The sequence below is a fragment of the Vigna angularis genome, chromosome 10, assembly GCF_016808095.1.
Source record: "Vigna angularis cultivar LongXiaoDou No.4 chromosome 10, ASM1680809v1, whole genome shotgun sequence".
Classification (NCBI taxonomy): domain Eukaryota; kingdom Viridiplantae; phylum Streptophyta; class Magnoliopsida; order Fabales; family Fabaceae; genus Vigna; species Vigna angularis.
The window spans coordinates 30117217-30188058 of NC_068979.1; the positions used below are offsets into that span (position 1 = coordinate 30117217).

Consider the following 70842-nt stretch of genomic DNA (forward strand, 5'->3'; position numbering starts at 1 on the left):
ATTCTAATAAATAAAAATAGTAAAAATTGATAATACTAAGGTATAATATGATTAATAGTATTATATAAGTTATAATATCACGAATAATAATTTATTCATGAATTAAAATATGTAAATATATTGTTTATGATTATTGACTTTTGAAATCCGTATCATATTTTAAAATTAGGAAGAAATAAATATCATATTTTAAAATCTGGTAGAAATAAATATCAAATTTTTAAATTTAGAAAAAATAAATATTCCGATTCTGAAATCTTGGAAAAGTAAATACTGTCTTTCAAAACTTGAAATAAATAAATACCAAATTTCAAAATATGGAAGAAATAAATATCAATTTTAATAAATATTAAATTTCTAAATAGAGAAGAAATAAATATTAATTTTGAAATTAGACGAGTTTCCTAATTGGATTTTAAAATCCAATAAATTTCAAAATTTGATGAGTTTCCTAATTGAATTTTAAAATCTAATAAATTTCAAAATTTGATGAGTTCCTAAACCAAATTTCTTCAAAATTTGAATTTGGATAGTTTCTAAATTAAATTTTAAAATTTAATACCTGAATAAAAAAACTAAAACAAGAAGAAAATGCTCGAAAACTTAAGAGTGCATTGTTGATTAAACATAGAAGACACAACAAATGTGTTTTGATAAGGAATAATTACTGCTTATCTAAATTTTTTTAATGTAAACTTTTACTAAAGGAAAAAATTGTGAACTTGGATATAGAGAGAAATATCAGAGGTGCAGAGAGAAGCTCCTTTAGTTTATCAACTAACAAAAGCCCACTGTGTAAATAGTAGTTAAGGGCACACCAGAAAGACCCTTGCACCCCATATAAAAAAGTTTCATTTTTGTTGAATTATGTAATCTTTAGTTAAATTTTTGAATATAGGAAACATTTTATTTTTCCTTAAAAAAAGACTTTTAAATTATATAATCCAAAATGTAAAAATGACTTCCAAAAGCTGAAAAGAAATAAGAAAAATTACTTTGAGATTAGACAATTAAAAAGTAATTAACTTCCGTATTACATTATATTGTTATATGGAAGACTTTTTTAGTTTTTCAACTGTGTGCTTTGAAAGTTTTTTTAAGAAAAAAAAGAGTTTTAGGATTACATAATCTAAAATCATTATCTCTAGTCGGTTAAGATAACATGTTAGAAGTGAACTTTAAACTTAACCCAACTTCACAAAACCAGCCTGAAGGATGAGGTTTGCATCCACTTATAAACTATCAATTGGTCTTATCTCTAGTCGATGTGGGACTTCCAATCCACTTTGAATTTATTACCAAATTTAAAGCTACTTATGAATTAGATGTCCAATTGAAACAATTATACAGTGAGGTGTCTACTGATCCAAACTCACATGTGGGGTTCTCTATTGTGGATGGTCTGTTGTTATATAAAGGAAAGTTGTATATTGGTCATTATCTTTCTTTTAAGGCAATGTTGCTTAAGGAATACCATAACAGCCCCTTGGAGGTCACATGCATGGTGTCCATAATACATTTCAGCACATTCATGAGAATTTTCATTGGCCTGGAATTAAAAGGGAGGTTGTAGCCCATGTGAAGTCTTGTCTTACATGTCAAGAAATTAAGTCCCCTAACCATTCCCCATACTGCTTTTTTCCAATCTATCATTTAGCTAATAAAAAAATTGATTGTTTTAGGTTATGATACCTGTCATACCAAATGAACTGGACAAACAAAAATTAACAACTCTAATTTGGTTAAGATAGCCATGGAAATAGTTACAATTTAACAAAGGTCAAATAATTTATTATAATTACTCACTTTTTATTAAATATTATCACGCAAAGTTACTGACTTAGTATAAGTGTCTTTTACAAGTATCTTCTTACACGACTGAAAGAAGAACTAGAGAGAACGAATAATACAACTTGAATAACACAACTTGAATAACACAACTTGAATAACGGAAGACCATCAGAAAGTCCATATAATTTCCAGGACAACCTTAAATGCTTTGAGTAAAGAATTCTCTATCCTAATTCAAAACAATTGTGATTTCAAGAAATTGACCTAAAGATGAAAAGATAATAGTTAATTCGTCTTTACCAATATTGAAAGTGAATCAAACAATGAATTGATTTGTATTGGATTATAATTCCAAACAAAAGACTTTTGAAAGGATAATTAAATTTGAAGTTAAGCGTACAGAGAATGTTTTGAAAATTCTCAATTTTTTCCCATCTTCAGTTTGCAATGGCATCCATGTAAGGCAATTTGAGAAACACAAGTAGAAACCAGGAATGAATGATGCAATTTCTTCTTTTTATCTTTCTTATATCAGAGTAATAATACTTTAACAGCCATAAATTTTTTAAATTTATATAATACTTTTTTTTTATTATTTTGTTTCTTTTACAAATATAAAAGGTTATTATTTTAATAACTATTTTATCCTATAATATGTATCAAATAAATATTAATATGTCACAATATCAACAACAATTGAATTGATTACGAAACGGTTTATAATATTGATGTTTATCTATTATGTACTTTTGTATTTAATATTGAATAGACCCTTTATAAAAATTGTCATAACTATATCTTATTTTTTATTTTAAATAATAAAAAATCTTTTGGAATTATGTTACAAGAATTCAAATTCAATACGTAATTTTAGTATTAAAAAAAGAGTTTGAAACAAAATTCCACAAAGGTAGTACCAGAGGCAGAAAATAAGATAGTAATGGGATATGAAAAGGATAAAAGAGTACTAAGAAACAAAAGAAGCATTCAATTCCGTAGCTATAAAGCAAGTTCATACCAGAAGTGTCGCTGACTTTGGATGCACCATATAATCTTCAGTTCTAAAAAAGTCACCAAAGAAAAACAAGCTTCTTTCAATTGGGTAATCCAGAAAAATTAAAAAAGGTTATAGTAATTTCTGGTATGGTTTATCTTACCAGAAAAGATGGAGAAGTAACAGGTATCAAGTATAGGTCATCTTTTCTTCTAACAGTAACTCCGAATTGCTCAGTCATGTCCAAATCCTCATTTTTGATTCCCATGGGAAGCTTCCAATCAAAGTGATACAACAAAAATGCAAGTGTCAGCTCAACACTTATCAAACCAAATGTGCTGCCTGGGCATATTCTTCTTCCAGCACCAAAAGGAATGTACTCAAAATTGTTCCCTTTGTAGTCAACAGAGCTATCAATGAATCTCTCTGGATAAAACCTTTCTGCTTCACTCCAATAGTTAGGATCTCTTCCAATCGCCCAAGCATTCACAATTACCTTGCTTTTGACTGGAATATGATACCCTTTAATCTCACATTCTTCTCTACTTTCTCTTGGAAGTAAAAGAGGAGCTGGTGGATGTAACCTTAGGGTTTCTTTCACAACTAACTTCAAATATTTGAGTTCATCCATGCAAACTTTATCTACTCTTTCTTTCATATTGAATACCTCTCTCACCTCATCTTGTGCTTTCTTCATTACTCTTGGATCCTTCATCATTTCTGCCATTGCCCAATTAATGGTAGTTGCAGATGTCTCTCCTCCAGCAGCAAACACATCCTGCAAAGTATAATTATCATGGATTTTACCTTTTTCAATGTTAGAAGTGTACTTTTGAGTAACTTAGACTCAGATAAACTAGGTAAACCTGTCAAACAAACCATGAAGTTGTTAAAGTGTATCAAGGGATTAAGATTATCCTCACCAGGATTATAGCCTTGATATTGTCAATAGTTAAGCAAATATCCTTGTTACTTTCATTACCATCCTGAAATTTTAGAAGAACATCTATCAAATCTTCCTCTGCTTCACCTTGGCCTCCTTTGCCTTTGGACTTTTCCTCTTTGTGTTCACTGATGATGTCTCCTAATATCCTATCAACTTGTCCATGCAGTCTCTCGAGTTTAGGCCTCAAACCAGTAGCAATTTGAAGCCATTTAGCTGAAGGAAACAGATCTCCTATGTTAAAACCCGATCCACTTTCCACAGCTTCTTTCACCGCTGATATGAATTCCTCTTGGTCTTTGCATTTCATGCCAAACGCAGCTCTTGACATGATGTTATATACAGATGAAAGCACTGCTTCAGTGAGGTTCAAGGGAGACCCTTTATGTGAATCGATCATTTTGACAAGATGGGTCAGTACTTCTTCTCTTATTGGCTGGAATGAGCTGACACGTTTTTGGGTGAAAAGCTCCACTGTGCAGATTTTTCGAAGCTGTCTCCAATAGTTTCCATAGGGTGCAAAAATTATATTTGTGGATTCATAAGACAAAATATCAGAGGCTAGAATTGTAGGCCTTGATGCAAAGATGAGATCATGGGTTTTCATGATCTCCTTGGCATATTCTGGTGAGGAAACAATGATTGTGAAGACCTCCCCAAGTTGGAGATGCATCAAGGGACCATATATTTTGGCTAAGTCTCTTAATTTTCTGTGTGGTGCAGATGAAAGAAGATTGTGTATGTTTCCTATAACAGGTAGCTTCCATGGTCCCGGTGGTATTTTTTGAGATGACTGAGTTTTCTTGAGATTGGTCCCTATTTTGAGTGCCAAAATCATGAAGAGGAAAAAGGAGAGGATAAGGGCTGATATATTAAGCAGTTGAGAATCCATGGTGAAGGAAATGAGTGGTGAAGGAACTAAGACTTGATAAAGATGAGGATTTGGTTGTCTTTGTCTCTTTTTGTGTGTGTTTTATGCTAATTTCATTGTAAATACATCTTCACAATGACCAGAACTTTTAAAATTTGTCTTTTTACAGTGTTGATTGAAAGCATTGACAATATATTAATACGTGTTTCATTTATAGTTTCCGTGCAAAGTCCAACTGCTTTTTTGTCGTTTTTTTCTGAACGCATCAATCCATCAAGTAACAAAAATGTTTCTTTAACAATTTTTTTATAATAATTTATATAATAGTTTATGATCGTTCTATTTCAAATATAAAAATCAATCAAATAATAACAAATATAAAAAAATTATTAAAAAGAAGTTGTTAATATATCATAATTCTGAGTGCTCATTCTCATGTTTTAGGACTATTTTTTTTCTACGGAAACACTTTTAAGATTAATATTCTGTAGATCTTTAAATTTTAGATTCTTCACCTATTATATAATCTATTCATGCGAACGAACTAGAATAAATTATAAGACATTATTTTAAACCTAATTAAGTCAATAAATTTATATATTGCTTTACTTATATATTATTTATCTTACATATTTTTATCTGTCCCTTCCAACTCACCACTTAGAATTCTTAACATATAATTATTTGGTTGTTGTTTGATATATACTTCTTCGTCTCGTGATTGTAATTGGAATGTTTGTAGGAAAGGAAGTGTTTGTATTGCTTTTTACTGTAAGTGAATTTAAGTTCCGTACGAAATAGAAATGTATCACCGAACATTTTACTTACGAATAATATATTTTTGACAATATTTTTTTGCATTTTAATACCATCTACGTTACGTTTCATTCTGTGATTGTTCTATGTCAATATTTATGATTATTATTATCGATTGTGAAGTAATTTTGGATCAATCACAATTATTGAATTTAATTCATAAGTCATTCATACAATTCAACATATCAACATTTATAAGAATATCTCAATACATATAAATCATTCTAAAACTCTCATAAGACAGACCGTCCGGACTGTATGAATCTATGTATCTACAGGCGTTCATGCATCCGGGTGATGTAGTAACTGATAAACACTCAACAGCTGCCACCCGAAGTTAACCTTATCAGTCCAAAGTACTCAGAATAGTGTTAGACTCTGGTTTTCTAGCAGTTTATAAATAATGATGTTGATAACTAAAAAGTATTGTATAGTTCGTAAGGCTAAGAAAATACATTATCAACTTAACCTGATCGGTTTTGGCATATCCCTTTGGGCCTATCATCACAGCAACAGAAAACAAAATTTATATATATTACAGTTTATTTCCTTCCTTTTTACTTCAACCTAAAATACAATATTGAGTTCAAAGTTCCCTTCCATTAAGATTCATCATTGTAAGAAAGCAAGAACACCGAAGGATCTTAAGATTCTCAATTTCTACTTCATGGAGTACCATTAAATTATTATTTGACGTGATGCACGATTTTGATATACCCTATTGATTCTACCATTTGAGCAGCAATACTGTAATGTAATGTTTTATACTTGGTTGTATTATAGTACTTGAAAAACATCAATCACAATTCAGCATATACTGCGGAACTTCCAGTATTTCTTTTTCATTTCTAATTCTTATCAAGCTTGCAATAATGGAATATGTTTAAAATCAAGTCCTTAATATTTCTGTGTATTTGAAATAAAGCAAAAATTTCCATTGGAATAGTGCGATTGAGGCATCTGATGATGAAAGTTAAGATACGTTTTACATGATAAGTTCATTACAGAATATGAACAGTTTCTGCATCAGATTGAATATGTGCCATCAACTTCAGTACTTTTAATCCTGGAACTGATTTTTCCCTACTCTGCAGTCTGCACCATTTCCCTGCACAAAACATTTGACAATTTTTCTGTTATGAATGGTATGGTTGGAAATAGAGATAAAATCAATTTGCAGTATAAGTGAGTTATGTAAAGTTTAGTTAGACTTATAGTTCCCTCCCTACCAATAGATGATGATAACAATGAAGAAAACATCATGGAAAAAGCATTATAAATTCTTCGGTTAAACTAAAATGAACCAAAATACAAAAATACATGGTTTATCTTACCAGCAAAGGATGGAAAGTGACTGGTATCAAGTATAGATCTTCTTTTCTTCTAACAGTTGCTTCAAATTGTTCAGTGAGGTCCAGGTCCTCATTTTTCATTCCCTTTGGAAGCTTCCAATCAAAGTGATACAGCAAAAATGCAAGGGCAACCTCAATATTGACTAAACCAAAGGTGCTGCCTGGGCATATTCTTCTTCCAGCACCAAATGGAATGTACTCAAAATTTGTCCCATTATAGTCAATAGAGTTATCAATGAATCTCTCTGGATAAAACCTATCAGCTTCAGTCCAGTAGTTTGGATCTCTTCCAATTGCCCAAGCATTCACAATTACCTTACTTTCTACTGGTATATGATATCCATTAATCTCACATGTCTGTCCACATTTTCTTGGAAGTAAAAGAGGAGTTGGAGGGTGTAACCTCAGGGTCTCTTTCACAATTGATTTCAAATACATGAGTTCATTCATGGAAGTTTCTTCAACCCTTCCTTTCATTTTGAATACCTCTCTCACCTCAGCTTGTGCTTTCTTCATTACTCGTGGATCCCTTATTATCTCAGCCATTGCCCAATTTATCGTAGTTGCAGAAGTCTCACCTCCAGCAGCAAAGATGTCCTGTAAAGTGATTATCAAGACATCCAAATAGATAGTCATACAATTGATTTGCTAGTATAAAGTGAGCTGTTGTTTGGAAGATCATTATGAATATCTGTATACACTTATATACAGTAAGTTCCTCTTATCTATGAAATCTCCAACAAGATATATTCTGGAGTAAGTATTGAACATTTGTCTAGTTTATAGAGAAGGGAGTAAGATTATGCTCATAAGAGAAAGGATATAGAAGATGTTATTATCCTTACCAGGATTATAGCCTTGATATTGTTGTTAGTTAAGTAAATATCCTGGTTGCTATCATTATCATCCTGGAATTTTAGCAGAACATCTACCAAATCTTCCTGTGCTTCACCATGGCCTTCTCTGGCTTTTGACTTTGCCTCCTTGTGTTCATTGATGATACCTTCTAGTATGTGATCAAGTTGTTGATGCAACCTCTCAATCTTAGGCCTCAGACCACTCAAAAGTTGAAGCCATTTAGCAGAAGGAAACAGATCTCCTATGTTAAAACCTGATCCAACTGTCATGGCTTCGTTTATCAATGATATGAACTCTTCTTGGTCTTTGCATTTCATGCCAAACGCAGCTCTTGAAATGATGTTATACACTGATGAAAGTAGTGCCTCGGTGAGATTGAAGGGTGACCCTTTATGTGAATCAATCATTTTGACAAGATTGGTGAGTTCTTCTTCTCTTATTGGATTGAATGAGTTGACACGCTTGTGAGTGAAAAGCTCCACTGTGCATATTTTTCTCAGCTGTCTCCAATATTTTCCATAAGGTGAAAACATAATATCAGTGGACTCATAAGCCATTATATCAGAAGCTAGAATTGTAGGCCTTGATGCAAAGATGAGATCATGGGTTTTCATGATCTCCTTGGCATATTCTGGTGAGGAAACAATGATTGTGAATACCTCCCCAAGTTGGAGATGCATCAAGGGACCATATATTTTGGCTAAGTCTCTTAATTTTCTGTGTGGTGCAGATGAAAGAAGATTGTGTATGTTTCCTATGACAGGTAGCTTCCATGGTCCCGGTGGTATTTTTTGAGATGACTCAGTTTTCTTCAGATTGGTCCCTATTTTGAGTGCCAGAATCATGAAGAGGAAAAAGGATATTGCAAGGCCAAACATGTGAAGTGGTTGAGACTCCATTGTGAGAAAAAGGAGTTCCAAAGTTCTGAGAAAGTTGAGGATTGTGATTGCTTTGCTTCTTGTCTCTTCTTATAGTGGTTTATGCTGATGCAGAAAAGCAACTTTGGATGCATTTGGTTTTCATAAATATTAGAAAATATTCATATAACTTATTAGTACCAACCAAGTGTTCATAAGAAAATATTATTTTTCCATTATCCTCACTTAACCCACTATAAGTAGAAGTTGTAAGAAGTTTAAGATTTGATTCCATTAAGAGTGTCCTTGATAGAAATTTAAGTTAATCTAAGCCCCAATTTGGTGGGGATAAAAACTTTTAGTACATGATAAGAAAAAATGAAAACTTTTATATTCATTGTTTTTAAGATTTTAGATTACAAATGATTTTTTAATTCTTTACGTAAATTTGACTAAGATCTTATTAATATTGTATATTGGATCTCTCGATAAAAACTCAAGAGTCATGAACTGAATAAAGAATGAAAATATGTAAGTCTTAGAATTTTATATGTTTAAGGAGATGAAGAAATGGTAATTGCAGGTTAAAATAAAGTGAGGTAACGTGACTTAGATGGTGATAAGGATTTAGTGCTAGGAAAATGGTGACATACCTTGTGATTTCTCCAGCATTCAAGGAAGTTAATAGTATGATGGTTGACTTTCAAAAATCATAATGTTCACTTCAAAGTCAGGTAAACCCTTAAATGTCCTTTTTTCTTCTTCTTTCAAATATATGTTAGCAGATGTAAAATAAATGAGTTTTCTTATGAACTGAATAAAGAATGAAAATATATGCAACTCGAGAATTTTATATGTTTAAGGAGATGAAGAAATGGTAATTGCAGGTTAAAATAACGTGAGGTGACGTGCCTTAGATTAGATAAGGATTTAGTTATTTTACATTTTACGCATTTAATGTGTATAATATGTCCATTCTAATCGAATTCAAGTTGAATATTTAAAAAAATAGGTTGTGTATCAAAATGTAATTATCCATGTGAGTCTTAATAATTTTTTAATAAATTTACTTGAAAATATTTCGGTGCATGAAGTTATATTTTTAAAAATAGATTAGCATCGATGTGAACGTAGGTTTCTTCTTCTTATAATACTTTAATTAACTTTAAATAAAAGAATTTCAATTTAGGTTAAAAGTCGAGTTAAGTCGATCATGTTGAAAGTCTTTAAATAAATCTAGATGAAAGGTTCTCGAGTTACTTCAAAATAGATTAACTCTAATATTCCATATGAACGATTCAAATTAATTCTGACCTAAACCAACTTAATTCAATCTTTTATTTAGATTAACTCAATTTGATTTCTGGTCTAATTCGACCTTCAAACTAGACTGACTTTCGATCAGAATCAACTCAACTTAATTCAAATTTTCGTAGATTCGATTTGACCTTATCAAAACAATTAAATTCAATTTTTTTTGCTGAACTAGCTCAACTATATAAAATAATGTTATGGAAATTCACAAATCCATGTATGATTATTTATTAGTAAGAAATTAGGTATAAAAATTAAAATTATTTATTTTAAAAGTATATATCTTATATAAATGACATAATATTTCAAAATATCATAAATATAATAAATCCTTATTTTGTAAAAAGAGTTTTAAAGTAAAGATGAATTATTTATATAATATATAAATTCTATTATTTCGATCTACGAAAAATTGATCATCTGGATCTTTATACTATAAAATATTATTGTTTTAGTTCATATCGTATCTTTAAATGGTGACATGACACATACATATATTATATCAGTATGATTGTGTTCTGATAGTGCTGATAAACAAAAGTGTTCTGATAGCTCAACATTCAGTTTATTATGTCATTACTCTAATTGTAAGGTTTTCATTAGAGAAACTAAACCAGTCAAATTTTATGCAGATATAAAAGAATAAAATGAATTGTAGTATATGTCTTCTTTAACTGATAAATATCATGAACTAGTTGGCTCCCCATTTCAGCTCTCAGTGCAACATAGCAAGAAAGTTATGAATGCTTCTTCCTAACATTGTAGTCAGATTTTGGATGCATTAAAATTTTTTCAGATCTAATAAAATTAACAATGATACAATTGAAAATCCAAGTGTGAGTCCAAATCTCACATTAGATAGAAATAAGAAAGTAGAACACTATATAAAAGTGAAAGATCTATTAGAAAGTGAGTTTAAGTTTAACTCAACCCTACAAAACCGACTTGTAAGGTGAGGTTTGCACTGTCTTATCTCTAGTCGATGTGAGATTTCCAACACACCATCTTCATGCCGAGGTATAAATATTTCGAGCGTGATAGTAGAAATTGGATGGTCCGATAGCGGCTCGACAACGGATGGAAACAAAAATGTCCACATAAAACTCGTTAGGATAGACTCTAACTATGATTCTGATACTATATTAAAAAGTGGGTTTAAGACTAACTCAATCCCACAAAACCAGCTTGTAAGGTGAGATTTGCACCTCACTTATATATTATAATTTGGCCTTATCTCTAGTCGACGTGAAACTTCTAACAACGTCCATTAATCCATTGCCTTAAGGTTTTGAGTAGAGAGTAATGCCAATCCCTTGTATGATATGTCTGAAGCAAAAGTATAATGATGAAGCTAAAGTTCATAACTTTCTTGCATGGCTATAAGTGACTGGTATCAAGCATATGTCATTTTTTCTTCTAACAGTCACTCCAAATTCCTCAGTCATGTCCAAGTCCCCACTTTTCATTTCATTCGGAAGCTTCCAATCAAAGTGATACAACAAATATGCAAGTGCCACTTCAATATTTATCAAACCAAATGTGATACCTGGGCATATTCTTCTTCCAGCACCAAATGGAAGGTACTCAAAACTACTCCCTTTGTAATCAATAGAGCTATCAATGAATCTCTCTGGATAAAACCTCTCTGCTTCACTCCAATAGTTTGGATCTCTTCCAATTGCCCAAGCATTCACAATTACCTTGCTTTTAGCTGGAATATGATACCCTTTAATCTCACATGCTTCTCTGCATTCTCTTGGAAGTAAAAGAGGAGCTGGTGGATGTAACCTTAAGGTCTCTTTGACCACTGATTTCAAGTATTTGAGTTCATCCATGCATGTTTCATCAATCAATCCTTTCATATTGAATACCTCTCTCACCTCATATTGTGCTTTCTTCATTACTCTCGGATCCCTTATCATCTCTGCTATTGCCCAATTAATGGTAGAAGCTGCTGTGTCTCCTCCAGCAGAAAAGATATCCTGCATAATAATTACCAGTTAGCTTTAGCTAATGCAATGATATCCATGAAGGGTTTTAAAACTTTTACCTTTATAAAGTGTGGAGTGTATAATAATGTGTAAAGTGAAGCTATAACTGATGATTATGTGTAAATCATCTGTTTAGATTGTTTAAAATTTACACACACAAACAAACCTTGCAGCTGTCAAAATATTTCAACAAGGGATGTTCAATCAGTAGTTATAACTTGTCACTGATCCTGTAAAATGTAGTTATCAGTTTTGCAGAAGTTGGATGGAAAATGTATATGCAGAAGGTATATAATAATAAAACATAGAAATTGGAACTTGTTGCATGATTTTGAAGAGAGCATAACACTCTGGTGTAAGTATTAACTATTGGTTCAAGATTATCTTCATAATAAAATAAATATACAAGATGTCGTTATCCTTACCAGGATTATAGCCTTGACATTGTTAATAGTTAAGCAAATATCATGGTTTCTCTCATTACCATCCTGGAATTTTAGGAGAACATCTACCAAATCTTCGTCTGCTTCACCCTGGCCTTCTGGGGCTTTTGGATTTGTCTGTTGGTGTTCATTGATGATGTCTCCCAGAATCCGATCAATTTGTCGATGCAGCTTCTCAAGCTTAGGCTTCAAACCAGTAACAAGTTGAAGCCATTTGGCAGAAGGAAACAAATCTCCAATGCTCAAACCTGATACAGCTAGTGCTCCTTCTTTTACCACTGATATGAACTCTTCTTGGTCTTTGCATTTCATGCCAAACGCAGCTCTTGAAATGATGTTGTATATCGATGAAAGAACTGCTTCAGTGAGGTTGATGGATGACCCCTGATGAGAATCAATCATTTTAACGAGATTGGTGAACTCAGTTTCTCTTATTGGTCTGAATGAGTTGACACGTTTCTGGGTGAAAAGTTCTACTGTGCAGATTTTTCGTAGCTGTCTCCAGTAGTTTCCATAAGGAGAAAACACAATATCAGTGGATTCATAGCACAATATATCAGAAGCTAGAATTGTAGGCCTTGATGCAAAGATGAGATCATGGGTTTTCATGATCTCCTCGGCATATTCTGGTGAGGAAACAATGATTGTGAAGACCTCCCCAAGTTGGAGATGCATCAAAGGACCATATATTTTGGCTAAGTCTCTTAATTTTCTGTGTGGTGCAGATGAAAGAAGATTGTGTATGTTTCCTATGACAGGTAGCTTCCATGGTCCTGGTGGTATTTTTTGAGATGACCCAGTTTTCTTGAGACTGGTCCCTATTTTGAGTGCCAAAATCATGAAGAGAATAAAGGGCATGGTAAAGGATAATATCTTAGCTAACTCATAATCCATGGTGACAGAAGAAAACTAGTTAGGTTTTCTGAAAGTCCTGATGAAAATGAGGTTTTTGTTTTCCCTTTTATTGCTTTCTGGTGGTTTTTGCTGCTGCAAACTTCATAGTAAAGAATCTTTTGACTTATTTTCTTTTCATACACATCGCTCTGTATTCATAGTTTTTGATCAACCTATTTAACACGTATTTAGGTTGCTTTTGACGTTTTCTTCAGCAAGAACCATACGAATTGTGGATAACTTTGATCATGAGTCGTGGACAACGTTTTAAGTTATTTTATGTATGTATTAAAATAAAATATTATAATTTTGTAATTGTTAATAATGATTTAATATTCTTGAGATTTATTTAATGTGAACTTTCAGTTTTTTTTTTTTAATTTAGTTTGTAAACTAGTAGTTTCAAACATTCTAATTAAATCAAGAAACTATTATATTTCGCAGCAACTTTTAGAATCTATAATTCTCAGAGTATATGTTATGAAGGGTCTAAGAACTTACCTCGATCTATCATGATATTTTGAGTAGAAAAGAAATAATTTTTTTTTTGTTTTATTGACTTTCTTTATGAATTTCCTTTATGATAATATGATTTACCTTTTATTTTCAAAAGCTATTAATCGATAACATAAACATACAATAGATAATCATGTATTATATCTATTTTACATAACCTCTAGTTTTATTTTAATAATTAATTAATTATTTATTAAAAGACTGATAAGTCCTTTTTATAAAGTGAAAAGAGAGGAAATCAATAAATAAATCCCATGACTTTAATAAGAGTAACAAGCTATTACGGTTAAAGTAACATTATTCTTCCTAAATTGCTGAAAAGTACAAATTTTTGTACAAGAAGCCACATACTCTTAAGAAGTAAACTCTTTCTGAATAACGGTCATCTTTCGAAAAAAGTTATATAAGGATAACTTACACAAGAGAACTTATGCTATTATTGAATTCTTATACTTGTTATTCTATCTAAAAGCTTACATCGTCCGAGTCTATTCTTAAAACAAGAAAAAGTATTCCAAGTTATCAAATTTCATTGTATTGAATTTATCCTCTTTCTGAGTTGGCGTTGAATCTCAAAGATGACATTGAGCTTATAAGGTCGTTTATGAAGATTCAAGTACTGTTAAGACAAGATTGTTTAGAAAGACTAGACTGTTTAACAACTCGAATTTTGAAGTTTAATATACAACACTTAATTTGTTTAGCTCAATGGAGTTAAACGTTCTAGAAGGTTGATACCAGGAGTGGTTAAACTCGGACTAGTTAAGTTGCCTAGGAAAAGAAATAATGGTTAATAATATTCGGTGTATACCAGAAGTGATTTATACTCGGTTATAATATTATATACTCGATTTATACTTGGTTGATAATATTCGATGTTTACACCACACCATCACATATTCCATAACATCTCTTCTAACCTAGCTTGAGGAGGTTGCTATCAGAAACCCCATTAATTCTTGCACCTCTATAATTACTAGCTAATTGCACCTTAATAATAGTTAAGAAAAGATTCAAATGCAATTACACCACATCACCACTTTCATCATTGTAAATAAAGAATAAGAGAGAAAAATACTAATAATTATTAATATCTACCACCAATACTACATAATTAGTTTTAATATATTATTTTTATCCCAAAATTATTAATATCTACCATCAATATAAGTTTATGAAAAATACTATTAACATCCTCTTTAAACACTCCTTATTATTGGTTAAGAGATATATATTAAAAATCATAAATTTAAATGAAGTTCACTACCTACATAGTAAATTCTTCTCGGTTATAGTTTTCCATAAATTTATTATTGCACATAGCTAATCACAAATCTTAGAAATCCAAGTTATTGATTAATGTGCATGTGTCTAAACGAAAAAGAACGGGAAATTTCTAGTCATTCCAGTGAAAGTTTATTTGTATCGTTCAATATTACAGGTATTACATAGTCATTTTTGCCATCATATTATTAAAAAACTTTTCAGATCTAGTGAAATGAACAAAAGATAAAATGATCAACACTTTCTTCAGGAGTGAACCTAACATACCAAAGATATCACATTGGTTTATGAGCATTATTGTGTTGCAATGGAGGGAATCAAAAACAGACCATTTTTTCTTCTGACAGTTAATCCAAATTGCTCAGTCATGTCCAACTCCTCAGCTTTCATTCCATTGGGAAGCTTCCAATCAAAGTGATACAACAAAAGTGCAAGTGTGAGTTCAACATTCATCAAACCAAATGTGATACCTGGGCATATTCTTCTTCCAGCACCAAATGGAATGAACTCAAAATCATTCCCTTTGTAGTCAACACAGCTATCAATGAATCTCTCTGGATAAAACCTCTCTGGGTCACTCCAATAGTTTGGATCTCTTCCAATAGCCCAGGCATTCACAATTACCTTGCTTTTGACTGGTATATGATACCCATCAATCTCACACGTTTGTCCACATTCTCTTGGAAGTAAAAGAGGTGCTGGTGGGTGTAACCTCAAGGTCTCTTTGATAACTAACTTCAAATATTTCATTTCATTGATGCAAGTTTCATCAACCCTTCCATTCATCTTGAATACCTCTCTCACTTCAGCCTGTGCTCTCTTCATCACCCTTGGATTCCTTATCATCTCTGCCATTGCCCAATCTATGGTAGTTGCTGTTGTCTCACCTCCAGCAGCAAAGATATTCTACAAAAACAGTTCTCAAACAAGTGAGTACTAATTCGACATCAATTCATTTAATAACTTTATCTACACTACAGAAAAGTAAAAACTAGTTTGGATCACAAAACTTTTCATTATCCTTACATCAATTATAGCCTTAATGTTGTCATCAGTCAAGCAAATATCCTGATTTTCACCACTATTATTCTGAAATTTTAGAAGGACATCTACAAGGTCCTCTTCTGCTTCCACCAGGCCTTCTTTGGTTTTTGACCTTTTATCTTTGTGCTCCCTCATGATGTTTTCATGTATTTGATCACTTTTCCGGTGCAATCTCTCAAGGGTAGGTCTCAAACCAGTAATATTTTGAAGCCATGTGGCAGAAGGAAACAAATCTCCAACGTCAAATCCTCCTGCAACCTTAAGCACTTCCTTTTGCACTGATATATATTCTTCTTGCTCTTTGCACGTCTTGCCAAACGCTGCCCAAGAAATTATTGCATAGTTGGATGTGAGCAGTGCCTCAGAGAGATTGAATGGTGATCCATTTTCTGAAGCAATCATTTTGATGAGACTTGAGAGAACTTCTTCTCTTATTGGCTTGAATGAACTGAGACGCTTTGGGGTGAAAAGCTCACTAATGCATATTTTCCTTAGCTGTCTCCAATAATTTCCGTAAGGGGAGAAAGATATGTTTGTGGCATCATAACCGATTATTTTTAAGGCTAGAATGAGATACCTTGATGCAAAGAGAAGATCATGAGTTTTCATTACCTCTTTGGCACATTCTGCTGAGGAAACAACTACAGTGAAGACCTCTCCAAGTTGGAGATGCATCAAGGGTCCATATTTTTTGGCTAAGTCTCTTAGTTTTCTGTGTGGTGTTGGTGTAACAACATGGGGTATGTTTCCTATGATAGGTAGTTTCCATGGTCCTGGAGGTGTCTTTGGAGTTGGCTTGGTTTTGGTGAGATTCCTCCCCAATTTCAGTGCCAATATCATGAGGAAGAAAAGAGAGATAAGAGGTAATATATCAAAGATCTGAAGATCCATGAAGATGTAAACAAATTGTAAGGTGGCCTAAATGTTGCTTCTTGCATAGATAAATATAATCGAAGAGGATTATAGAATGAGAATTGAAAAAGAAGTCGTAAGTGTTATTATATTTTTTTTATAAAAATAATACTTTACACACGTAACAGTGTCTCAAAATCAAAATATTAATGAGTTGTATTGATTTTCATCTTACAAAGTGTTAACTTTTTCATTTTTAGTTATATTTAAACTCGCACACTTAGTTTTCAACACTTATTATCTTTTATATATTGCCAAGTTTGCACGTACTTTTAGGTTAGTTGGAACTATACTAGACTTCACCATACCTATATCAGTTAATGTTCTTTGGTTGAATTATTCAATTCCTTTATTGATTGTCATGATGTCAGAATTCAGCCACTTTCTTTTATTATGTAGGAGTTAGAGGTTGACTTTTCCCTTTAGTTTTGAAGCAACGTGGTTAGCTTTTTTTTTTTTTTTTTTTGGAATCAAAATTGAAGGTCTCCATAATTGGTTAACTGTTTGTTATTGATACTGATATTGGTTTGATTATTACTGTTATCATAAGTCAACATCTTTATCTTTCATTTGTTATCTCTGGTTTTTGCATGATACCCTGAAGATTGTTTTATATTGTAAATGCATTTTGTTCATTTGTTTTTGGATTGAAACGTGGCTTGCTTTAGAGAGAAAATAAGTACCCGTTGGAGTTATAATATATGCCTAACTCTTGTTACTTTCAATTACAACATTAAACAAAACATTCTTAGGTCATCAAATATACAAAAGAGTATAAACACAAAGAATAAATTGCAATAATTTAGAAGAAGCAATATAGTTATACAAAATCTTGATTAGAAGCATTTGCATCACAAGTCTAATCAAAAGTTATGTCTAAAGCTGCATAAGATGTTAAATAACATGAAACAACATAAAAGCATAATAGAAGTTCACACACTAGAGTTAAAACATATAACAATTAGTGGTGCGACTAGGGAATAGGTTTGTACTCACTTTCTGCTTCATTTTTTTTGTGAGTTGAGACAGTGCGAGGAGTTTTTTGCACCAAGATCGCGTTGTCAGCAATGTCCTTCTCCTTTTCTTTTTCGACCGTGACCTCGGCCTCAACTCTCTTTTTCAATCGTGCATTCTCTTCTCTCATTGCATCCATCTCCTCAACACTTCTTGTTTTAAACTCAACGAATTCTTGCCGCATCTTTGCCTGAGCTTTCAAGATGGACACCATAATGCTTGCTTCCTTCACATAATTGAGATCTTCTTCACAGAATACTACTCGGCCCACAATGGGCACCAATTGTTCTTACATAGTCGAAGAGGTACCATGCAAAGACTTCAAGACTTCAACAACACAAACTTCTTCAACCTTCGCACTTATAAATGTTCGTCCTCCTCCTCCACAATACTTGTCCTCATTAAGGTGAATGAGGGTTGTGCTTACAGAAGATACTAGGACACTCAAATCAATCTCAAATGTCAAGAGAGTATTAAGTGGAATTAATGAGAACATAAAAGAGATACATCGATGATTATGCTATTTATAATATAATTTATTATGTTTGTGAGTCTTTACCTGGATGGGCTTGAACTTGGGCCCAATGGTCCATTTGCCCTATCTAAATTAGTGTTTGATCATATTTTACTAAGTCATAAAGTAGTTGGTACACCATTAGTTCTAATAGACCGATAAATAATCGGTCAGACTACTTAGTAGTAGTCATTATAAACGCTGGACCTATTTAAGTGCAAACACTTAAAGCGTATTTGATTATATTTTATGTCATATCATTTTAGGATGAAACATTCAACCATATTAAATACTATATTTATAATTCTTGAAAAAAAAAATTTATACAACTGTTATATCACTTTTTTAAGTTACCCTTGACAAATAACATATATATATATATATATATATATATATATATATATATATATATATATATATATATATATATATATATATATATATATATATATATATATATATATATATATATATATATATATATATGAATGTGACTTGGTACCTCTTATTTATATCCACTAAATCATCTTAAAAGTAAAAACATTGTAAGTCAACTCAAATTGTGGATCACTCTCCATATTCATATATCCGCACAACAAAGAAGTCCTTTTCTTTTAATGAGTGTTAATTATTTTGAATTTGTGAGAAATTAAACCACAAGGTTGAGAGTCTTACAATGGATTGAGATGAGAAAGATTAAAAATATATATGGAGGAAGAGACACAAAATCATAAGTTAACTAAATTAAACTTTCTAAAATAAACTATTGTTTGAATTGTAATTATTATTATTAATTATTACTATTATTATTATTACCATTATTATCAACTTGTTTAATTGTGATGTAAGTGTAATTAATGGACTATCCAATCTGTCACTATTCTTTTAGGCATGTTTGTTTAGTTATTATTTGGTGGATACAAAGTATTATATAGATATCTCAGTACTTACTTTCATTATCTGGTAAATAAAATTTATTTAAAAAAATTATAAAAATATGTGTTAAAAAATAAGAGGTGAAATAATTTTTTTAACTAAAATAAATAAAATTGAAATAAAATAAAAATGGGTTCATTTTATTTGACCCAAAGTTTCCAATAAAAAGAGAAATAAAAAGTCATTTTTATATTATTTTTTTGGACCCAATTCCTTTAGCTATTTATACAATTTTGTTTTATCTGCATACAATGATTTCTTCCTGCACTCCCATATTTTCTTTTTGAATCTTAATAGTCGAGGTAAAAAGACTATTTTGTCTTTATCTTTTTCCTTCCATCGTCTTCTTCCCCTGCAGCACAGATGCCGATGGGACAGAAATTTGAGCAAATCTTGTAGCAACTGAGGAGCACCAAGAATGAATTTTTGTTCAAGTTTAAGGGTTGAGCATCAAGAAGAACCTCTGATTGCAGAGCAGGAAGCCAACTATGGAAAAGAATTGAACACAAACATTCTCTATAATGTTTCTCCTTTCTTCTAAATTTGAATTTTCTAAGTGATTCAATACACTCCAACAAAAAAATGTTCTTGCTTGATTCAATAGTCTGGTAAGTTCAGAATTTCACATTACGGAAGTATAATCGAAAATGTAATGTTTTGCGTAATTGAGAGTATAATTTTGCATTATACTGAAATATAATTTGTATTTTGAATTAGTTTTTGAAAAGAGATTTATTACAAAGCTTGTAAATGTATTAAATTGAAAGGTTAATCTTCAATATTATAATATAATGACTAATAACATTATATTTTCATTGAATATCTCATTTGATAACAATATTAATAATAATAGTTCACTAAATTATTAAAAAAAATCTAACAAATTAAAAATAAAAATAAAAGAAAAAACTTAAAAAAATAAAATTTAAAAAAGTCATTGAATTTTAAAATACGATCAAGCTAGTAACTGGATTTTGAAATCTGATTAACAGCTTAACTGGATTTCAAAAATAAGTTAAAAGCTTAATCAGATTTCAAATTCGATGACTTTATTAATCAAATTTCAAAATTTAATTAAGACTTAACCAAGTTTTGAAATTCGGTTATGGTTTAACAAAATTTTGAATTCACTTAACATCTTAATCGAATTTTAAAATTTGATAATATATTTAATCGGATTTTGAAATATGACGATATTATAAATTGGATTTCGAAACTTGTGACTTCCTAAATCGGATTTCAAAATTTGATGACTTCTTAAATCAAATTTTAAAACTCGATTAGTTTCGAAATTTAATAATTTTATTAATGAGATTTCAAATTTTGGTGGATTTTTAAATCTGATTTTGAAATTCAGCCATCTTTTAAACTGGCTTTCAACATCTAGTTTGTTTCCTAATAGTTTGAAATCAAACATAAATAACTATATCGAAACGAAACAAACTTAAATGTTTATAAATGGATTATGTCAAATGACGAAAAAGATGAACGTCAATAAACAAAGAAAAACTCACCATCGATAACCAACAACGAAGAGGATCACAAAGAAATGTTACAAGGACCATGAAAAAAAACAAGAACAAAGTAGAAAAGAACAACATAGCGGTGAACTTGGGGTGCATGAAGTAGTCTTATCAAATTAACTCAAAAAATCCCACAGAACCAAAAATATCCTTTATTAAAAAAGTCAACAAGGTCAAATATTTATAAAACTCTATGGACTAGGACTAGCCTATGACTTTTTTTAACATGTTAATTATTTTATTCTTAATAATATTAAAAAGTTTTCGGTTAACATATTAGTTTAACTGTAACTTAATCATATCCACTATTTATTCATTTCTCAGTCAAATTATGCAACTATATTAAGATCTAGTTTTTTTAAAATTTTTTTTTATAAAATTGTGTGTATTTTTATTCAAACTTGATATAAAAAATGTTTATATTATATTAATATTATTTTATAAAAAACAATAACATATTTTTTATGTATGATTTTTTTATTTTAGATGTCAAAACTAAAATAAAAATAAGTTAAAAGCTTATTTATATATAAAATAAATTTATAAAAACTTTTTTAAACGAGAAAGATTTAAAAAAATGTGCTTTTATATTTATATCCAAGTATAAAGGCACAATTCGTTTTTAATATCTATACCTCAATTTCATCTTCTACGTCAGCACAACAGCAATTAAATCATCTTACTCACCATCGTTTTCAGACATCCAAACATCATCATTTTCTTCCTTTCTTCCATCAGCTACATCAACCTCCAATTCAATCCATCTCCATGCCTCCACCTACATACTCCACAAGGCAGAAACCACCTTCTTCACACCAGGTCCATCTCCTCCACACGCCCAACCATTCCACTATTCTCCACCCATATTTTACACAACAATCACTGAGAACCCAACAAAATTTATCTGCATACTCACCGATTCACAGTTGCACTTGAAAACAGAGAGGGGGAAAGGGGCTCCACAGGTGACAATTTTGTATGGATCAATTCGTTCAGTTCTTGTCCAAGATCGGAGACGGGGAATAATCTACCCATTATAAGCGTATGAATTTTATCTTTGTATTTTACCTTGTTCTGCTCTCTGTTTCTTACAATTGATAGTTGATTAATGGAATTTAAACAGTGGTTGCTCTTTTTTGGTGAGAAAGGTGACGGTGAGGAAATAAACATCGTATGTAAGTTTTGAGGGATTAATATTTTTGTTAATATACAATTTTAATGGCTATGAAAATGTAATTATACGTGTAAATGCTACCATTATCGAAAATTAAATAATTTTGGTTCATTGTTGTTGCAATATTAGAATGCAAATTATAGAATGGTAATAACACTTTTTAATAATAGACTTTGAACCTCTATCTATTACATATACTCTTGCTTAACAATCAGATGGAAAATGGTACTTATATTTTCTCTTAACAATTAGATGATAAAGTATACTTAGACCAAATTACTTAATTTTGAAAACTCAAAGACTAAACATACTGCATACCCAATCACTTTGAGGCTGTGAAAGGACTAGTTGATCTTTAGAGAAAATGTAAAGATAGCAAAATGTGAAAATAATAGTTAGAAAAAGTGTATTTTATAATTGTCTTAATTATGGTATTTGTTGTATTACGGTAGAGTAGATAGGTATTTATAGACCCATATATTATTCTAGAAGATGCTAGTCACTTATGTGAAATGTTTTAGATTTTTACCTGTGTAGAATATTATTGATTTTATTCTTCCTATCTTAGGATTTTTTATAATATTTTAGAATTTGTATTACATTTTCTGTCTCTAAGATTTTCTATATTCTTTTAGAATTTGTATTATATAGATATCTTAAAAATCCAAGTCATTGATTAAAGTCACTCAAAAGGAAATTTATGTGCATAGTTCAATATTACAAGTATTGCATAATCATATTTGCCTCCATAACATGAGGCACATCATTAATAACTTTTCAGTTCTACCGAAATCAACAAAAGATAAAAGGCAAACACTTTATTCAGTGGTGAACCTAACAAACCATAGATAACATTGGTTTATGAGCATCGTGTTGCAATGGAGGGAATCAAAAACAGATAATCTTTTCTTCTAACAGTTAGTGCAAATTGCTCAGTCATGTCCATTTCCTCAGCTTTCATTCCATTGGGAAGCTTCCAATCAAAGTGATATAACAAAAGTGCAAGTGTGAGTTCAACATTCATCAAACCAAATGTGATACCTGGGCATATTCTTCTTCCAGCACCAAATGGAATGAACTCAAAATTATTCCCTTTGTAGTCAACAGAGCTATCACTGAATCTCTCAGGATAAAACCTCTCTGGCTCACTCCAACTGTTTGGATCTCTTCCAATTGCCCAAACATTCACAATTACCCTGCTTTTGACTGGTATATGATACCCATCAATCTCACATGTTTGTCCACATTCTCTTGGAAGTAAAAGAGGTGCTGGTGGGTGTAACCTCAAGGTCTCTTTGATAACTAACTTCAAATATTTCATTTCATTGATGCAAGTTTCATCAACCCTTCCATTCATCTTGAATACCTCTCTCACTTCGGCCTGTGCTCTCTTCATCACCCTTGGATTCCTTATCATCTCTGCCATTGTCCAATCTATGGTAGTTGCCGATGTCTCACCTCCAGCAGCAAAGATATTCTACAAAAAACAGTTCTCAAACAAGTGAGTATTAATTAAACATCTATTCATTTAATAACTTTATCTACACTACAGAAAAGTAAAAAAAAGTTTGGATCACAAAACTTCTCATTATCCTTACATCAATTATAGCCTTGATGTTGTCATCAGTCAAGCAAATATCCTGATCTTCACCACTATCATCCTGAAATTTTAGAAGGACATCTACAAGGTCCTCTTCTGCTTCAACCAGACCTTCTTTGGATTTTGACTTTCTATCTTTGTGCTCCCTCATGATGTTTTCAAGTATTTGATCACTTTTTCGGTGCAATCTCTCAAGGGTAGGCCTCAAACCAGTAAAATTTTGGAGCCATGTGGCTGAAGGAAACAAATCTCCAATATCAAATCCTCCTGCAGCCTTAAGCACTTCCTTTTCCACTGATATATATTCTTCTTGCTCTTTGCACGTCTTGCCAAAAGCTGCCCTCGAAATTATAGCATAGTTGGATGTGAGAAGTGCCTCAGAGAGATTGAATGGTGAGCCATTTTCTGAAGCAATCATTTTGATGAGACTTGAGAGCTCTTCTTCTCTTATAGGCTTGAAAGAATTGAGACGTTTTGGAGTGAAAAGCTCAGCTGTGCAAATTTTCCTCAACTGTCTCCAATAATTTCCATAAGGGGAAAAAGATATGTTTGTGGCATCATAACCGATTATCTTTGAGGCTAGAATCAGAGGCCTTGATGCAAAGAGAAGATCATGAGTTTTCATTACCTCTTTGGCACATTCTGCTGAGGAAACAACTACAGTGAAGACCTCTCCCAGTTGGAGATGCATCAAGGGTCCATAGTTTTTGGCTAAGTCTCTTAGTTTTATGTGTGGTGTTGGTGTAACAAGATGGGGTATATTTCCTATGATAGGTAGCTTCCATGGTCCTGGAGGTGTCTTTGGAGTTGGCTTGGTTTTGGTGAGATTCCTCCCCAATTTCAGTGCCACCAGCATCAGGAAGAAAAGGGAAATAGGAGCTAACATATCAAAGATCTGAAGATCCATGGAGATGGAAACAAATTGTAAGGTGTTGCTTCTTGCATAGACAGGGATAAATGAAGACTTCAGTGTTACGATTCTTCTTGTTATCTTTTATATTTGACAAATTGCACATACTTTTATCAACCAAAATTTTCAAGAAAATGAATAGTTAGAACTATACATGCGTCACCATACGTATAATATAGCAGTTTATGTTCTTTGCTTGAATTATTCAATTCCTTAATTAATTTTCATGATTCAGAGTTCACCCGCTTTGTTTGGTTGTATTTGAGTTAGAGGTTGACTTTTCTGTGTATCGTTGAAGCACATAGTTGGCTAGTTTTGTTGTTTTGCTGTGGAATCAAAATTGAAGGGTCCCATATGTAGTTATATATTTGGTAATACTGGTATGGGTTTGATTATTTTATTATTATTAAAAGCCAACATCTTTATCTTTGATTGTTATCTGTGGTTGCATGAAACTATGAAGATTGTTTTATATTGTGAAAATGCATTTTGTTGATCTGCTTTTGGTTGAAACCTCGTTTGCTCCAGAGAGAAAATGAGTACCAGTTGGAGTTATAATATGTTAATAATTTTTTTTAATAATTTTTTGATAATAGATTTTGTTAGTTCGTATATTTGAAACGAATCATCTGTTTTATATATTTGAAACGAATCATTCACTGTCTGTTGTAAAAAGATTATTAAAAAAATATTTTTCTTTTAATATAAACTCTTTTACTGAGTTCTTTCAATCAAGTCTTCGTATGCTAAAATCAATAAAAATAATTGTTCGTATATAGCTGTTGATTTTTTTAATAAAGATTATGAAACAAAAATTTTGGAACTTCCAGAGAATTTGAGACACGTACAAATTTTATAATAAAATTATAAAAGTAAAAAAAGTTAATATACTTTAAATGTCTATAATTATATATATATATATATTTTTGAAAAAAAAATTGTTAATTAGTTTATACAATTGTTATGGCACTTTTTTTTTAAAGTTATCATTAATTTTAGTCTAATTCACGTGTACTTGACTAATGAAAAAAACTGTTGTAACAATACATAAAGTCACATCTCTCACACTTCGAAAATAACTTAAATGAAACACAAATATGAATGTAGCATAGTACCTCTTATTTATATCTACTAAATCATCTTAAAAGTAAAAACATGGTAACTCTATATATTAAAATATCCTCACTACAAAGAGAATTTTTTTTAATGTGTATAAGGTTGAAAGTCTTAATAGATAGAGAAAAACGAGATAAGAAATATATAATAAAAATATATAAATTTATTATTTTAATATTTTAAGTTGAAAATAGTATTAAATAAGTGTCTTACATAACTAATTAATAACTCATTGAATCTATATCCGAACTTTTCACTAAATTATCTGAGTTTTCCATTCATCTTATCGAGTTGTCTGGACTTTTAACCAAACTATTCAAATGTCTTATTGACCTTGGAACAAAATACATGTGTTTTCCTCACTTTATCAAGTTGAAAATTGTCACCAAACTTTGGTCACGTAAAAGAAACCACCTGAATTGATCATGAAAGACTACATAAAACACGTAATAATTTTAAAACCAAAATCATATTAAATTCATTTTAATAAACAATATTTATTTATAAAGGGTTAAATATGTTTTTAGTCCCTAAACTATTAAACGATTTTGTTTTTAGTTCCTCTTTCAAACTAAGGTACCTTTTGGTCCTTCACTTTTAGGAAACCATAATTTTTCGTCCTCAAAAACCAACGGCGTTAAAAAGAAGCTAAGTTGGCTAACGGTGGAGTGCCACATCATTTTTTTTTCTGACACTGAGTCAATTTGTCCCTTACCGTACGGTAATGCCGAACGGTATTGGTAAGATCGAATGGTTATGATGACTGAATGACCGAACGGTATTGGTGGTGACCGAACGATATTGTTAATGGTCAAACGGTATTGGTAATGGTTGAATGGTTATGATGATTGAATGACCGAACAGTATTGGTGGTAACCGAATGGTATTGGTGGCGGCCGAATGGTTATGATGACTGAATGATGATGGTGACCGAACAGTGAAGGTCAAATTGACTCAGTGTTAAAAAAAAGATGACGTGACAACCCACCGTTAGCCAGCTCAACTTCTTTTTAACGCTGTTGGTTTTTTAGGACAAAAAATTATGTTTTCCTAAAAGAGAATGACTAAAAAGCACCTTAGTTTGAAAGAGGGACTAAAAACAAAATCGCTTGATAGTTTATGAACTAAAAACATATTTAACCCATTTATAAATTGACATATTCCTTTATTTTATTTTAAAGTCTTTTTAAAAACATAAAAACAAGTACAATTTTATTTTAAAAAAAGTGAGATAGATATCTATTTCAAAATTAAAAGAAAATTGTCATTTTACACTTTAGAGGAAATAAATGGAATTTTCTATTGAGATTATTGAACTCATACATTTTCTTACTAATTACACAAAAAAAAAGTAATCTTTACTCATCCACATGACATTTCTTTTATAAATAAAAAACAATGTTTATATTGTCAAAATCATTTTTATAACACATTAACAAAGCATCTTACCATTTTGGAAATTTGTTCGGAACCAGCCTAGCACGCAAGGCTAAATGTAACGAACGACAAACGCAGTCTGATTTCTTCATTCTCTGAACAACTGTCTATACTTTAATCTACTTTAAATCCTCGTAGTTTTACGAATATACAATTTTAATGCCACTGAAAATATAATTATACGTTTACATAATACAATTATCAAAAATTAAATAATTTTGGTTCATTACTGTTGAAATATAAAAATGCCATTTGTAGAATGGTGATAGAACTTTTTAATAATAGACTTGAACATCTATCTTTTACCACTAAAATCATACACATACTCTTGCTTAACAACCAGATGAAAAATTGTAATTAAATCAAATTTCTATTATAAAAACCTGAAAACTCAATTAAAGGAACATAAACTCCTAATTGAAAAGAAGTTTGAAGATTCTTCCTGGTTTATCTTAGAACCCTCCTATCAAACTCACGATTGACACCAATGTGAGACTCATATGAGAAATTATCCATTTTTGAGTCTACTTTATCCCGATTTTGTCTTTCAAAAATGTTGTAAATAATAAAAGAAGGAAAAAGTATTTAAACTGATTTTGACATCACTCTTAAATATGATACTATTGAACATGGTATAAACAAAACCAAATTTAAATTCTTATGAAAACTAAAAGACGAAATATACTGTACTTTTTTATAGCAAAGTTATACATTCACGAAGGTATGAGTTCTAAAACTGAATATAAATCATTGTATCATTACACCCTATATTTCACTCCTTTCTAGGAAGCTTAGATCTTTTGCAAAAAATATTAGTCCAGATCCATAAACAACCAACAAAGTTCCATATTTGACAAAGTATATAAAAATAAGAGCACACTGAAAAGTAGATTAACAGTTTTGTTTTCAGTGCACTAACATTAACACCAGAATAGTTTGAAGTCCTATATCTTTCAAAAAACATGCATGTGAAATTTCATCCACATCAATGAAAGCTTAGTTAAAAGATTTTATACCAGAGACATCATACTACAAAAGAGAATGAAAAAAATATGTCTACCTCAAACGCTAAAACGTGAACAAGATCCGTTATTCTCTTTCTGAATTCACCGTGCCATCGTTTGGGAAAACCTGAAGCGAAGGAGCCGGGAAAACCAGTTATGCTGGTTGTTTATTCAAACTGTCTTGGAACATGATAGTTCAGAGTTTACCCGTTACGACCTCAAAAGCCCACCGCAGAATGTTTCCAAATTCCACTACCCAATCAATTGAAGCTAAATTTGATGGAAGATAATCATATTATTCAGATTTTATACTAATGGTGTGTTTGGAAGTACAGACGAAAATAGAAAGAAAATAAAATATATAAAAAAAACCAAAAAATGAGGAAGAAAATATTATTTCTAACAGCTAAAATTCAAAAAAGAAAACAAGTTTCACCTTCCCTTCGTTTTGTTTATCGTATAAAAGAGATCACACAAGGATCTGTTTAGTACAGTAAAAAAGGAATCGAGAGAATGGTGTGAAAATTGATTTAAAGGGAAAGTGAAAGAAATGATTGAAACTTAATTTAACAAATCCAGTTCACTCTTCTCCTTCCCGTTTTGCTAATCAAACAGAAAAAATATCCCCATCATTATTTTCTTTCACCTCAACCAAACATACCAGAGTCAAAACCTCTCCCGCTTTAAAAAATGAACTCAAGCATGGTAAGATGGTAGAAAATTCAACTGTTACAGGAGTTAAGGTAGGTAGTCTAACCAAAAATGGGAACATATTGCTCTGTACATCTGTCCGGCCTCATCCTGGTTTCAGAAACCTAAACTGCTTGCACTTTATATGATATCAGAAGATGATAATTCCTGTTCCTTCCTAACTGATGCGTGAAGAACAAGTTAAAACCCCCATAGAAAACCTCAGTCACAATGCCTAGTGGTGCCTATGGCTAAATTGTCCCATGGGTTTTGAAGGAGAACAGTGAGGAGGGCAAACATATAAGTTTATAAAAATTATGTCAGAGATATATGGGTTAATTTCTTACTAATCTAAAATTATAAATTAAAAAATTTGCCTCCCCTCCCTTCCTTTCCAAATCCAAACTCCCAAACATATCCTAAAGTAATTGGAGTGAGCACAAACTAATGGCTTGGCTCAACTTAAATTTAGAGAAATATTAGCTTATTTAGCAAAATCTCTCAAAAAGCCAAAAGAAATGACCGATCATTTCTCCTAAATAAGTTAAACCAAAACATCCACTAAGCCTTGATGTCAACCTAGGTTTGGAGAGCTCAAATACCACCATAGCCCAAGTGGCAAAAATCCCAGGATAACAAAGCAGAAGTTGCCCATCTTAGTTGTCTCATTTTTGTACAGTATTTAGCACTTGGATTCATCAAAAATATTTCTCCGAAACATGCTTTTATATACCTATAGTGCTGTAAAGACAAGAAAGAAAGCACGTTATAAATTCACAGGTGGACCAGCTAGAAATGGCATGTGAAGAAAAGGATTCCAATCTCACATGCAAATGTTTAAATAAAAAATACTAATAGAAACGTGCAGTCTTACAAGAGGCAATTCAAACCCCAACTTCGTTAGTCTTTGAAATGCAATTCCTACATCTCAAGAACATCCGCTGCACAACCAATCCCCCTATTGCACCTAGCCTACATGGCGAAAAACATGCTTGTAAACATCTCAATATTCTTCAGCCAAACAGAAAGAGATAAAATTTCGACAATAACGAAAACACACACAATAACTATTAAAGACATGTTTGGCTAAAAGGCACCAAAGGCAATTTTTAAGAATAAAGAATGCAAAACTAAATTAATGGTAGTGTTTTCTTTTAAGTTCCAAATATATTACATGCTTACTTTTTCATTTAATGTTTTTGTATTTCGATGTCTCAACAAAAATCATTGACCATATCTTCACACAAAATATTTAACATATAGCTGCCAGTAGCACACCGGGTTGCAACTCATTGGTGGCTTACAGGGTTATAGAAAATACTGTTCAAAATTAAATAACAAAGGTTTTCGTATTATAAAATGGACAGAAAAAACAATAAAAATATTGTTAAAGAAACAGGAAAGAGAAGACCCGGGAACTGGGGAGGAAGAGGAGAAGAAATGTAGAGTCAGAAAGAGAACAGAGCATCACAGATCACGCCATCAAATTATAATGAGAATGTTTTGGTTTTGAGCCCTTGGTCTTAACTCCTTTTAAAGCATGAAAAGAGATAAACAATTGAATCTACAAACAACCTGGAAGAATTACCAACCAAGGAAGCAGACACATTAACACAGAAGTAGAAAAATCAATCATTGATATTTCTTGTTCACTTGGATATATACAGTAGAAATTTGAGATATGGCAGAATAATCAACATGTACTTGTTGAAAAACAGAAAAGGCAAACAGACAACAAACAATACCACCCAGCCCCAAAGTCACAGGCATAGCATAGCCACACTTCAAAATGGCCAAGTGTTATGACTGCATAACAGAAAACCAAATACAAACTTAAATTCAAGTCTATAGGATGTCCTAATTTACTATCATATCGTGGAGGTGATACAACTATTTATTACAATGATGACCCAATAGCCCACAGCCGCAAAGCTTACCCTAACTTACCATCAAACCACATGAATACCTTCCATCGTACTTAGCTTGCATCCGGCACAACAAGTGCAATGACAAAAGCAAAAGACAATGTAGGCAGGATCACAACTCTACTCAAAGTTTATGAATCAGAAGAATTGAAACCCTTCGATTCAAAACTCAAGCAGAAATAAACAAAACTAGTAAAAACAACCCATAGAGGCCTCTAACAAAATCCCTAACTTAGATCTAGATTATCAAAATTACTTAACCAATCAACAGAGTTGACTCTACCAGGATACCTTCAATTACTTATAAAATCAAAACATTTTATGTGCTTAAAAAAAATCGTCCCATGAAGAGAAGTACGAGATCACCACCACACCAGAAAAGAACTAACCACTCGCATTTGTGACTGAAAATGACAATCTGTGGCACAATAAATAAAAGGAACGTTATTCTTCAAACCATCAAGCCCGTTCCCTTCCCCATCACAAAAAGTAAAATCCTACAATCTCAGAAAACTAAAATGCTCCCTTCCAATCTCGGATGACCAAAAACACCACGCGAGAAAGAGAAATCAATTATCATTAGTACAAAAAGAGAGGGCTCATTATTCGCCCCGGCGCCACAGCACACATTCACATGCAAGTAAACCATCAATTTCATTCTTATAGCATAACCGTTCTTCCTAAAGAGTCCCTAAACCTAAAATATAATAAAAACTAGTAAAGTACCATGACAAAACATCCTTCAAATGTTTGAAAATCTTTTAAATTCAACTAATAGCAAAGCATGTTTAGATTACCATTGGTTCCATTTTAGAAGTACTTCCAAACTAAAAGAAACAAAAGTATGTTTAGCACTCAAGTACTTTTCAAGCATCTATCCAAACACACACTAGGCATTAGATATTCAATACTTAAGGGATCACTTAAATAATTTCATTACTATAGGAAATACTCAGGAGACAGGGTAAATACTCTGAGAACGAAATTGATGTTCCATTCTCGGAAACCAGCATCGATAAAGTCACTCCTTCTCCTCCCTCTCCCGATTCCACTGCTCGATCCTCGCGCGGCGTTCCTCGCTCCCTTCTCTGGCGGGACTCTCGGCGTGTCTCCGTCGTCCACCGCCGTCTCTTTCTCTATACTCCCGCCTCCCGCCGCTGCGGGAGTCCCTCTCCCGTCCCTCCCGGCGGTGCCTTGGACTCCTGCTGCGGCTGCGACTGCGGCTCCGGCTGGTGTGGTGGTAGCGTCCACCTCCGCGGTGGTGATGGCGGCCGAAGAGCTTCCGGCGGAGGTCCCTTCCGATGAGCTTGACGTGCATGAAGTTGCAATATCCGCCGCGGTTGCAGCTGTTCTCCTCAAACTGCCGACACGTGGCCTCGCGGAAGTCTGTGACAGGGGAGAAGTCGGCGATGATGGGGCGGGCGTTGTAGAACCGTCCGTGGAGTGCTTGGAGGGCCTTGGCGGCCTGGTCCTCCTCGCGGAACTGGACGTAGACGTTGCCGATCATGTGGTCGGCGAGATTGTCGCAGACATTGAGGCTCTCGATCTCGCCGAACTTTGCGAGCTCCGTGAAGATGTCCTCGTAGAAGTCCTCGAAGTGCTGCTGGATCTTGTGCGGGTCCAGCGGCTGCCCCTGCGGATCCACGCCGGGCGTGATCATGTCGGGACGCTGGTACATGTTGGACAGCAGCAGCGTTGGCGAGATGCTTGGCCGGTTGTGCAGCCGCGAGCACCGGTCGCCGTGCCGGCACGCGCCGATCTTGAAGTAGAAAGGGCAGTTGACGCGATCCTTCTCCGTCCCGAAGATCGATGCCAGGTGCTCCGCCATGCTCCGGTCAGGAATCGGTTCCTTCGATTTTTCTGATTGATTGGTTTGAGTTTACTGATTTTGAATCTGCGATTGAATTCTGTCTGGCGTAGGGTTTGGGAAGCCCTAATTGAAACAAACGATTAATGGATCGAACAGGTTTAGAAGTGCTGACCCAACACTTTGATTTTATTCATTTATATATGTTCAACACTTTGAACACACTTTCTCTCTTTCTGTATATGGTTATTACTCTCTTCCTTTCTCAATCAATTTATGCTCATGGAATTAATTAACGGAGACCAAGAAACTCTTTTGCTTATCTTAAATTTTAGTTTCGGGTGTTTTTATTTTATATATTTATATAATTTAAATTTATTAGAAATATAATTTTATTTTAATTTGTTTTACATATTCTCAAGTATTATAAAATATTTCTAATATAATTATTTTTAATATAGAATAAGTTATTATCATATATTTTACGATATTATGATATAATAATTAATTATTTAACATTTTAAAAATATTATGATATAATAATTAATTATTCAATATATTTAATATATAATACTTGGCTTTATTTAAGTAATATAATTCTTTTAATATATATAAATAAACAATTTTGATATTATGGGATTTAGACTTGTTTTGAGCTGAACATTACGAGAAGCTTTAAGCATTAAATCAAACGTTTATAATTTTGAGAAAAAAACAATTCTTTCAAAGAACAAATTTTACAATGATTTTGCGAGATTATTTGTGATCTCTTTTCCATTATATGTTGTCTATGTTGTTGAGCCAAGAGGTACACTTTGACCATGACCAATAGCAGGTCTACATCCTACCCAATAAGATTTTCACTAACAAGGTCATCGAGGTTATCAACCCAGACAAAGATTATGTTTAGGCCTCGTGACCTTCTTTCATAAAGTTTTCTACCACTAACATCCTTTCTTCCACATATGGCAACTACATATTTCATCTAGAAAGAGATAACATTATTCTATTTTCAAAAATTAAAACTGAATTTAAATAAATATACAAACTGAATTGAAAAATTAAAACTGAATTTAAATAAATATACAAACTGAATTGTATATAAAATAATAATACTTATTATTCTCACTAAAAGGTGACGTTAAAACTTGACATTTCAACTATAATTAGAGATGGCAAAAATCTATGACAGAAAATTATTATTCACGGATATCTGTTTCTAAAAGAGTCGGATACGTGTAATAAAATATTTAATCCGCGGATAATAAAATATATTTATTTATTATAATTTATATATTTTTATTTATTTAATTCGTAGAAAATTTATATATATCTGTTAAATTATTATACTCGCGGATACTGATTACTCGTAAAAAATAAAATAAAATTTATTTATTTATTTTTCAATTAAGTTTAATTAAAAATAAAATAAAATTATATTTTACTTAGTTAAATTTAATTAAAATTAAATTCTAATTTATATTTAATATACTTACGAGTATTTTTTAATAGGATATCCACACAGGTAACGGATCGGATAACGAATACAGTTTTATCTGACGGGGTAAACATTATCTGACCCGGCCTGTTGTCATTCCTAACCACCACATCCTAGTGACACGTTTCATGTCTAGTGTGTAGACAATTTTTTAAAAATAAAAAATAAAAAACCAGTGACATGTTTTTTTAACGTTTTTGGTAAAATACTAATGAAAATTAATTTTTGAAAAATTAAAACATAAGTGAAACAAATAATAATAAGGTACTTAATTAAAATTTTCATATGAAATTGGAAACAAAAGATTAATTAAGCCTATTTTCTTTCTTCTTCTTCTTCCCTTGTAGCCTTTTCTACTCTTCTCCTTTCTCTACATTGTGATGACAGCTACACTGAGAACAACAATGACAATGCCTGTGACAGCAATAGTGTCAGCACAAGTGAGGGCGACAATGGTGGGCAATGGTGCACTGCTGAAAGGTTAGTGTTTTCCTCTTATGGGTGAGATAGTAATTATGGAAGTGCCGGAAGAAATAGCCAATATCTTGTTGCTCTCTTTTGTCCTTGAGAAATGAAAAAATACATTTGACTTCAAATGTTTGGAACACACTGAATAAGGAGCCACTTTCTTTCTAACTCCATAGCTTCTTTTAACACTTCATTGTTGTACATTTACTGAAATATTTGTCCATTACTTAGATATAAAAAAATTTAAATTACGTGTTTTTGGATAAGTTGCAAAATAGTCTATTCAATAATAAATTTCAAATTTTTTGTTTTCATAAGCTTATGATTATTGTCTTAGTAGTGATTTTTGAATTAGGTAAATACTTTTTTTGAAACTATATCAGGAATTGGACAATTAAGAACATTTTCAGTTTATGAAATCCATAGCTGTATTTTATTAGATTTTAAATTATATAATCTGAAATATTTTTATATTATACAATCTTAAATCTTAAAGTGGTGTATAAAAGTGTATGCTTCGTCATTTTTTATATAATACGAGTGGTAATAAGAAGATGCAGGTTAGATACACTCTCAAGAGGCATCTCCATGCTTGCTTCCAATTACAAATAATAGTTGCTTCATACTATTATAAGTTCAATTAAATTTTTGTTATTCATAATGAAATAATAATAATAACATTTCAGAATAATAATAATTACAAATATTAGAGTTTTGCCAATGAACTGAATTGATTCGAAGTAATGTCCAGTTCACACATTAAAATTTTCTTAACCAAACAATTCGGACATCGTTTTTAACCACAAATACCAGTACCAACTTAAAGTAAATGTGGGTCAAAGCTTTCTAGGGGGAAAGCTGAGCCAAAATTATTGAAGAAACGATGACATTCTCAAAGAGGTTGAATGAATTATCTGGGGAGGCTGTTCTGAGGAAAGTTGCGTAGTGGATTCTTCCTTAGTAGTTCTGTTTCCCTGAAAGGAAGAACCATACATGCATGTCTCAATTAATTCATCAGGACCCTGCTCAATCATCTGTAACCAAATATTGCCACGTGAAGTTACCTTTTCAATTCCTTGTCGTCATCCTGCTTAATCTTCAAACTTGTGCACTTAGGGCCCTCTTCTTTTGTACTTTGTGAACTGCCAATCAAAGTACACCAGAAGCACATAAACCTTCATTTCACTGAATAACATCATCTCTTGCTTTATAAAATATGTTTGATGTTCCTATGTTTTGGTAAAAAATGATTTTAGTCCCTTCATTTACTCTGATTGTTAGACAACTTCTTTTGTGACTATCTCATCACCGGTAGTAACTGAAAAAGGACAAGTTGTGTACTGCTAATATGAAAAATTAAAGAATAGTGTTTTTTTTAACCCCATTTTTTTAAAGGAAATTTGTGTTTGTGGCCAATTAAGAAACATCTCAACGTAAATTTGGCAGCCAAACTGATTTTGTGCAGATTCGACTTACTCTTGACATTCTTCATCAACAAAAACTGGGATAAAGGCACTTGGAGTAGCCCCTCCAGCTCTTGTTCCAACTCGCTGTGGAACCTGAAATCATTGGAGTAGCACACCCTTGAAATCATTCAACAACTTGGGTAATAAAGTACAGCTTTGTAAGATTATTATAGTCAACAATGAAACGCAAGCAAAAGGTTGAAAATTAGTACCTTAAAGGATTCCCACCTCCCAGGAATAGGATTGTTTTCCTTATTTCTGTCAGCTCGAGCTCCAAGTGTGTGCCAAGAGTGCGATTGGTCTGGATGATGGGGATCAGTTTCACCAGTTGCAGCTGAATCTTTATAGATGGAAAATGGAGCTGCTCGAATCCTACAGGAAGAGAGAATAATATGATGGACATTCATCAAGAATTCTAAATAAAAATATTCACAGGAGCCGAGAAACCTTTCACATAGGAATATTGCCTGAGTTTTGAGTTAAGTTTTCATATATTTCTCTACAAGAGAAAACTGAAGAGTGCAATTCAAAAAATAACCATCACATAGCATACTCCAACTTAATAAAAACAGAGAAACAATCATATTACCTATCATTCTTAGCAGAAAGATCACAGTTCGTGGTCAAAGTGGACAGGGAAGAACCTGGAACCACAGGGATAGATGTTCAGAATTCAAATTCATGATTTTGAAACAAATGATTATGCACCAAGTAAAGGACTCACGATTTTCTCGATTGCCAAGAACAGTTCCAAAGCTACGTGAGGGTGCCACTTTTTCTACTGAATCCTAGACAGCAGAAGAATATAATAGATACATCAAAAGATCATTTTGCAACTAAAAACAGTTTCAAAGAAGCACTCAAGTTGAACACCACATACATCTTTAGCTGTTGTTGACCTTGCCAGCGAGTGTGCAAGAAATTTTCTGTAAGCAGCCTTCAATTTGTCATCTGGTTGAGCATTCCTTCAAAATGAGTAATCAAATGAGGGATATAGCATTTGCAAGTTTGCAACTCAAAGTTCATAGGAAAATACGACATCAAAGAAGTACGAGATGCTGATACAAAAAACCACCAAACACTTGTATTGTGAACCACAAAGTCCAAACCCCAAATTTGCTTACATGGAAAAGCACTTGGAGTTATTCAACTGTTTTTAGAATGTTTGAGTTAAGTTAGTCCCCGTCCAAAAATACTTTTCAGACCAAAACATTCAAAGGGTATCTGTTTAAAAACCAGAAGTACTTCTTAATGTTATCCAAATATCCACAATATAACTAACTATTATCAAACCAGAAAAGACTTCATTCACAAGCTCCAAAAGATTAGCGTCCTTACCTGGATATGCCAAGCTCGAATATCTGGTTGGCAGCTTTAAACTTGTTCTTAGATTCCAAGTGCAAAGCATAGGAAACGTAGAAATTGGAATGAGATTTTCCAATTCCATTTGCATCCAGAAAAGCATAAATAACTTCTGCATCAAAGCAATTATCTGCCTGCAACATTTCTTAAATTGTCACAAATAATTGAAGTAACCACCACATTGATACACACAAGAGTGTCACTAGAGCACCCACATATTCAAGCCACACTTTGAGGTAGCGCAGATCATCCTTATAGCGCTCTGAATGCCAAAAGGCACGCACACACTGTTCATAAATCACCACCAGCCCGGAACTGTCTCCACCGGGAGGAAACGCTTCCTGAACCCACTTGATACACCTTCAACATTACAATAACTTCAATAAAAACTCTGTCCTCTTCTCAATTATTTTATTATTATTATTATTATTAATAATTTAGTACATCTTAATTTCTTAATTAATTGTACCTATAAATCCTCTACTCTTACTAATGCAAAAATTACACTAAAATATCATGATACAATGGGGCACAGAGATCCAAAATAAAGAATTAAGTGGTCAAAAGATCTTACACGATATAATTAGAATATTTTTCATTTTACATTTTAATTTTCAAAAGTTAGATGATGACACTTGTAGGATCCTCATTTAACTGCTGGTGCATTTTTGGTTATATAAATGTTTGTCTCTTTACCTATCAATTATGTGCACCAATAGGTGTGTCCTCAATAAGTGATGAGATATTGTTAAGATTTCAAGGGGTTGAAAGTAATCTCTTGGATAGATTTGTTCATCTTTTCTGAATTATGTTGCATCAAAGCCTATCCATCATTCTTGAAGAACATGAATGTTTATATCTTAGCTTCTCTTTAGTTTTAATAGTATTTTTTCATTATTTTCGCACTAACCGATTCATTTTCTTCCCATCATCATATTAGTTAAACTGAAGTAATCTGAGTTGTTTGACTAAAAAAAGGAATAATTTGAGGTACCGGATACATACTTTGGAGTTCGTGTGGGGGAATTCAATTAGGACATGTGGAAACAATTAATTTTAGTGTGTATAACGACAAAAATGAAATTTCAACCTTGAACACCATACAAACTCTCCAAACCCCCACCAAGAGAGGCACCAAATTGAGCTATAATGAGACCCAGAATTATTTACTACAAAACAAGCATCTTTTTTCCTTTTTCAATCACTACGATTAATCCACGATGCTAATTTACACTATTATAATAATAAATAAAAAGATGATTCAACTGATAATTAACCATTTTTGTGTGGTGGAAATAAAAAAGGTGAATAGAAAAGTTAGAGGGATGCAGGAACTGACTCTAGCCAGGGGAGGAGAGGGTCGTCTCCCTGGTATTCGTCGATGGCTTCGATGAGTTTCCTGTCGAAAGGAATTCAGAAGTGAGATGAAGAAGAGATCAGAAAGAGAAGGAAGAAGAGTGAAAGAAAGAGATAGAGAGAGAGAATAAACCTTCGATGTTGGAGGATGGATTTCTTGAGGTGAGTGTGGGTGTGGGATTTGAGGGCGTGATTGAGGAGGTTAACGTTGCGGCCTCGCTTCAGCGGCCTCACGTTCTCCTTGAAGATCTCCCACTCGTTACCGTTGGTTCTCTTCGACGCCAGAAACTCGCTCTCTGGATCGATTGTTGTGTTCTTGATCTCAGCCTCCGCCATTGTTGCTGCACTGAAACGATTCTCTTCGCTCTCTGAAGGGAAAGGGGAAAAAGGGAAGAACTTGTTGAAGGTGAAGAGGGAGCGGTGTTCGGTTTTGTGATTCAAATTTTGAAAATATAAATTATGCTTATTCTCACCAACTAGCCGTTACATCCCGTTCTTGTAGAATCTAGGAAGAAGAGTCGCAAATTAAGGATAAGCTTTTTCTTGCTAGTTCATTAGAAAGTCTTCGTGAAAACATTGTAAAAATTAGTATTCAATAATTATGTAGTAATAATTCCAAGTTATTTAATTATTTTGAAATAAAAATTTATATAATTATTTATTTTAGTAAAAATATTACTTTATATATTTGAAATTAAAATTATCTAATTATAAAAAGGACGACTTAAGTCATAACACATGTAAAATCTCTAAGTCTTTTCATTGCATAAATATTTAGGAAGTAGAATCATTTATTAGTAATGATAAAAGGGTAATTTCAAAAGTACTGTGAGAATAAAGAAATGAGTTTTTAGTGCTTTCAAATTATGAATGTATTTTGACTTTTTTTTTAGGAAAAAAATAAGCTAGTTCATCCTGTTTTATTGGCTATTTATGATTTTTAAATGATAATGTATTATATAAAAATAAAGAATATTGAAAGTAAGAATACTTGTATCATTAAGATAATGTATTATAAATGTATTTTGACCTTTTCTTTTAAGAAAAAAATAAGTTAGTTCATCCTGTTTTATTGGCTATTTATGATTTTTAAATGATAGTGTATTATATAAAAATAAAGAATATTGAAAGTAAGAATACTTGTATTATTAAGATAATGTATTATAAATGTATTTTGACTTTTTCTTTTAAGAAAAAAATAAGTTAGTTCATCCTGTTTTATTGGCTATTTATGATTTTTAAATGATAGTGTATTACATAAAAATAAAGAATATTGAAAGTAAGAATACTTGTATTATTAAGATAATGTATTATGCAAAAGTAAAGATTAACGTATCAATACTTATATTAAGTAATTAAAATTATAGATAATTCACATTAAGTTACTAAAATGATATGTAATTGAAAATTAAGAGACTTTAATTTTTGGAAAAAAAATTATAACTAAAAAAAATTACAATTAAGTCTTCTTCTAATATATTTTTCTTTGTTTGTTAGAGCTTTATTGATTAAAATTTTATAATGAAAAAAATACTGAAGCTTCCTTTGTAAAATTGTAAGAACCAAAAAGTAGATTTAAGTACAAATATTTTTCGTTCTATTGAGCAAAGACTAATTGACTAATCAAAATTTAAACAGAAAAAATGTAATAGAAAGAAATAAATATCAAAGAAGGAAAGCAATCAATTATTTAAAACAAAAATAAATAAGTTTAACTTGTTAATACATTATAATATATATATATATATATATATATATATATACTTATTTATTATAGGGTTTTAGTGTTAATATAAATAGTTCTTTTGTTTCTTCACCTTTGTTGATTACATTAACATACTTATTTATCATATGTGTTTATATTGTTTAATTATTGTAAAAACATTGTTGTTGATTATATTTACGTGTATTATTATCTGGGTTAAATATGTTTTTCGTCCCTTAAGTATCACACGATTTTGAGTTTAGTTCATACTCGAAACTTTGATGGTTTTTAGTCCTCATAGTTTTGAAACTCTTACTATTAGTTCTTAAGAATGAACGGCGTTAACTTTTATGTGATGTGACAAACGACGATGACACTCTTATGCCAGCTTCCATCTTCACTCTCTGACACGTTAGTTGTTTAGTTTTTGAAAAGAGATTAAGTATGTTTAATTTGGAGAAACCTTACTTCGTCATCTCTTATAAATGAAATTTTAAGAAGTTGGGTTCTTCTTCATCATTACAGTTGGGGGCAAAGAAAGTTGAGGAGGTACATCTGAAAGTCGTCTTCTTGAGGAGGTAAGTTGATAAGTTTTGTTTTGCTCTTCTTCGTGTGAATATAAGGATTGGGGATATAGGGTTTGGTGCTGCGGAATCAGTCTCGGAAAATTTCATCCATGAATTCTCGGTCAAGGTAGAGGCAATACTCATAATCTCAACATCAGAAACCCCTTATTTTTTTATTATTTCATTTTGGAAACAATTATAGAAATGTGAACCTCACCACCCTCCCAGATCTCCTTTCCCCTTATTTCCTAAACCTTGATAAATAACATTAACAATGAACGATTGCTTTCGTTTGCTGGGATTCTAAATTTGAAGCGTTAGAATCCGTTGGAATGGAGGGAAGTGGCAGTGGTGGTGGCGCTGCTTCGTCGTCTGCGTCGGTGAAGCAATATTTGCAGGAGTTCTCTAAGCTATTTCAGTACTATCTCGACAAATCTACCCCCATTCCGCCTACAGATGGATTGGGACATTGGTCATGGCATCCATCTACGTCTTGCGTATTATTTACGTGCAGGGGTTTTACGTTGTCTCTTACGGCCTCGGAATCTACCTCCTCAATCTCTTGATTGGTTTTCTCTCCCCTTTGGTTGATCCAGAGCTCGATCCCTCCAAATTAAACATACTTAATCTCATTTCAAAAATTAAACAACCAACATGGCAGAGAGTGAAGATGGAAGCTGGCATAAGAGTGTCCTCGTCGTTTGCCGCATCACACAAAAGTTAACACCATTCATTTTTAAGGATTAATAGTAAGAGTTTCAAAACTGAAGACTAAAAGTCATCAAAGTTTCGAGTAGGGACTAAATCCAAAATCGTGTGATACTTAAGGGACGAAAAACATATTTAACCCTTATTATCTTTACCATGAGTCATTATTTGAGGGTAAATAGAAATGAAAAACATAAAGCAAAGTCATAAACAAAATATAAATTATTTTATTAAATTAGAAATTAAGTACAAAAAGTTTAAAATAAAAATAGAAGACAATACAATTAAATTAAAATCTATCTATGAAGATTTGCCCGATGGACCAAAATGGCATGGTAGATATTGTATGTTTTGCTCAAGATATTCAACTAGAGCATCAATTATATTAAATTTGTCACACATGTTTAACTATCGCTCACAAATTTGTTCAAATCTAGCATTCATATTGTTGAAGCTATCACTAACAAATGTTCACATACCATTTATCCTTGCTAACAAATGTTCACATACCATTTATCCCCTCATCATCTAATCAAGTGAAGAAATATCTTATTAACGTTGAGTAGTACCACAAATATTATTATAATGTATTAACAAAAGTTAGTGAAACTTATTTATTTTTTCTTATTTTTGTTTTAAATAATTGATTATTTTTCTTCTTTAATATTTATTTCTCTCTATTAAATTTTTTCTGTTTAAATTTTGATTAGTCAATTAGTCTTTGCTCAACAGAACGAAAAATATTTGTAGTTAAATCTACTTTTTGGTTCTTACAACTTTACAAAGGTAAGCTTTGGTATTTTTTTTTATACATTTATTATTACTAATAATTATTATAATTCCTAAATATTTACAGAATGAATAGACTTAGAGATTTTACATGAGTTAGATGACTTAAGTCGTTCTTTTTATAATTAGATAATTTTAATTTGAAATAAACAAAAGTAATATTTTTAATAAAATAAATAATTATATGAATTTTTATTTCAAAATAGATAATTTTTATTTTCATTACTTTATATAATGGTTTTGTGAGGTTGAATTAGACTTAAAGTCCACTTCTAACATGATATCAGAGTTATGGTTAGAATCTATCCTAACAATATTTGTTGTTTGTTGGGCATATTGTTTTACCTGCTATCGGGTCGCTATCGGACCACCCATTAAATATGTCTAATTCCACGCTCGAGATGTATATATCGACGTGAGGGGGTGTGTTGGAAGTCTCACATTGACTAGAGATAAGACCAATTCATACTTTATAAATGGGTGCAAATCTCATCCTACAAGTCAGTTTTGTGGAGTTGAGTTAGGCTCCACTTCTAACAACAATGGCGGAGAGTGACATCAAGAACACAACAATCGATCCAGAGAGCGAGTTTCTGCCTTTCTTTATGAATTTTGTTTGAGATGCATATCCTGTCTTTGCAAAATGTAAACTAGATTATGTTGGCCGAATATATCTTCATATATGCTTTGTTGCTCTGAGTTTGTGAATGAACGGTGAGCTTGGTTGCCAACACAAGTTGATTTACCCGTTTTCTTGTTTTCTTTGAATGTATTGTTATGCTATGAATGGTTGATATCTCACGGCTTTTTCCAGTAATAGATGAGGTAAAAACAATTTTTTTTTTGTAGCATGTTTTTTTATTCATAGGCGGTCTACTCTTTGTGTCAAATGGTGGCCGTCCTACCTCACATGCTTAAACTATTGTTTCCACTCCTTTCCTTTTGTTTTATGCCATGATGCTTAACTGAATGGAAGTCCAATTTAATAATTTATGGACTGCACCATGGTTTCACACTGCAATTTTGTTTGTCTTGGTTTGGACACGTTAATTAACATGAAGCATAAGATTTCGAGAGATTTCAAAATATCCTATTTTGTTTGAACCTTTATCTTCGGTGAATATGGTTTTATGAAACCATTTTTACTCATTGAAAGCTTCTTCTTTTATTGAGTCAAGGCTGCTGGTTTATAATCAAATTTTGGATTATACTTTCTTTCCTATGTGTTGGTATTAGTAGTCTCACAGGGCTAATTTATAACGTTGATTTATAATGAATATTTTGTTAGATTAAATTAAGTTTAAAGTTTACTTATTAGGATATAGTATTTTTTTCTCTTCTTTGAGTCATGCATTTCTGTACATTGGTTCTTCTAAGTAAATGTGTTGGACTTGCTTGTATTGGTTGAGGCAGTTTGATGTTTCCTTGAGCCTTTATATTAATTTTACACATAGCCTTAATGGAGTATTATTCATTCTCTTCCTAAACGTTGCAGACTTAGTCATTTCTGCTGCCAAAAGTGTTGTTTTGACGTGTATATGTTGTCTGTCTGGCAAAGAGTTCTTTCTTTTCCATTTACGGTGCAGCTGAAATGGTTGCGGCTTGTTTGATGTTCACTTTTTTCAAAGCTATATATACATATATATAATTATAGAGATTTAAAGTATATTAACTTTTTTTTTACATTTATAATTTTATTATAAAATTTGTTCGTGTCTCAAATTCTCTGGAAGTTCCAATATTTTTTATTCATAATCTTTAAAAAGTCAACAGGTATAAATATACAGACATATGAACAATTATTTTTATCGATTTTAGCATACGAGGACTTGATTGAAAGAACTCAGTAAAAGAATTTAGCATATATTATAACTCCAACTGGTACTCATTTTCTCTCTAAAGCAAACCACGTTTCAACCAAAAACAAATCAACAAAATGCACTTTCACAATATGAAACAATCTTCATAGTATCATGCAACCACAGATAACAATCAAAGATAAAGATGTTGACTTTTAATAATAATAATAATCAAACCCAGAAGTAATATCAAATATATAACCACTTCCTTCAATTTTTGATTCCATATGAAAGAAAAAAGTAGCCAATTACGTGCTTCAAAAAGCTACACAGAAAAGTCAACTTCTAACTCAAATACAACGAAACAACGTGGGTGAACTCTGAACCATGAAAATTAAGGAACTGAATAATTCAAGCAATTATACGTATGGTGAAGTCAAATATAAGCATGTGCAACTGGTCAAATATAAAAGATAACAAGAAGCATCCTAACACTGAAGTCTTCATTTATCCCTGTCTATGCAAGAAGCAACACCTTAAAATTTGTTTCCATCTCCATGGATCTTCAGAACTTTGATATGTTAGCTCCTATTTCCCTTTTCGTCCTGATGCTGGTGGCACTGAAATTGGGGAGGAATCTCACCAAAACCAAGCCAACTCCAACGACACCTCCAGGACCATGGAAGCTACCTATCATAGGAAACATACCCCATCTTGTTACACCAACACCACACATAAAACTAAGAGACTTAGCCAAAAAATATGGAACCTTGATGCATCTCCAACTTGGAGAGGTCTTCACTGTAGTTGTTTCCTCAGCAGAATGTGCCAAAGAGGTAATGAAAACTCATGATCTTCTCTTTGCATCAAGGCCTCAGATTCTAGTCTCAAAGATAATGGGTTATGATGCCACAAACATATCTTTTTCCCCTTATGGAAATTATTGGAGACAGTTGAGGAAAATTTGCACAGCTGCGCTTTTCACTCCAAAACGTCTCAATTCTTTCAAGCCTATAAGAGAAGAAGAGCTCTCAAGTCTCATCAAAATGATTGCTTCAGAAAATGGATCACCATTCAATCTCTCTGAGGCACTGCTCACATCCAACTATGCAATAATTTCGAGGGTAGCTTTTGGCAAGACGTGCAAAGAGCAAGAAGAATATATATCAGTGGAAAAGGAATTGCTTAAGGCTGCAGGAGGATTTGACATTGTAGATTTGTTTCCTTCTGCCACATGGCTTCAAAATTTTACTGGTTTCGGGCCTACCCTTGAAAGATTGCACCGAAAGAGTGATCAAATACTTGAAAACATCTTGAGGGAGCACAAAGATGAAAAGTCAAAAGCCAAAGAAGGTCTGGTTGAAGCAGAAGAAGACCTTGTAAATGTCCTTCTAAAATTTCAGGATGATAGTGGTGAAGATCAGGATATTTGCTTGACTGATGACAACATCAAGGCTATAATTGATGTAAGATAATGAAATGTTTTGTGATCCAAACTATTTTTTACTTTTCTGTAGTGTAGATAAAGTTATTTAATGAATTGATGTTGAATTAGTACTCACTTGTTTGAGAACTGTTTTTGTAGAATATCTTTGCTGCTGGAGGTGAGACATCAGCAACTACCATAGATTGGACAATGGCAGAGATGATAAGGAATCCAAGGGTGATGAAGAAAGCACAGGCTGAAGTGAGAGAGGTATTCAAGATGAATGAAAGGGTTGATGAAACTTGCATCAATGAAATGAAATATTTGAAGTTAGTTATCAAAGAGTCCTTGAGATTAGACCCACCAGCACCTCTTTTACTTCCAAGAGAATGTGGATAAACATGTGAGATTGATGGGTATCATATACCAGTCAAAAGCAGGGTAATTGTGAATGTTTGGGCAATTGGAAGAGATCCAAACAGTTGGAGTGAGCCAGAGAGGTTTTATCCTGAGAGATTCACTGATAGCTGTGTTGACTACAAAGGGAATGATTTTGAGTTCATTCCATTTGGTGCTGGAAGAAGAATATGCCCAGGTATCACATTTGGTTTGATGAATGTTGAACTCACACTTGCACTTTTGTTGTATCACTTTGATTGGAAGCTTCCCAATGGAATGAAAGCTGAGGAATTGGACATGACTGAGCAATTTGCACTAACTGTTAGAAGAAAAGATGATCTGTTTTTGATTCCCTCCACTGCAACACAATGCTCATAAACCAATGTTATCTATGGTTTGTTAGGTTCACTACTGAATAAAGTGTTTGCCTTTTATCTTTTGTTGATTTCGGTTGAACTGAAAAGTTATTAATGATGTGTCTCATGTAATGGTGGCAAAAATGATTATGGAATACTTGTAATAATATTGAATGATGCACATAAAATTTCATTTCAGTGACTTGAATATTAATCAATGACTTGGTATTTTAAGATATGTGACTGGGTGTGCGGTATGTTTTGTCTATCAGTTTTCAAAATTAAGTAATTTGCTCAAACTATACTTTATCATCTAATTGTTAAGAGAAAATATAAGTACCATTTTCCATCTTATTATAATTTTTCATCTTAAACTTACTAGGATATTGAATGTGAACTTTGTAGACAAGTAACAAGATCTTAACGGTGCTTTTATCGCTCCTTCTGTTTGAAGAATGTTGTTGGTAAGAGAGGAAGATCCACCTTCAAATACTCTTTAATGCTTAAATTAGTAAGAGAGTTAAGATCTATTATATGAGAGTGATATCAAGTGCGTAAGTGAGTATCCCTTGAGAGTTAATATTATATTTATAAGATTAACGTGGGTTGTGGGTTTATATATTATTATTTAGAATAATACTTATCTAGAAAAATAATAAAAGTATAATAAATAATAACAGAAAGTAAATAATAATTAACATGTTAAACTATTGAAATTTAGCTATAATATGTAAATATGACCTAAATAAGTGTAGGTTTGGGTGGCTTCCTAATAAAGAGCCTTAAATGACTTTGTTAGACTGTGCACTTAATATGCTTTTGGGACCGGGTATAAACATAAGCTTCCCAATCTCAAGAGTTTGGTTTGGGCCTACTTGTATGGCTTGCAAATGGGTTGGTCATTAGGCTGAGTTCATGGTTAAGCCATTCGACCATGCTTTACAGATGGATTGGCTTTGAGGCCGAGTTCATGATATAATTAGGTCATTAACTCGTCCTTTGGCCATTTGGCCATGCTTTGGAGGTGGATTGGCCACGAAGTCGAGTTATAATATATAATCTAGCCTCGTGATCGAATTCTCTCTAAGCTTTTAAGTAATTATGGCCTCGTGTCGAGCTCTTATCTGAGCTTCAAAGTAATTTTCTCGTGGCCAAACTCTTATCAGAACTTCAAAGTAATAAATGATCATGAACATTTAGTCTCGTTAAGTGAATTATATGCATTGCACTATTATCATTAGCCAAAAACTCTAATTTGTCTTTTAACACTGAATCTTCTCTTATGGAATAGTAAAACTTTTCGAATCTAACATATCTTCATATTTTTTTAATATAATTAGCTCCACATATCTAGGTCAAAGGAAAACGTAAAAGTTTTTCCTTCGCACTTCAATTTCCAATCACTTACAATTTTTTTAATGATAGAAAACCACCTCAAAATCCTCATCCATAATACACACAAGTATATAAATATATATACACCTATAAAATATTAATATGCAAAATACATATTAAATTCATATCATATTGAAATAGTTACTCCAACACAACTTTAAAGACGAGGAAGCATATTGCAAACACAATGCAAACACATTTAACTATGATGAGACAACACAACCATATTTAAAATGTTAATCTCCAAAATTTAAACACATCATATCCTACCAACTTCAATAATATGATTTTCAAGACACAAACAGTATACCACATCAGGACAAAAATCACCTAACAATAAATTGTAAACTGCAAGAAAAGAATATTTACTCACCTTCAATTATCTTCTAATCCAATATGAATTCATGCATTAATTTAGTATTATTCAATAAAGTAATAAAAAATTTAAAAATTATCATTCCACAATTCAATTCGTAAATGTTATAGAAAATCAACTTGTACGGAGTGAAATTTTTATTGCAGGTTATGGAGTTAATCAGTATGACTTATCTAGCATCATTATTTTTAAGTATTTTTTTCTAAAATTTTAATTTATATAGTTTGGATTATAAATAAATTTTCTATATCCGCTTTTAATAATTGAATGCATTTATGCGGTGGAAGTAGTTTAACAGCCAAAACAAAAATATTGTTTGATATGCAATAACACGCGACACCAAACTTCATAGGCCCATTTAATTTGTGGGCCAATTTGGTCCTTGCAACGTAAAAAGGGCCCATTCCTCGTTTGACTTTTCTGCACACCAACCCCTGCATATGTACTTACGAGTCAGCGATGTAAATGTTATTAAAAGGTTTTGACTTTAGTCAGATAATTTTAAATCATATTAAAATATATAATTAATTCCTACCACCATAATTTTCAAATTTTATTAAAAAATAATAATTTACCTTCTGAATAAAGTAGAAATAATTTCAAATAAATTATTATTCTTTTTCAGACATTTTGTCTCTTTTTTAACCACTTTTTAATATATTTTGGAAGACATGTAATTCTAGTCAAATTTTTAGAATAATTATTACAAAATAAATATTTTTTACTTATATAAAAATAATACCTAGATTAAAAAAAATTGTACTATTAGAACTCTCAAATCAAATTTTTAAATATTATGCAATAAAAATAATCAATATTAGATTAAATTACAATTTTTATAATTTGTAATCCTTTTTCAGCCTTGGGTCCTTTTTTACCATTTTTGTTCATGTGTTTTAGAATATATGTAATTCTAGTAAAATTGTCAGCATGTTTGATTTGTATTATTTGATGCAATTTACTATAGATCTTACACATTCATTGAAGCTACAAGAAAATAATAATTTAAGTATGTATTATGATTATTATGTGATTAAATAAGGGCATAAAGCATATAAATTTTGTTCCCTATTGTTTGTGACATCACATGGCTAGAATGGCATGACAACCAAATACAGAGTAGAATGAGTTGTATAAGAAGCACATGATGTGATCTTAGAAGCACTTTGATGGAAACGACAAACATCACATTTTGAAACTTATATTTTAACATGCATCATGCTTTCTTCTAACACCACTACGCGCAAAACCAAATCTGGATTACGTGTTGGACTCACTATTAGGTTTCTTCTTTTATGTTTAGATCTATATCATTCAATCACCTTTTCAGTTCCATACTTTTACAATAATTTGTGTAGATTTTGTAAAATGATTGATATTTGTAGATTTCGAAAATGATTAATATTTGTAGAATTTTTTTTAATCTCTCTTTTCAAATTTAAATCTAGAATATTTTTATCTTGGAAATCTCACCTCGACTAAAAATAAAATCAATTTATAATATAAATAGATGCGAACTTTATCTTACAAACCAGTTTTGAGAGATTGAATTAAGTTTAAAGTTCACTTCTTAACAATTTTAATATAAAAAATGTTAAAAAAAATTCAAATGGATAACTAGTTTGATTAATTAATTTTAAATTACTTATCTAAAAATATTTTTTTCTTTTAAAATGGCCACTTAATTAAGAAAGTAAAAATTCATTATTTATAAAATAAACAAATTAATAATACACATAAACAAGTAAAATATGTTCATTTTGTTTTGTTAAGTAAGTTTTTCCAAATAAGCACAAATAACTTATCTTTAAACATCTAACCATTTATGATTTATTTAAAAAAATAAGAGAAAAATTAAATGGGATTCTCTATTTACACATAAGTTAATTTATATGTATATTTTTCATACAATTTATTTAAACTTTGTGTCAATTGGTTTTAGTTTATTAAGAAAATAATTTTATTTTTGGTTGTGTTGCTACACGAAGGGAAGCATATATTATAGGTATATATATTTATTGAATGTGATATGATATAGAAAAGGATGAAACAAAATGAACAAAAAGAATGAGTAATATAGCATTAAGAATATAGTTTTTTATTATGGACAATAATAGTACCTATTTATAAGCAAGTATCCCTTTATGAAACAAGTGTCCAAAACAGCTAGGTCATACACTATTTTGTTTGCTTCTTCAATATACTTCTATATATATCTCTCTCTTATCTTTCTTCAATCATGGCTTCATTCAAGGAAACTTTTCCATTCTCCATAGAATTTCATCTATTTCTTGCATTTGAAAACCTAGTCATAAAGAATGATTCGTTCAGCTTTCATCAATCAAGAAATAAATTATTCATTTCTTTGTAAAGTCATTGTGATAAGATAAGATATTTTACGAGTCTATCCCCAAATTGATATTAGTTTTCTTTTTTATATATAGCAAGTAAACTTATCCCATCCAATTGTTAAATTATATAATCATAGGATTTCATTTTGAAAGTGTAAAATCATTTTTTATTATTGTCCAATGATTTTTAAGTATTTAATCATGTCATGTTAGTATTTCATTGAAAAATTTATCATAAATAAACAATTTAAAAATTGTTTTTCTCCTCTCATAACACCTCGAAAGAAATTACTTCATCCATAAAAACTAAATTACTCCAATCACCTTCTTTGTAACATGTAACTTAATTCAATTTCCAATATAATTATATTTTTAACATATATAAATGATTAACGATTAAAGTTATTAAATATAACTAAATAAAATTAGAAATGACAAATTGCCGTGCCAATTTACCACAATTTGACAGGAGTTTGATAATTTAGCGGAAGTTTAATACTTTTTAGTCTATCACAATTACCACAAGTTGACTTTTGTTTTAAATTAAAATTGAGATAAAAAAATTTTACGAGATTAATTATTTTATAATATATTATTTAAAGGATAAAATTATATAATAATAAGATAACTTAAATTATTAATGCTAACTAATTAAGTTTTTTAGCTATTAATTATAGCAGAGTAATTTATATATAAAAGTAACAATCTTTTTAATTCATTCAATTTGAGATATTAAATAATCAAAGGTTTAAAAAGTATTTACATTATTATTTGTGTTTTAATATATCTAGGTATGCCATTACTAGCTCTTACTCTCTTCAATAACTCAAATGCATTTATTTCTCACATAATAAACTCTTTGATATAAAATTGTATTTTTGAAATGAGAGGAAAACTTATTTAAAGGAAAAACGTTTTTTTTATATTATTAATTGATTATGAAAATATCGATCAATATCATTCAGATTTAAATTGTAAAAATTAATTTTTTTTTAATCGATTATATAAGTATAATAATCATTTAAAACAATTTAGATGACAATTATGGATTTCAAAACATATTATTTTTATGCTAAAGATGTTCTTAATTGATTATATTTTGATTAATTTGATTCTAAGATAATTCAGGTTTGACTTACAATCTACTTTACTAATCTTGGCCTTCAAGTTGTCGAGCTCGGACCTGTGTTGTCAACCTATCGAGTTGCCGACTTGTCAAACTATTAGCTGAATTTGGATATCATAAAAAACTTGATGAACAATCTACCTCTTTCAACAATGTCAACTCCTGTCATCTATTCTAACAATATTTGTGTTGTTCTTCTCACTATAAATCTTGTTATGCATTCTAAAACTAAACACTTTGCTTTAGATGTTCATTATGTACGACATCTCGTCTCTGAATGACAAGTTTTGGTTCAACACATCCCTGCTTAGTTTTAGATCGTTGATGTCTTTACAAATCCTTTATTTGGGGAACGTTCTTCTATATTTCAAAATAAACTTAATCTGTATGTTTTACAACCTTCCCCCTAAGTTTAAGGGGTGTGTTAGGGCTTGCGGGTTTTGTTATACGTTTGCATGGGTTTATTAAGACATGCATGACTATGTATTCAAGTAACTTGTAAACCTTCCATACTCAATACACATAGTTTTCTCTCATGTTCTTTTCTTCTTTCTCATCTATGAAACCATACACTAAAAGTAAAGAAGGTTGTCTCTCAAATAATCATATTTTGTTTGAGTAAAGTGATCGTCACAAGTGAATCTTATTTTATAAGGAAATATTTTTGAATCAAAGAGACTCCTATAATATTTTTTTTATTTCTTAAACATAAATTTTTTATTTTAAATTTGTCATTAAAGGTCTTAATTGTTATAATTTTTAAGATGTATGATGTGTTTGTGATTGAATAGTGTAACGTCCCGGCAACTCGCAGGGACCATCGACTGCCCCCACAGATCACCACCAGGCTAAGCACGCTTAACCATGGAGTTCTTATGTGTCAGGCTACCGAAAAGCAAATGCATTTTGGTGATATGAGTAGCCAAATCAATCCTTTTAAGCTATCCTTCAACTGTATAGTCCCATACCTACACAGTCTCCAAATCCCTCTCATTCCGGTGTATGTCCGATTCGTCCATGTACCCCTTCCACCCGAAGCTGCCAGGAGCCGCTCCTTGTCTGTGCCCCCTGCACCATGCTTCTTGCACCGGCGTCACTCCCCGCCCTCGTCTCCGTGCCCGGGTGTCACATGCCCACCAGCTTCCGCTTGGTTCGTCCTCGAACCACACCGTACTGGGAGAGGCTAGGCTCTGATACCATCTGTAACACCCCGAAATTTGGTGTTACGTCGACTAATTTTTCCGTAAAACACGTAACTAAAAATTCAAATTTTAATATTCAATCTCAACGGAAAAATAGTACGATATTTATTACAAACCGATTATTCCGAAAATAAAACGTTTAAATAGTCAGGATCGAATATAAACAAATACATTCCCAGTCATCTATCCCATCTCTCTTTCATCCTTTATGCATGTTCAGAAATATCAGCCATCACATCTGCAATAACATCTGCTCTCGTATAACATCACACATTATACGATCATCGCATTCACATGCACAAACAAGCAAGGGTGAGCTAACAAAAAATACAATTCATATACATCATAAATATACTCATAATAACATACTATCATCCACACCTTAACCACATTAAACTATATACCCAAGTACGAATTATGCTTCAACCTTATGCATATACCAATATGTATCCAAATATCAAATTAGAATGCATACACCAATATGCATTACAAAATAAATCAGACTACATCCACCAATATTACAGATCAATCAAAATACATACACCAATATGTACTAGCGTCACTCCCATCACTCTTTTCAGAGCTTCCCCGGGCCGTTACACATTACCCTAATGTGTAGTGCTGCTTCCCATCACTCTATAGGGAGATTCCCCGAGCAAGTACACAAGTCACCCTCCATCACTCTAATCAAGAGCTTCCCCGGACAAGTGCAAGTATACCCCTCATCACTCGCCTAAAGAGATTCCCCGGGCCCGCAAGCACAACGCCAACTTAATTATCTCGAGCTTCACCGGACTAGTACCCCACGTCACCCCCATCACTCTTACATAAATGTAAGAGATTCCCCGGGCGGTTACACATTACCCCAATGTGTAGTGCTGCTTCCCATCACTCTATAGGGAGATTCCCCGGGCAAGTACACAATGTCACCCTCCATCACTCTGAACAAGAGCTTCCCCGGACAAGTGCAAGTATACCCCCCATCACTCACCTAAAGAGATTCCCCGGGCCAACACGCACAACGCTTACTATCCACCACTCGTTTAATAACATCATCTCACCAAAATACCCATATACAATAATCCTTACAATACCAATCCAACCATACCATAACGCCCATATCATATCATCATCACATATTCGCCAACTATGAACTTAGCATATATTCAATATATTCAAATGCATAAGTGAGATTATCACAATACCATATCATTAATAACCTCAATTCTTCATTTAACATGAAACTCATAATCAAATCATATACAACCATGATTTCAACAGTACTTAACCATCCAAACATCATTCTCATATCAATTTGCAATGTCAAACCGATCACACAGCATTTCCATATCAAATAGATATATCTAACAACTCAAAACAATGTACACATAACACATTTTCTTTATATCCTTTTAATACCCATATTTAGGTAACTCAAACAGCTTTGAAACCATCACCAACAGTTTCAGGAGGGTCAAAAACCCCCAAAACGAACTAAAGAACGTCCAAAACGGACATCCAGAACTCCCAAAACTATCAAAAACAAATTCTGCAGCTTGCTGCTGCGTTTAGGCGCGCTGGAGCGCGACCTGCACCAGTTTAAGCGCGCTGGAGAGCGTCCCGAGGGCGCTGGAGCGCCGTATCAATTGACAGCAAGTGCAGATTTGGCTTTTTATGCACTTGAGACTTATTCTAATGATCAAAGTGACCTCCTAAACATTAGGATTGATGAGAAAACATATTTATAACTCGAATCAAACATCTATTGATCATCAAACCCGAAACTTGGTATCTCACATCATGTTTGACACTCCAAAAACACCTAAACTTAAATTTACACTTTATACTCTTGTTTTATGCAAACTAACCACTTGGACAAGTTCTAATTGGCTCTATAACAGATTACAAATCAACACCTACAGCCCAGAACATATAATTCAAAATATCACATGTTAAAACCCCTAAAAATAGTCCAAAATCAATCCAACCTCAACATATAAACTACCAAGGAACCTAACTTCCATTTTCTACCACTTTCAACGTTCAAACCAGTTTTGAATCACTCACTATCAAGCTTAAAATGTTTAGTTTACATCAGATTTACCTTCTTTAGATTTTCACCTATCAATACCCCTAAAATACCTTTGAATCCACATGGCAAACACACTATAACGACTACTAATTCATCCTTCACCACATATTAGCTAACTTCCATCATAAACAACTCTGTAAATATCCAATCAATTGATATTCATTACAGATTCTCACTTAAAACCAATACTTCATTAAGTCAATTCTTAAACCCCCATAGATTTGATCTCAAAATCAACTCCAAAATACCTTCAAACAATATCATTCCACTTTGTATTAGACTTTAACCAATTAATCATTCTCACCACACCATTCTTTCCATAATCATCAATTTATCCATCTAAATTTCATCAATCATCCAAAACAAACCATTTTCGCACTTAATGAAAAAGTAGGGTAAACTATCGTGGTTTCCATCTCATTTCACATTCAAATCCACCAAAAACTTCATACACATATAGATTATCATGCTAGAACGAAAATCCACCATTAATCCATCATATATTCAACAATTTTGCATCGTAACGTTCATACCAAAATTTCATAGGTCAAAACCATAGTAACAACCCACTTGAATCATTTTCTTGAAATCATTCCACTCATTTAACAAAAAAATCAATTTCCATACAGCTCCCCACATCAAAATCAAGCAATTGGAATCATAGTCACATCCACAAAATCTAGAAACCAAGTTGAGTTAGCTCCCCTTACCTCTTGAAGACCTCCTTGGAACACCTTGAATCCTTCACCACAAATCTGGGCAGCACCTTGCTCCAAGGACCTCTAGAACACTCTCTTACGGATCACTCTTTTCTCTGCAACTCAGTACCCTCACAACCCAAGTGCAGAACCCTATTATCTCTCTCTTAAATAATCTACTCAAGGGACAACCATGGTCCCTCTAAAAAAAAGAAATTCACTCAAAACCGAAAAAGGAGGGTCTTACAAATAGGCTAATGAATGGCTAAGATAAATTCATATTGTAATTTATTGTTAAGTGTTTATGAACACGGTAGTTTGAAATGAGATTAAACTATAGATGTGAGATAAGCGTGATAACCTTGCTTTGTGTGAGTATTGAGTTATGGAATCATATGAAATGAAATATTTAGATTTTATTAGAACCCAATCATATAAATGAAAGTATTAAGAAATGAAAAATTTATGAAAGTTATTGCATAACACTTTATGCAGTGCCGAGAATAAGTTACCTTGATTGAATGTAAGTTATGTTTGAGATCTAAATGGTGGTCAATGTTGTACCCATGGAGACTTTGATCATGAATTATGGATTAATATCAAATGAAAGTATTTAATGTTTATCTTTTGAAATCATTGAACTTTGATTATTTATATTTAAATGTAATTATGGTGCCTGTGTAATATATATATATATATATATATATATATATATATATATATATATATATATATATTGTATAATATATAATAAAATATTTTTTATTTATCTTCATATTATGTGTTTATAATATTTAAGGTGATTGTTGAATTGTTTGGTAAAATTGTTATATTATAAAAAAAGATAAAAGAAAACAGTGTGAAATATTTTTTCAAAATTACCTTTGAAGTGCCTTATGCCTCCTTAATTATTTACATACAATATAATATATTTTCTATTCATTTAAAATACTAATCAACAATACAACCTCTGAAAAGATAACTAAATATGTTGTTACAAAATTCTAGATTTGAAATATTTTCTAAAAAAGAAGGTAACCTAAAGAAGATGATAGCAAAGTCATTGACGAACAGTGAAAATGATGTTTATCAGCGTAATGCACTTTTGTTTCGTGGTATTGTACTCTGCACATGCACATTAGAACAGTGATGTAGGTCTGAAAAGTCATCAAATAAAAACGTATATAAAAGGAAATAATAATTTTTTAAAAGTGGAACACGTCTAAGGTGCATATAGTGGGATCCAAGCACATGTATGATGTATGATATGTATGATATGTTGGTACATCACGTTTATCGAGAAGACACAATAACAATAATAAAATTTGAACTCAATTATATAAGAGATTAACGTTAATTTTAAAACCTTAAAAACAATAAGTTAATGAGTTTTTTATTTTTATATAATACTTTATTTTTTTTTATCTAATGTAGAATTTGAAGTTCTTGATTAGATTTTCAATATGGATAATAATACTTTGATAACATTTTTTTATCAATATTTTAACATCATCTACGTATTATTCTGTGATTGGTTCAAAATTATTTCACAATCAATAATAATAATCATAAATATCAATATAGATCAATCACAGAATGATACATAAATAATGTTAAAATGTTGTCAAAAAAATGTTGTCAAAGTATCATTATCCTTCCAACACACTACATGTGAGTTTTGGATTTTAGGGTTTGATTTTAGAATTATTAAAAGAAGGCCTCATGAGGCTTAAGTTGTCGGCAGAAAGAAGAAAAAGAGGAATAGCATATATAAATTTGTAAGCAAGCTAAATGTATATTGAAAGAGCTATGGGCTCAGGTGGAGTGAGGATAGAAAAGAGTGACATATTGGTAAAGAGAATGTGCTTGCAAGGAAATACAAGTAACCTTATGATGGTAAGTTATTTCTCAACCACCTCTGTACCTTCTCTCTCATTTCCTCTTTTTGCTCTTTTACTAAAAATGGAACATTCATTTTCAACAAATATGGACACCAACAACTGCTTGCTCATCACATATTTAATCGTATTTAAGTCTAGAATTTATTTATAAATAAGATAAAAGTGTGTTTATTAATAAAATATTAGTTTTTGTGTCATGTGTTGATTTTAGTTGAAAATAAAATAGGTATCAAATAAGTATTCTTTATAGAAGTTTTTTAATATATTTTTTTGAATTATGGTATTGATGTGAATTATGTGTGCACTTGGAAGCTTCAACAATAATTAAAAAGTGGTGAATTGGTAGAAAAAAATAAAATAAAAAAATTGTAATTCGAATCACTTAATATGATAATTTTAAGATGCAATGTATATAAAAAGACAATGAAATGGAAGATAATAGATAAGAGCAACACAATAAGGTAAGATGGATTTGATTATCTTTGAATCTTTAACGAGTTCAATCCAATCAACTTGAAATGATTTTTTTTCAATATTATTGATAATTCAATATGGTCACATTCTCTTTATTAGAAAAATATGTAATACATTCAAAATATGAACTTTCTTGAAACTTTATTAAGGGAATTTATTACATCAATATACGCTAAAATTATATGTAAAAAACAAGTCAACGACTGTTAAAATAAGTTAAAAAGCTTGCAATATAACTTGTTTCCACAAGAAAGAAAAACTTCTTCGGTTGAGCTGGTTGGTGCAACTTATTCTAAAAATTATTGTTTTTTTACAAAATACTCAAAAGGATGTTAATGAAATAGAAAATCTTGATAGAATCTCAAAATTCATCATAAACAACTAATCGATTATTTATACAAATGATACAAAATTAATTAATTCATGAACATAATTTATTAATGTATTTATAATTCTAGGTGGTGAGATAAAGGTATTTAAATCTTCTTAACGTGCCTAAATAATAATTGTGGTAGAAAATTCAGTATAAATTTAGAATTAAAATAAAAATTATGACAATATTGTCTCTTGCAGTACATTGAAACAATCAACACAATACATAAAACTTTTTTATCATCTTCAAGAATTGTCTCTATGCTACTAGAAAGATTTTCCATGTATCCCATTTGGTATATAGTCAAACATGTAATAACACCTGATTGAGAATTACCATCATCTATCAACTACTCATGTTACAAAGATCAAGGGCTCAATTATTACTATTCATTCCACAAACATAGAACATACCTCGATGGTTGGGCCTCTAGACAACCCCCTCAATGACAATAGCCTTCCTCGATGACGGTAGCGACAATAAACATGCAAACCAAGATACCTCAACACGAAGCCTTCGTTGCGGCAGCAACCCGTCACAACTAGGTCACCTCACGGTAGCGGCCTCCTCATGGCACTCAATGCAAGGCATGGAAGGGAAGCGACCTCTTCCTTGTGACAATCAATGACAAACACCGGTAGTATAGGGGAATAAAGGGGGCTTCGGTTAAACATAGAGTGAAAGAATGCATAAAATGAGTTGGAGGAGGGAGAACCTAACTTAAATCAAGGCAAGACAGGGGAAGGAACACAAAAAAAGAATTGAGAGACATAAAACCTATCGATCAAGTTACCGACAGGTTGTATCTGTCAGTAAACTAAATCATATATACCTTACCGATGGATATATCCGTTTGTAAATACAATAGACACATTCATTGATAAATCCTTTCATAAATTAACATTTATCGATAGAATTAGATCTATTGGTATAAGTTTGTCGAAAATATGCATTTTTACTGTGGTGTCTGTAGTTGAGCGTCAAAAGATAGAATTGAGCACTCGTGAAAATTTCTATAAATAAAGACATCATGTCTTAATTTTAGACATTGAGTTGAAAAGTAACTAAGTACTAGTAGAGTGTAAATACAATATGTCTAGATGTTGTTGTATTTGTATTACATCACTCTACTATATGAGTAGTCGATTTTTTTATTGTGATAATAATGGAACAATAAGTTTCTTATGTTTTCTTTTCATTTATGCAGTTTATCACACACATATACCATATGTTTAGATGTTGTTTAATTTGTAATACAATACCTTACTTCATGACTAGTTGATTTCTTTATTGTGATAATAATGGAGTAGTAACTTTCTTATGTTTTCTTCTCATTTATGCAATTTATCACACACCCATACTATATGTTTAGATGTTAGTGGATTTGTATTACAACATTCTACTCCATGACTAGCTGATTTCTTTGTTGTGATAACAATAGACCAATACATTTCTTATGTTTTTTTTTTCATTTATACAATTTATCCATCTTCTCTCACACATAAATATATGTCTGTGTAAATATATATTTAACTTTGTTAATGAATAAAAATTTACTTTACATATTAACTTAATTAATTTACATATATATTATATATATTTAAATTACTAATATTATAATACAAATATTTGAAAAATGCATACACACAAGTATAACAACACCTATGTTTGCCTAACAAACTATAGTATATTTAGTTGAACATAATATAATTGAAGTATATTTAGTTGAACATAATTGAAGAATAATTATGCTAAATATTATTGAGATCATAGAATATCTATGATAAATAAATTAAAGTAAGTAAAAAAGAAAATAAATGGTTTTAGTTATCATTTTTTAAAAGAGAAGAAAGAACAATAATATTTAAATCCATAAGATAGTATAATAATTTATGTATGTATACATGTTTTTAATAAACAACAAATATTTGAGAAAAAAATTACAATAAATCACAATTAATAATATAAATATCATAAAGTAAGTGGAAGAATATAAATCTTATATTCAATTAATAGATATCAAGATAATGCAATCAACAAAATAAAATCAAAAGACAATATTATGAAATGTTAACAAACATAATAAAATTTGTAATAAATTTTTTTTTATCGATGTAATGAAGATTTTTTTTATCAGCGAAAAATTAAATGAAGATAAACATACAACTTATAATAAAAAATTAATATGTTTATTTGTTGATTAAGTAGAAATAATATAACGTTTAAATAACATGATTTGAATTGTTATATTATTATAAAAAATTTGTAAACCTAAATCTTGAATGTTATCAATAAAAAAAAAGAGATTTACTTTCTGTTTTTTCTTTTATTAAGAATTTAGGATTTATATATTGAATCCTTAATGTGTTTACGTAATTTTTGATATATATTGTTGTTATTGTACCTGTATTATAATTAAAATAAAAAAATAGTATAAAAATGTGTTTGATCTAATATAATAATTTTATTTTATAAATTATTATAAATGATTTTATTTTGTTTGCCATTGTTGCATTATAACTCAAAAAAATAATACAAATTATATTAATTACTTTAATTTCTTATAAGAGTAATATACTAAATTATTGAAAATAAAACTTATTGATATTGAAATTAAAAAATAATTTAAAAACTATATTTTAATTTATTATCTTTTCAGTTATTAATTATAATTGACTTTTATTTAAAGAAATATCAAAACAACAATTATACTATAAAAAGGTAAAATAGAAACATTAATTATGCAAAGAAAATTCTCTTTATATATAACTATATATATAATACAATAATAAACTATATATATAAATTAATTACTAAATATTACAATAGTAATAACAGTAACTATAAATTTGTTAATAAAATAATAAATTATGATTGTTTTTATTTTTTATATTTATTTCTTTTAGAATCAATAGCTAATTTTTTTTTTTAATTTTCAAATGCAAAGTATTGTAAAAGAAATTAATGGAGAACGAAAAAGATTATTTGATGTGATAAACTACAAGCTTCTAGAAATATTAATCTTATATGGAACCAGATACCCTTAGTTAATAGATAAGTTCAAGCCGTAGAAAAATTTACCAGTCATTAATGACTGCAGTAAAACAAATAAAGTAATAATAACTAAGTACGTTATAAATTAAATTTAAAAAATTCAAGACAACATTCTCATTCACTCCACAAAGTTAAACTTTCTTGATTTTTTTTTCTCTTCTATAAATGTAAATTTCTCAAAAAGTTGATAAATTTTAGGGTTTTTATTTTTTATATTGTGAAAAATACTTAAATTTGACTTTGATGAATTCACATAATAATTAGAAATTTTTCTATTTGTATATTACGTAAAAGCTTTGCGTTAACAATAGTTACGGTGTTACAAATGAAATTAATATTTGATTACTCAAAAAAGTTTGGTGATAGAACAAATGGTTTGACTTTAGTAGAAAAGGAAAGGAAAATTAATGTAAAAATTTATTTAAATAACTTTTCCATAAATGATTATTTATGCTCATAAATAAATCGTCGGTTCTGAAATTCTTCCAGAGGTTAAAGTTAATTAGCATGATTCTATTTTTAGTCGTCACATGGAAACGAGAAAGTCAACGTCTATGCTTTTTTATTTAATTAGAAAAAATTTGGTGGCTCAGAATATAATGTGATACAAAAGTTGAAAAAAGAAGAAGAAAGTATGAATAAAAATGGCGTAAAAATTATTATAATAAGTAAATATTAATTAGTATATGTTTCAGGAAAAAAGAGATTAAATTATAATTTTAATATTTCATTATTTTCTTATCTAACCTTGGTCTTTATCTTTTCCTTTATTTTTTTCTGAGCTTTTTAAAAGAATAACATTTTCTTAATATTTATTTTCTTATATATGTTATTTATTTTATTTTGGCCCAATAAAACAAATAGTACACGATGTAAGTTATTATTAAATGGCGAATTATTATATATAGTAAACTTTTATTAATTTTATAACTATCTTACAGGTTTTATGAAAGTTCTTTCTAAATTGAAACGTAGATTTTACAGTTTGTAATAAAAAGTCGATAATCAGCATTATTTATAAATAAATCAGTATGTTTAATGAATTTTATACTAATATAATAATTTTAAAATCATTCAAGGCTGTTTTTTAATTATTAACCAGCTAAAAGTTAATAAGAATAATTCCGAAACAGAATTTAAATAATGAATGTAAAATTGCAAGATACTTGATACGCTTAAAGATATTTATTATTTATGGCATCATTTATATATTTTAATTTTGTTTATGAAAAAATATGCACTTATCAATGCAACAAAATGATACATTAGATGTATATTAAAGAAGATAATGAAATGGTTTAATAATATATATTTAATATCTTTTGATTATACAGTTATTTAAAAAATAAGAAATAAGATTTGCTTAATTACAGTGATTATATACATTAATGGTTTAGATAGTGATAGAGTGTAGTATATTAACTGTATAACTAAGAGATAGAGGATATGTTGAGAGGAGTAAAAATAGAAGAAAAAGGAAGATGGGAATCGTATCATAATTTGTTTTTGATTTGATAATAGAAAAGATGGATCTAATCTAAAATCCAAAATAAATTCAAATTTGGTGCGTAGAGACAAATCCATGAACTAAATCATTTAAAAACCAAGTGGAAGACTCACAGTACCTTTCTCTCAAATATTCTATTCACTATTTTTTTTTGCTCTCTTCTGTGTCGGCTATATATCGGCGTTTGTATCTGCATCTGCATCTGTTCCTATTCACACAGAAATCGCTAGTTTTGTTCCGTTACGTTACTCATTGTCTTCGATTTTCTGATCTGCACTTTCGATCTGTTCGCTCACGCCTGATCCGGCTCTGCATCTCCGTAAGCCAATCCGATTCCGCCATTGCGATTTGATCCGCATTGGATCCGTTTGTTTCTGCGCAATTTTGCGTGTGTGACTGTTTCCTCTGATTTTAATTTTGATTTTTGACGTTAATGTTGCAGGGAGCACAATGACGGAGGAGCAGGTGGTGAATGTGAGCGGCGAAGAAGGCAATTCGGGCGACGATCACCGCGGCGTAAATGTCAAGGGAGTTGCACACACTGTGGATGGCGATGTGGATCTCGCCTCCGGTGGAGCTTCGTCGGAGGAATTGGCGGTGAAAAATTGCAAGGATGCAGAGGCTAACGGTACGGCGGAGGAAGCTTCTGAAAAGGACGGTGAATTGAAACGTGTATGCAGTGAAGGCGGCGCAGGATCCGTTCGGAACGGTGTCGTGGAGAATGAGACTCGAGCTGCTGCTGCGGATGAGCTAGTTGCGGATCACGAGGAATATGTTGTTGTCGGTGCCTCGGATGTTCAAAACAGTGCCGCTGCGGAGGGCGAGATTGTCGGTGATGCGAATGGGAACGTGAATGAAGTTGAGGAATGTGAACTTTTGGATCGTGCGGAGGTTTCTGGAGATGAAAACGGTGTCGTTGTCAATGTCGTGGAGGGAGATACTGACGTGAATCAAGGTGATCGTGACTTCGAATGCGTTGAAGTTCACAATGATGTGGCGATGGTGGACGGAGCTGAGGAGGAAGTGACTGCGGCTGCTGATGCGAACGGTGGAGATCACGTGCAGGTAGGAAGCGAGTAACAGTGCAATAGTTCTCTAAATTTTTTAAATTGCAGTATTTTGTTTCTCATGCTTAATTTTGTTTAATCATTGAAACTACTATCTTAAATTACAAAAATCTCTTTTTTTGTGCGTGAATTAGTTTCATTCCCAATTAGTCTTAAATTGGTGTATGAAATCGTTAAAGTCCTTAAGTTGACCAGTCGAAGTCATTTTAGTTGTTGAGATTGTGTAATTAAGGATTAAAATTACCCATGTTTTTTTGTCAATTTAGAGATTGAAATAATGCTTGCATTGTTTTTTTTTTTAATTTCAAGGACCAATTTTCTAAAGTAAATGATTCAGGCGATAATATGGTTAATTTTAGTCTGCTTGTTTTCTTAATCTGTTGTCTCTAACGTGCAGAGTAAAAGTGAGTCTATCTCTGATAGAGATGTGGATAAAAGTGGGGAAATCGAAAATGTTGTTAGTGCAGATGTCTCGGATGACAAAGACATTGTAACTAAGGAAAATCATGATGTGGAAGAAGTCACCGAGAGGAATGAGGTTCCAGTTGATGTTGGTGGCATTTCAGGTACTACAGATGTGAAGGAATATGAACCTGAAGACGCTAGAAATAGTTCAGAGACTGGGCAGATTGAGTCTGCCTCTGGTTTGGCAGAGTCAGAGCATGAGCCTAGTGAGTGCACTGAGGAGAATGAAATTGTTGTTGAAGGTGAATCAGGCAGTAAGTTGGAAAGGTCTGAGCAGGAAACAGGAAGTGAACTAGTTCATAAAGGAGAAAGAACGACAGCCTTAAACATAACAGATGTGAATGGAGATGGTGATGTTGTGTCTGATATTGCAGCGGAGAGCACATCTGAACCTTCTGTTAATGTTTGTGAGATGAAAAACAATGTGGTTGATTGTGATGGTGAACTTAATGTTCATGTACAGGAGATGAAAAATGCTGCAGTAGATAGTGAAGCTGGAACTTCAAATGGTGCAGTGCAGAGTGAAAGTACACCTTCAGCTGTGTCTGAGATGGAAAACAGTACAGAGGAGGTTGAGGCTGAACCTTCAAACTTTGCAGTGGAGGGTGAAGCTAAACCTTCAAATGGTGCAGCGGAGAGGGAAGTTGAACCTTCAAATGGTGCAGTGGAGAGGGAAGTTGAATCTTCAAATGGTGTGGTGGAGAGTGGAACTGGACCTTCGAATGGTGAAGTTGAGAGTGTACCTGAGCCATCAAATGGGGCACTTGAGAGTGTAGCTGAATCTTCAAATGGTGCAGTTGAGGATGAAGCTGAATCTTTAAATGGTGCAGTTGTAAGTGAAGTCAAGACATTAAATGGTGCAGTTGAGATTGTAGCTGAACCTTCGAATTGTACAGTTGAGTTTGTAGCTGTACCTTCCAATGGTGCAGTTGAGGGTGAAGCTGAACCTTCAAACGAGGAAGTTGTGAGTGAAGCTGATTTATCAAATGGTGCAGTTGAAAGTGTAACTGGGCCTTCAAATGGTGCAGTTGATGTTGAAGCTGAATCTTCAGCTGTGAATGAAGCTGAGCCATCAAACGGAGCAGTTGAACCTTCAAATGGTGAAGTTGAACCTTCAAATGGTGCAGTTGAGAGTCAAACTGAACCTTCAAATGGTGCAGTTGAGAGGGAAGCTGAGCCTTCAAATGGTGAAATGGAGAGTGAAGCTGAACCATCAAATGGTTCAGTTGAGAATGAAGCTGAACCTTCGGATAGGGAAGCTGAACCTTCAGATGGTGCAGTGGAGAGAGAAGCCGAACCTTCAAACGGGGTAGCAGAGAGGGAAGCTGAACCTTCAAATGGCGTAGTTGAGAGTGAAGCTGAACCTTCAAATGGTGCAGTGGAGAGAGAACTTGAACCTTCAAATGGTGTACTGGAGAGAGAAGCTGAACCTTCAGATGGTGTGGTTGAGACTGAAGCTGAACCTTCAAATGGTGCAGTGGAGAGAGAATCTGAACCTTCAAATGGATCAGTGGAGAGAGAAGCTAAACCTTCAGATGGTGTAGCTGAGAGTGAAGCAGAACCTGCAAATGGTGAAGCGGAGAGTGAAGTTAAACCTTCCAATGCTGTAGTTGAGGGTGAAGCGGAACCTTCAAACGGTGAAGTAGAGAGTGAAGCTAAACCTTCAAACGGTGAAGTAGAGAGTGAAGCTAAACCTTCAAACGGTGAAGTAGAAAGTGAAGCTAAACCTTCAGACGGTGTAGTTGAGAGTGAAGCTAAACCTTCAGACAGTGTAGTTGAGAGTGAAGCTAAACCTTCAAACGGTGTAGTAGAGAGTGAAAGTGAATCTTCTGTTGATTTGCGTGAGATGAAAAACAATGCAGTGAATAGTGAAGCTGAACTTTCAACTGGTGCACTGAAGAGTGAAACTGAATCTTCTACTGTATCTGACATTAAAAGGATTCCATTGGAGAGTGAAGATGAACATTCAAAGGGGGCAGTGGAGAGTGAAGCTCAACCTGTAGTTGAAGGTGAAGGCAGCAATCAAGGAGATGAAGACACAAGACCTGCCTTGGATGCTACTGATGTACAGAATGTGGGTGCAGAGATAGTGAAAAAGCCATTCTTCTATTTGATCAGGGTTCCCAGATATGATGATGATGAAAACATTAAAGAGCAGATTGAAAAAACTCTTCGCCAAGTAGAAGAGAAGACTAAAATTCGAGATTCTATTCGAGCTGAAAGCCAGACTATAAAGGTAAATATTATTTTGAAGTCGGCATAAGAGAATTTTGTGTACTGTATAAGTTTGAGACCAACCTTAGTAAATTTTTTTAATGCTGCTATGAGCAGGCCCGTTGTAAGGATTGCGACCAAGAAGTTAAGGCTGCAATAACAGCCCACAGAGCTGCTCGGGACCAGCTCAAATCCAAACGCCAGGAGATGGATTCGGTTCAATCCAAAATGAACAGATTAAACAATGCAATTTCTGTTGGGGATATAGATGGCAAGGTGTGCTTTTAATTTTCTTCTGGAGATATTTATGAGGATTTGATTGTTCTGCTTGTTTTGTTGTGTTTACTTTTCTAATTTACTGGCAGATAAGAAACATGGAACACATGATTCAGCACGAAACTTTGCCTTTGAATGAAGAAAAGCAATTGATACGCCAAATCAAACAATTGAAGCAGAATCGAGAGGAGCTGTCTTCTAATATGAGAAAGCAGGATCAATCTCTAGACCACAAGGAGGGCAATATTGAAGAGCACTCTAAGGTACCATATACAAGCTTCTCTTTGTTATATTTTCTGAATTAATATCTGATTGCATTTGCCAGGTACTATCGGTATCAAATACGGTGTTTAGAGATTTCTAATATCTTTGTTATATTTCTAATTTGTGATATTTCACTATTTTCAGCATTTACAGCTTCTGAAGAAGGAAATGGAAGTGCTTAGAAATAATGTTCTGAAGTTAGATGCGACAACTAAAGACGCAAAGAAGAAATATAATAATGAATATGATAAGCTGAATGAGTTGATTGCTCAGTTTAAGGCAGCTGATGAAGTTCGTCAAGAGGCATATGCTAAGTCAGTGGCTTTGAAAAAACAATTGCATGAGAAGGTTTTGTTTTTCTATGTTTCCCACCTCATTCCTTTTTCTTTCTTTTTAGATAAAAATCAATTCAAATGCCATGCAGAAATGTTGACGCTATTTCTGTACTGATAATGCAGGGCAAACATTTCTGGGATTACAGAAAGGCTGCAAATAAAGCGCAGGAACTAGCAGCAGGAGGGAAAAAAGAGGAGCTACAATGCTTCTGTGTTGATCAGGTGATTCTTTTAGACATTAAATGAACAGAGAGATTATCATTTTCATTTATGCACTCTATTAGGCAAATAGATTGAATTCAACGCTCACCATTGAGAACTTTAGGTTGAGAGAATTATGGAGCTATGGAACAAAAATGACGATTTCAGAAGGGACTATGTCCGATGCAACACTAGGAGTACACTTAGGAGACTGCAAACCCTAGATGGCCGATCACTTGGTCCTGATGAAGAACCCCCTGTAATTCCTAATGTCATAACTGTAAGAGCTTCCAAAAATATTTCCGTGGTCTCGCAATCAACTCTGGAACAAGAAAAGAAACCCCCCTCAATAGAATCTGTTATTATAAAGGATGAACCTGTTTCGAAGGTTGTAGTGCAAAGAACTGAGACTAGTCAGACAACTAAAGCTAAAAATCCTACCAAACCTTCTCCCTTAGAAAAACCTGTGGCTCACTGGGGTGATGAGTCCGATGAAGAAGTTAAAAAAGAAGAACCTGTGAGAACAAAGGAGGAAGAGGAAATGTTACTGAAGGCTGAAAAGGCAAAGAAGGAGGAAGAGGAGGCAATGTTGAAGGAAAAGCGGAGGCTAGAGGAGATTGAGAAAGCTAAGGAGGCCCAGCAGAGGAAAAAGCGTATTGCAGAGAAGGCTGAACAAAGGGCTGCCTTAAAGGCACAAAAAGAAGCTGAACAGAAAGAGAAGGTAACTATAACATAGCATTTGTGATTTAAAAAGAATATAGGTGGAATCAGAATTTTGTTCATTTCCCTCGTTACGTATCTGAACAGTAGAATGAAATTTCTTTTCCTCATTCATTTTAATTCATTGCAATTCCTTCCATTATCCAAAATCAACCTTGATCATTTCCATGTTCTTCTGATTCTTAAACTAAATAACCATATGCGTGTTTGGAGCAGGAAAGGGAGAAGAGGGCAAGGAAGAAGGAAAGAAGAAAGGCAGCTTCTGTTGTCACTGCAGATAATATAGAACAAGAATCTGCTCCTACCTCAGAAATTCTAACAAGAAGTGTGGAAGAACATGATCAGAGTGAGAAACCAACTGAGCTAACAAAAAAGCCGCAGAAACCATCTCAATTCACGAAGCAGACCAAGCCAAAATCTGTACCCCTGGCTCTCCGCAACCGGGGAAAGAGACGAATTCAACCATGGATGTGGGTTCTAATTGCAGTTATAGTTGCTGTTGCCTTGTTTTATGTGGGCAATAGCAGCGTTCTGAGATCTTCACTTCAAGGCTTTGGTTTCTGAAGACACTCCAGAGCAATCACTAGGTGCGCGCGTCGGGGATGTTACCCTTACATATTTATTACATACATACATATATATAGATGCAATTCTTTCTTGCCCTTGCAATTTTTTCCTGCTAGTTTTGGTCTATAGTCATTATTTTCTTCATATTGAGATTTTTGTTTTTTACTTTGGGATGTGTCGTGATTGCCGAATGCTTCTGCCACCAATTATGAGAAAATAATAAATTATTGTGATTGTGCCCTTCCTTTATATAAAATATTTTCGCTGCTATTTATAATGTATTTTTCTTCTAGTTTTATTGTAGCTATTTTATTCAGGTTACCTTTTTGTTTGAATACCATACAGAAATATTGCATTCGTACTCATTCTCCTATGTTTGAATACCATACAGAAATAAAAGAAGTAGCAACTAAAATAAAAAAAATAATGTCTTGAAAAATATAAAGTGGGAAATTTAGGTTTAACAAGTATTTTATCAACTTGTATTTGGTACTATCTTTCATTTATAAATGTTTATTTTTTATTATAAGTTTGTTAATTGATTTATGCTTAATGATGGATGAATGAATCATTCATTTTACTTCACTAACTTGAGATTTAATGGGAACCACTTTCAAGTTGTGGTCTAATCAATTTTTCTGTAGGTATAGAGGAATTCGACGTGAGTATAAAAAAAAGTAGTTACCAAGTATGAAGGAACTCGACATCCCAATATCTAAGTACAAAAACAAAAGCTACCGAGTATAGACCTCTGCATATAATTCAACCAGGCCATCTCGATCTTCACCTCTACAATTTCCATTGAAGATTTATTAAAAATCTTTTTAGTTCTCACACCTTCAGGTTTTTGTTTGTTAGTTTTTGACCGATCTTAGAATACAAGCCAGCCTGACCGACTCGTCTTCACCTGGTCAGGTTCCCTTCTTTTTAAAGTAGGCAATTTCAAGAAGGACTATAAATGTGAGGACAAGCAAGTTAAAAGTCATCATCTGACCAAAAATGAACATTAAGTATTTACCCAAACTGGAAACACCCAACAAAAGTCGCTTAAAGTCGGCAGCACCTAATTGCAGCACCTAATTGAACCTACCCAATCTAACAATCTAGCAACACAAGATGGAAGGGGTATTTTTACATGATATCTTTCAAACGAACTTGATTGAATGATCAATTTACAAGCAAGCCCGACCCAATGATCACCTTATAAGCAAGTTTGCTTGGATGATTAACTTATAAGTAAGTTCAGCCAAATGACCAACTTACGAGCTGGTTGAATGACCAACTTATAAGCAAGCTTGGTCAAATGACCAACTTAGAAGCAAGACGGTTGAATGACCAACTTACAAGCAACTCGAATGAATGACTAAACAATATATGAGCTTGGTTGAATGCCCAATCCTCCTACAAGCTTGGTTGAATGACCAAACAATATATGAGCTCGGTTGAATGGCCAATCAACCAACAACCTTTCCGAAAGGCCAAACGATATATGAGTTTGGCCTAATGGCTAATCCATTTACAAACTTGGTCAAATTGTCAAATGATATAAAAATTCGACAAAATAGTCAAATCCACCTACAAGCTCAGCCGAATGACTAGGCAATATAAAAGTTAGGGTGAATGGTCAATCCACTAAAAAACTCTACAAGTCAACAAAGCTTGACTATAAGGATAATTAAGAGTGTCCCTGAAGTTAAATCAAACTTTTAAGACTAAAGAGACTTATGTACATACTCCGTCCAATTTTGTCAGGCGA

The 70842-nt window shown here is 32.1% G+C and overlaps 9 protein-coding genes across 12 annotated transcripts; 2 read left to right on the plus strand and 7 right to left on the minus strand.

The window, feature by feature from the left end:
• Positions 1 to 2641: 2641 nt before the first annotated feature.
• LOC108335045 (cytochrome P450 71D11) lies at positions 2642 to 4700 on the minus strand. The gene is made up of 3 exons (XM_017570965.2): positions 3709 to 4700; positions 2949 to 3563; positions 2642 to 2852 (listed from the first exon to the last, which is right to left on the minus strand). The coding sequence occupies exons 1-3, from the start codon at positions 4618 to 4620 to the stop codon at positions 2847 to 2849; spliced, it is 1533 nt and encodes a 510-aa protein (XP_017426454.1). The 5' UTR covers positions 4621 to 4700; the 3' UTR covers positions 2642 to 2846.
• A 1603-nt stretch (positions 4701 to 6303) lies between these two features.
• LOC108335458 (cytochrome P450 71D11) lies at positions 6304 to 8637 on the minus strand. Its single transcript, XM_017571479.2, has 3 exons — positions 7613 to 8637; positions 6750 to 7364; positions 6304 to 6523 (listed from the first exon to the last, which is right to left on the minus strand). The coding sequence occupies exons 1-3, from the start codon at positions 8522 to 8524 to the stop codon at positions 6476 to 6478; spliced, it is 1575 nt and encodes a 524-aa protein (XP_017426968.1). The 5' UTR covers positions 8525 to 8637; the 3' UTR covers positions 6304 to 6475.
• A 1929-nt stretch (positions 8638 to 10566) lies between these two features.
• LOC108335340 (cytochrome P450 71D11) lies at positions 10567 to 13253 on the minus strand. Its single transcript, XM_017571340.2, has 2 exons — positions 12213 to 13253; positions 10567 to 11778 (listed from the first exon to the last, which is right to left on the minus strand). The coding sequence occupies exons 1-2, from the start codon at positions 13122 to 13124 to the stop codon at positions 11155 to 11157; spliced, it is 1536 nt and encodes a 511-aa protein (XP_017426829.1). The 5' UTR covers positions 13125 to 13253; the 3' UTR covers positions 10567 to 11154.
• A 1781-nt stretch (positions 13254 to 15034) lies between these two features.
• On the minus strand, positions 15035 to 16898 carry LOC108335527 (cytochrome P450 71D11). Its single transcript, XM_017571560.2, has 2 exons — positions 15951 to 16898; positions 15035 to 15830 (listed from the first exon to the last, which is right to left on the minus strand). The coding sequence occupies exons 1-2, from the start codon at positions 16857 to 16859 to the stop codon at positions 15219 to 15221; spliced, it is 1521 nt and encodes a 506-aa protein (XP_017427049.1). The 5' UTR covers positions 16860 to 16898; the 3' UTR covers positions 15035 to 15218.
• Positions 16899 to 22695: 5797 nt separating this feature from the next.
• LOC108336129 (cytochrome P450 71D11) lies at positions 22696 to 24621 on the minus strand. The gene is made up of 2 exons (XM_017572476.2): positions 23640 to 24621; positions 22696 to 23518 (listed from the first exon to the last, which is right to left on the minus strand). Exons 1-2 carry the CDS (start codon positions 24546 to 24548, stop codon positions 22901 to 22903), a joined length of 1527 nt encoding a protein of 508 aa, XP_017427965.1. The 5' UTR covers positions 24549 to 24621; the 3' UTR covers positions 22696 to 22900.
• A 4884-nt stretch (positions 24622 to 29505) lies between these two features.
• LOC108335844 (splicing factor U2af small subunit A) lies at positions 29506 to 32786 on the minus strand. 3 transcript variants are annotated; one of them, XR_001832796.2, is made up of 3 exons: positions 31696 to 32786; positions 29673 to 29770; positions 29506 to 29539 (listed from the first exon to the last, which is right to left on the minus strand). XR_001832796.2 is itself a non-coding variant. In XM_017572018.2 (2 exons), exon 1 carries the CDS (start codon positions 32549 to 32551, stop codon positions 31745 to 31747), a length of 807 nt encoding a protein of 268 aa, XP_017427507.1. In that variant the 5' UTR covers positions 32552 to 32786; the 3' UTR covers positions 29506 to 29770; positions 31696 to 31744. The 3 variants fall into 3 exon arrangements, 2 of the variants coding, with proteins under 2 accessions (XP_017427507.1, XP_052724979.1); XM_017572018.2 differs by having other exon boundaries at positions 29506 to 29770; XM_052869019.1 differs by lacking the exons at positions 29506 to 29539; positions 29673 to 29770 and adding an exon at positions 29789 to 31141.
• A 2436-nt stretch (positions 32787 to 35222) lies between these two features.
• LOC108335389 (mitotic spindle checkpoint protein BUBR1) lies at positions 35223 to 39188 on the minus strand. Its single transcript, XM_017571406.2, has 11 exons — positions 38814 to 39188; positions 38664 to 38723; positions 37540 to 37684; positions 37301 to 37458; positions 36843 to 36927; positions 36687 to 36750; positions 36552 to 36606; positions 36175 to 36334; positions 35973 to 36055; positions 35561 to 35638; positions 35223 to 35470 (listed from the first exon to the last, which is right to left on the minus strand). Exons 1-11 carry the CDS (start codon positions 39014 to 39016, stop codon positions 35407 to 35409), a joined length of 1155 nt encoding a protein of 384 aa, XP_017426895.1. The 5' UTR covers positions 39017 to 39188; the 3' UTR covers positions 35223 to 35406.
• Positions 39189 to 44710: 5522 nt separating this feature from the next.
• Positions 44711 to 46517, plus strand: LOC108335502 (cytochrome P450 71D11-like). The gene is made up of 2 exons (XM_052869020.1): positions 44711 to 45713; positions 45833 to 46517. Exons 1-2 carry the CDS (start codon positions 44805 to 44807, stop codon positions 46070 to 46072), a joined length of 1149 nt encoding a protein of 382 aa, XP_052724980.1. The 5' UTR covers positions 44711 to 44804; the 3' UTR covers positions 46073 to 46517.
• Positions 46518 to 63077: 16560 nt separating this feature from the next.
• Positions 63078 to 69884, plus strand: LOC108335737 (uncharacterized). 2 transcript variants are annotated; one of them, XM_052869021.1, is made up of 10 exons: positions 63078 to 63296; positions 63420 to 64042; positions 64442 to 66745; positions 66841 to 66999; positions 67089 to 67262; positions 67408 to 67611; positions 67722 to 67820; positions 67924 to 68520; positions 68736 to 69106; positions 69731 to 69884. In XM_052869021.1, exons 2-9 carry the CDS (start codon positions 63428 to 63430, stop codon positions 69081 to 69083), a joined length of 4500 nt encoding a protein of 1499 aa, XP_052724981.1. In that variant the 5' UTR covers positions 63078 to 63296; positions 63420 to 63427; the 3' UTR covers positions 69084 to 69106; positions 69731 to 69884. The 2 variants fall into 2 exon arrangements, with proteins under 2 accessions (XP_052724981.1, XP_017427351.1); XM_017571862.2 differs by lacking the exon at positions 69731 to 69884 and having other exon boundaries at positions 68736 to 69342.
• The last annotated feature ends 958 nt before the right edge of the window (positions 69885 to 70842 follow it).

Bases quoted from the DNA above. Each gene is read 5' to 3' on its own strand.
- LOC108335045 (XM_017570965.2), bottom strand. From the start codon at position 4,620: ATGGATTCTCAACTGCTTAATATATCAGCCCTTATCCTCTCCTTTTTC. The intron at 3,564-3,708 runs GTGAGGATAATC...TATACTTTGCAG, and splicing joins ATATCAAGGCTATAATCCTG to GATGTGTTTGCTGCTGGAGG.
- LOC108335458 (XM_017571479.2), bottom strand. From the start codon at position 8,524: ATGGAGTCTCAACCACTTCACATGTTTGGCCTTGCAATATCCTTTTTC. The intron at 7,365-7,612 runs GTAAGGATAATA...ATCACTTTACAG, and splicing joins ATATCAAGGCTATAATCCTG to GACATCTTTGCTGCTGGAGG. The intron at 6,524-6,749 runs GTAAGATAAACC...TGTTTTGTGCAG, and splicing joins TCACTTTCCATCCTTTGCTG to GGAAATGGTGCAGACTGCAG.
- LOC108335340 (XM_017571340.2), bottom strand. From the start codon at position 13,124: ATGGATTATGAGTTAGCTAAGATATTATCCTTTACCATGCCCTTTATT. The intron at 11,779-12,212 runs GTAAGGATAACG...ATTATTATGCAG, and splicing joins ATGTCAAGGCTATAATCCTG to GATATCTTTTCTGCTGGAGG.
- LOC108335527 (XM_017571560.2), bottom strand. From the start codon at position 16,859: ATGGATCTTCAGATCTTTGATATATTACCTCTTATCTCTCTTTTCTTC. The intron at 15,831-15,950 runs GTAAGGATAATG...CTGTTTTTGTAG, and splicing joins ACATTAAGGCTATAATTGAT to AATATCTTTGCTGCTGGAGG.
- LOC108336129 (XM_017572476.2), bottom strand. From the start codon at position 24,548: ATGGATCTTCAGATCTTTGATATGTTAGCTCCTATTTCCCTTTTCTTC. The intron at 23,519-23,639 runs GTAAGGATAATG...TGTTTTTTGTAG, and splicing joins ACATCAAGGCTATAATTGAT to AATATCTTTGCTGCTGGAGG.
- LOC108335844 (XM_017572018.2), bottom strand. From the start codon at position 32,551: ATGGCGGAGCACCTGGCATCGATCTTCGGGACGGAGAAGGATCGCGTC.
- LOC108335389 (XM_017571406.2), bottom strand. From the start codon at position 39,016: ATGGCGGAGGCTGAGATCAAGAACACAACAATCGATCCAGAGAGCGAG. The intron at 36,928-37,300 runs GTAAGGACGCTA...CTCATTTTGAAG, and splicing joins TTCGAGCTTGGCATATCCAG to GAATGCTCAACCAGATGACA. The intron at 36,607-36,686 runs GTGAGTCCTTTA...CTGTGGTTCCAG, and splicing joins TCTTGGCAATCGAGAAAATC to GTTCTTCCCTGTCCACTTTG.
- LOC108335502 (XM_052869020.1), top strand. From the start codon at position 44,805: ATGGATCTTCAGAACTTTGATATGTTAGCTCCTATTTCCCTTTTCGTC. The intron at 45,714-45,832 runs GTAAGATAATGA...CTGTTTTTGTAG, and splicing joins ACATCAAGGCTATAATTGAT to AATATCTTTGCTGCTGGAGG.
- LOC108335737 (XM_052869021.1), top strand. From the start codon at position 63,428: ATGACGGAGGAGCAGGTGGTGAATGTGAGCGGCGAAGAAGGCAATTCG. The intron at 64,043-64,441 runs GTAGGAAGCGAG...TCTAACGTGCAG, and splicing joins ACGGTGGAGATCACGTGCAG to AGTAAAAGTGAGTCTATCTC. The intron at 68,521-68,735 runs GTAACTATAACA...TGTTTGGAGCAG, and splicing joins AAGCTGAACAGAAAGAGAAG to GAAAGGGAGAAGAGGGCAAG.